Raw genomic sequence first — 65,756 nt, forward strand, 5'->3', positions numbered from 1 at the left:
ATAGGGCCCTAGCTAGGTATCTATACAAGCCGGGGAACACTCGAGGGTGATAGCCGTAATGCGCGCCACTGACCCAATATGGTCATCAAAACTACAACATAGATAAAGTGGACATCAAAGCAGACGAGCCTAACTTTGTACTACTTTAGGATGGGCCAGGAGAGGGCCTGTTAGACAGGAATTATTGATCGTAACTGTTCGCAATAATCGTTACCTCCTGTCAACACGGTATAGCCGGCTGATGCAAATGATGCAACTCCCAGGATAGACCCGTTAAACCGAGATAATTCCAGTTAAGTCCCCGGTAGCTCAATCGGTTGGAGTGGTGCGGCCCATTATGTATAGTTTGCGCTGAGCTTCATACATGTGGGTTCGTAATCCTGCCGTTGCCCCAGGAGATTCCTTGCAACTTTGTGTGATGGAGGTGTTTCGGTAAGGACCCAAGATCATATCAGTTGGGCCTGAAAAGGACTTTTAGCTGAGTGGGGCACCTCAGTATGCATGAGAGAAAGCAGCAGCCGACGCAATTCCCTTTGGGAGAAGCGCAATATCATCTTCTCGATTTCAATCTGGGAATTGTGGGCTGCCGGGGATACTTTACCACTTTTAGAACCTTCTTAATATTCTATAGGCATATTTCCGAGGCCACAGTGTGCTACGTGTGGGCGGGAAATCAATGGGGCTCAAAGTAGTGTGATACAATGGTAGCAAGAGCTAATATTCGACCAAAAGCCTCATTTGGGAAATAAGGCTTTGCAGAGGCTTTAGTTGACTTGGTCCTGACAATCATTGTATCTACTACTCCCCCAGACACACAGATGTCTTCGTCTACATCACAGGCGGCGTGTCAGGGATTCGATCCTCATGATCGGCGGACGATCGACCTGCCACTGGATACAAAAGGCGCACTAGCGTACCTGGTGACTTTTACACATACTAATGATATATATATTTCACACACATGATGTGCTTTCTAATTATGGGATCAGTTTCTTTATAGTCACTTTGATATTAATAATACTCACTCACTTTACATTACACATGAATGCTGACTGAATATTAATACGCCAGTATATTAGCTTAGGGACATTCCCAAAATCGCTTTCACATAAATCACAATTTCATCATATAACTAACCTCAACAATATCTATTACAGAGATTTCAACGGAAGTTAAGGTTACTACATATTTTAATGTCGCGGGTCCTGGCCGCTGATAAATCGGACTGGAGTGTGAAGTTGAATAAAAATCTGTTTATTCTGTAAAATACATACTTGGACATCAATATAATATAGATGAATGGCTGAGGGGTGTAACAACTCACCCTCGGCCGTGGCGTGACATGAAGTGGCAAACATGTAGATCGCAACGAATTTTGCCATTTTATAAGATGGTCTCTACAGCAGCTTTATGTAATATTGCACTTTGAAATGTTATGAGCAAATTAGAGGAAGTAGACATCACTCACACCCTACTTACGTGCTTGTGCCAGTGTTTAATTCTGTAATTTCGTGCAACGCGATGCCTTATAAAAAGAGTAAATAGATATTATGCAAATACTTCATGATATCGCGCACCTTTTATGATAATACGTTTAGAGGATGACAAAGAATGTAGACAGAAAAAGGTACATACCTGTAAAATACATATATGGACATCAATATAATATGATGTATGGCCGAGGTGTATCAACTCACCTCGGCCGTGGCGTGACATGAAGTGGTAAATATAAAGATGCCTACGTCACGGAACAGGTAATGCACGAGATGTCACGGAACAGGTAATGCACGAGATACTACTGGTATTACAACCAGAGTAAGAGGATAGAAGAAGCGCTCGTAAATGAGCAGAGAGGCATAAAAGTAACCGATACGCAAATGTATGGGGAAATACATCCGGCGACATTAAGGTGAAATGCCATCAAATCACATATACAAACACCATTGACCTATTCTCACTAAGACATAACATAAAATTATAATACTCACGTCAGTTGAATATACAGGAAAAACAGCCATCCTGACAACACACATACACTGTCCAACTGGTTGCCTACTCACAACTTCTTCAAATCAGTCCTTATATACCCCCCTGCTGCTTGAATAACCCCAAGCTTACTACCCAGATACATACAAAGGTCTCTCATACTCGCACACCTCCAACACAAACAATCGCTCACCAGCTTATATCACTGCTCTTGCTCGCAAGTCCTCACTCCAAACCTGTCACACCTCAAATATAAGATAAACAGACATTTCACCACTTGTGATCTTGGACATATACCTATCGTCTGTTGTCTAGGGTGTACCGAAACTTGGTGATGAATGATTTTTCGACCACAGAGCATTGTGAGTATTTATATATCACGAGCACAAGCTTCAATATTACCCGTTAATATCAAATAGTCTTTGATCGAATTCGATACTTGTAGTGACTTTAACCAAGCATTACAAGAAATGTGTATTGAAAACGATTTGGAAAGCATACCTACCAATTATCACGCATTTGGCTTTAGACGCACGCTTTGTTACTCATGTGACGCTCTCTACAACAAAATCTAATCCAGGATTGCCTCCCTGGCAATACTGACGGATCTTCAGACTTCCCATACACTCCCCCGTGGCTACCTTTACTTCAGGAAAACTGTTTCTTTGACGCCAGCTGGACTGTCCATTTTAACTCTCGGAGTTACGGGTGTTTGAAGTGAATTGAAGTGCTAGGAAAGCGTCCAAAACGCAGGCAGAACACGTTTTTGACACGAGAGCGGATCGGTGAAATGCAGCCGGGGTCGCGGGGGTCATGTAGCTTTTAAGTAGTTCCTACAGAAGATATAGTTCTCTCTTAACTGCCCGTAGCTCCGCCGTCCTTTGGTCTATGGTCCAAACGATTAGCGTTCTGAATCCGCCACCATCCGAAGCTTTTTATCTGGCGCGATACACGTATGTGCATATACTGCAACTTGTGAAACAACCATAGATTTATGTGTGTGTATAGACCATTCTTAGCCAATATGCATGACCCGAGGTCAAATCGAAAGCGAGGCTTAAATAGGTTGACCCAGCCTTGTAAAATGGCGACCCTCGGAAAGGAAAAGATTACTGCCGTGTGCCTAGTGTTGGAGTGGATGCCCGTAAGGATTTTACGGTATCTTTCAGCATATTCCCAAGAATAAGATCAGGAAGAAGGCAGTGGTTGACGAAAATACGGGAGAGATCCTGGAAAATGATTCATAGTAAAGTACAAAATAATTACGGGCACATGGCATAGTCCAGATCTGCCGTGCATGCCAAACCGTCACTATGCAAGGTTTTTAATATCAGGGCACATGCATGTAGAATGTCATTACACACACAGACACATTCAAACCCACCCCCACCCACCCCCACCCCCACATTGTCACATAATAATACATATATGTCATGTTCTAAATACATGATCCACTTCCCCAGTTCCCCCCAGTATATGTACAATAATTGACTCTCTCCCTGCCTCCCAAAACAAACTGGCAGAGACACCCCAACAAACACTGCACTCTAAAATCATCATTACCCCCTAGTCATAAATTGGTGAACGGTCCCAATATAGCTAAAAAAATTAAGCATATGGACATGTGCAGACAATCCTGTCATGATGGCAAAGGGAATCGTTATTTGCAAATATTCTGTATCCGTGAAATTAGATTTCAGCTGCAAATCAGTAACATTTCCTCACAAGTACATATACGGGCAGGACATACACATGCTGTTAAAAAATCTTTTAAATATGTATCTACTTTCAAAATTACTGCATACTGACCAGTACAGTACAGGACACATTACTGGACAATCCCATTACAATTCAACTGGAAATATATTTAGTGTTTAAAATATCCATTTCAGATGCTGCTAATTAAGAGTCAGAGAGCATGTCACCAGCCTAGAACCTCCCATAAGGAAAGCCACAGTCACAGCATCTCGAGATACAGTAAGAATGTCAGATCGTATTAAGTTAATTTTGCCAACTGACATGGTTTTAAAGAATTCAAAAACAACTGAACTTTGGACCTATATGCTATGTTATTTACATATAAAAATATTGATTGCCCATACTGTCTAAAATATGAAATGATGTTAGCCTCCCCATTCCTTGATGTATATTTGTAATTCCAGAGGATATTTATTATTTCTCTGTGGTCGAAGAGATAATACTGATGCTTTACAATGCTTATATATTACAGTGAAGCAGAGAGTGATACAGCAGCCACTGACCCCAGTCCTACATAGAACAACTCCATCAAAACTATATATGAACAGGGGAGCCAACTCAAGGAAAAGGTTGACAAAATAGAAAAAATGAACAGAAAACTTGAACTTGAAAAAGTTCGGAGTCTGTAAATTCAGTGCTAAGATGGATAAATTGATTGCACATTTTACAGTATTCCATCATTTCCAAACATTAAAACTGGATTAGCTGGAACTTTTCATTTGTTCAATATCTTCCTTAGGTTTTGTGAAGTATACCTTAGCCCAAACAGCACAAAAATTGACAGACATGAATGTAAATGAAATTGTTGGTGCTTTTGTGTTGTGTGTAAATGATGGATGAAAAAGAGACAGCTGTAAAAGTCATACACATTGATGGATTTTAACTGAATAATAGAATGGTCTTCATAATGGCATAGTTGTAGATGTAACTCATTTTGTTGCTGTTTAATTAATAATTGATGAAAAGAATGTATTTCATCCTGTTTGAAAAGAGTTAGTTGGGAATCAGAAAACATCATCTCTAGTAAGAGATTATGATGATGTGTAAGGGGAGAAAACTATGATAAATTATGCATTGATCCAGCTGCAAATTGTTGCCATTTATGTCAGACTAATCTAAAGTGATACTTCTATCAAACATAGCCATTGCACCCATTATATTTTAATTGCATCCCTGAAAATTTTATTGTTATCAGTATTACAGTTGGAAGCCATTGAATGTGTCTATTGTTATTGGACTTTTAAGACACCATTTCAAAATAAAATTTTATTAACTGCACTCCAGGTGTCTGCTATTTCCATTAAGCAATTTACCGCTGTAGTGTGAAGCCTGTTATGCTATTAATCTGATAATATGTTCTCCTTAAAAATGTCTTCAGTTACAGTAATGGCCAGAATAAATACACCTGATCTACAATAAATCAATTTTTATGGTATAGTAACACAGTATTGAAAAATTGGTTCAAATATTCCCATGCAGGTACCCACTTGTCCATTTAGGTAAATTAATTATTCACCCTCCAAATCAGTCAAGAAAAGTTGAAAAAATCATCCAGTTTTGTCTTGCACATTGTAAGTCCCACCAGATACCATATATTGTAGATATGGTCTGTGGTCCCACTCATGTTGATTTCGAAATAAATAGTTTCTACATGATGATGTGGCGATTCGTTTTTCCTCTGCGATTGTAAACATGCAGCTACGCGCAATATCGCCATCACCACTTTAGTCCTGTACAACTTGAAAATAAATGCGTGAATAAATAATTCCCATATCTATAAAACAGAGTCGATAGGACAAAAACATTTTAAAACAGAAAAAATACTAAAAATAATTTCATCACCTGAATAATACAAAAAATGTGTTTGGTCCAGATCCACTCGAGGAGAGCTATCTGATTCAAGCATATTACTCTATAATTTCTGATTATCCAGTTTCAAGAAATTAACAACACTACTCCCATGTGGAAGTGGATTATTTGAACTCCACTGTCAGGAAATACGTTGAGTCTCTTTTGGCTTTGTTCATACGTTAATAGCTGCTCGTAATTGACTTCCCCCTTGGATAAAATTTCCACCATTGTGACTTTAGAGAAGCTTCCTTCATAAATGTCGCTGCGCTACATGGTAAACGTTAACCTAGATATCTATAGGTCATATGACTTATCGATGTGTCGTGACGATGTGGTAATTATTCACCCTTCAATCTGTGGATATGCTAGCTGAAACATTTTCCCATTTTCTCAAGGGATTTCCGGAACTACTAGGACAGCCTCTGTAATGTACCGTTTAAAGGGAAAATTTGAAACCAGGAAGTATACATTGAGATTTGTCGCCATTATGCGATTTCGTGTCCTCGCCCCATTTAGCCCTTTTCGTTTTGGTACAGATATTAACATTCAAGGAGGCCCTCATTAAGAATGATTATTTGCAAGTCAATTCTAGTTTTTAATGAGTAAGAAATGTCGTGTACATCTGTAACCGTTTTTCTATGCGAATGCTGTTACTAGGACCAATCGGTTCTCCTCCGAAATTACGTCCTTATGTCCGCGATTTGGACGGTTTCTGCCAACCGACAGGTACGTAGATTACCATACAAAATAGAGTTACTTCCCCGGATCATTCATGTTGAACACGCGTTTAGTGTTTAGAATGGCGGCCAAATTACAGCACAACAGGCACAGAATATAATCGACGATAAAACATAGTCGAAGAGGTTGACTGGCTGACTGTTGAACGATCTTCACAAATATCTAATGAGCTATCTAAATATTAGACTTGAGGTTACACCGTCTCTGAATATACCTATCTAATATATAGAGAAGTTCCTATATTTCGTAATGATGATGTGTGCTCAACCTTTGACATTTTCACTGGAATCAACCCTGGATGCCACAGGGACATATATGTCCTTTCCCCTTCAACCCCTCAATGTCAAGTCCAATAAAAATCAAATATCCTAATGCACAATAAATACACTTCACAGTTTCTTGAATTTGCGGAAACTTCCCTGTTTCTTGATACCATCCACTATTATTTTAGACAAAACTCAAGTGCTGAAAATGACCTTTCAAAAATAGGCTTCCATCGAAAATGTCGCCATTTTTGACACAGTACGAAATCGCGATTCACAGCGCTATTTGATGTATGTCTTTGAAATGTGAAAATCGGATAATTACTGGGAGTAATTGAATTTAAATAATAACATTCATGAACACTGATATCACTTTTACCTGAAATCGCTAATGATAATTCTGAAACGTTGCCGATGAATCTAGAATCGGTTGGGATGTTTTCGAAAATACACTTACACGAACGCCGTAGAGCGCTTTCCGCCATATTAGATAGTGTTTTACAAAATCACGTTTCGCGAAGGCCGGTATTGAGACGCCTATTACATCACGGATATTTATATTCAGCTTCGAAAATGCATCACTGAATTCCCATACATTTTAGAAACAAATTGCAACTGGTCTTTGTCACCAATACTAACTGTCCAGATAAAACGAGACGAAACATATTGTGTGAAACGAACGCTGTGCTCGAAAGATTGGGCTGGTTCGAAATGTAAACAAAATCTGATTTTACACTTGCGTAGCATTTTCTGAAATTTTCCAACATTCATCCGTCATTATTCATTGCTTGCAATGGCTCAATACCTTTGGAATATGCATGGAAAGAGTATCGTAGTAAGAAATAGGAAATTATAAAGCCAGATTACAATGCAAATGATTTGATAATTCATAAGAAATTGCCGTAAAGCCAAGGCAGCGTGACGCCTATGATCTGACGCAAAAATCATGCAGAACGACAAGTGTAATTATCAGCATTTCTGGCTTCTTCTTAGCTTCACAGGATAAACGATAAAAACATATACATAGCTGGTGAGGACTGAATCATTGTGATTACTTCTTACATGTCATATTCGATGCGTATTAAACGATCACTGAATCCTCAATGGAAGGGTCCCTGCAAAACTTGTGTAATCCTTATCAGCAAAGCCGCCAATATTTGAGTTAGAAGATGTCAGTCGGTAGATGTCATACGTCAACATTGTTAAAATATATTAGGCAATTCTTTTGAGGTGAAGGTCGGTTTGGAACAAAAGTAAACACAATCGCCCAATCCTTCCGGATTCATAATTTCTTTTCAGTATATTTATGGATGTATATTCCGCGGATAGTTCAGATACTTTTTTCATGAAACTGACCTCAGTATCTACTAATAGTCTTGGTCCAATATCATATCATACGTGCATATAGGGTTTACGGCTAAGTTTTCTTTGAAAGTGTTTGATTGTTTGAATAATATTTACATAAGAAATTGACACATTTAGTGCAGTACATTATATCATATTCTAAACCTTACACAAGTGTTAGAAGATCAAAACGTAGCTTCATAACTGCAATTACTTCTTTAGTTCCTATGATGATACACAATTGGCGTAAATGCATTTGAAATAATATTGAGCTCTTCAGGCTGAACAGGTTAATGAACGGCGATTTGATTAAACCTTTATAACGTAAAACTGATAAATATTTAACAGTGACTATGCATGTTATGAAATGCGATGAAACGCTATCACACACGCAAAAATGAACTGTGTCGTTGTTCTTGCGCACATTTTTTGTGCTCAATTATAGAGAAAACAATGATGTATACTTGATTGGCTGGGTGCGGGCACTTGTCGCGAAAACGTTTCATGATCTCAATTAATACCATTGGTTTCGATAACGCAAATCAATTTACATTCGATTTAAAATATTGTGATGTAATAGGATATCAGGAACTCTAACCATATTTATACGAAAACATTGCTTAAAAATATATAAACCATGTCACCGCGTCTTAATTTTGGGACAATCTACATCCATATTCCTAAGTGATATAGTACCTGCTAGATAATCCGTATGAAATCTTCCAGCATCTTCCATTGCATACTTCGCGCGAGCGAGAAGCAGCCACATAATCATAAATAAAGAAAAATTTTCATCCAAACAAAATATTCAAGTGTTGTGTTCGTTATTTTCATTTACGCTTAAATTGATGCCAACAGGTGCGCGTGTTGCTCATGATAAGATATTTACAGTCAAACTGTTCTAATTGTTGGATATATATTCCAGTACACTATTTAAATGGAAAAACCAGTCATTTCCATGTTTCTGTTTAAAGACTGTTAATTCCTGACAAAGAAGCCGAGACCTTCACACAATTAATGGAAATTAGGTGAGATATATACTAATCAAGCATAAATTAATGTCGTCTTTTCCGACGTCGCAAAATGCACAAAAATCAAGCAATGACGTCAACTAAAATGTTGTATTACTTTTCAGCAATTTAATTACATTTTGAAGATATGGCTAGTACCTGGCAGTAATAACGATGTAAATATTAGTTAAAATACATCTATAATGAATAACAGGAGAATATGGGAATCTAACGAACTAACTTTATATACCGGATAGGGCTATACCCACCGCTACATAAGCCTAGCATGTAGTACGTTGTCATCTTTTCTTATAAATTGTGAAACTACCAAAGCAAAGCGTATCCGCTCACATTGGGGAACTTTTGAATTGAATAGTGTGGTTCACCGTGAACAAAAGATAAATTAGAATATAGCGTCCGTATCCACAACAAATAATTTCCATGTGACCTGAGTTATACTGACCTAGCAAGTTAAGCATTTACGCGGCCCTTACCATTACGTATGACCTTCTGTCGTCGTTCGACGTCAGAAGAAAAATCCATTTTTGACATTTATTTCGAGTCATTTTAATGTTGAGCGTAGAATGTTATAAGCATTGATAAATCCACCCATATAATATCCCTATGTCTGCATATCAGGCTGCATTTTCTCTCACATCCTCCTCGCAGATGCCAAAATAAAAATTGTAGCACAGTGCTTTATCGGTGCGCGATAAAAGTGGGAGAAATTTACTGGTTTCCATATAACGCATAAACATGAAATTTGGACAAATGACCGAGTGCGTCTATTTCAAACCAATTGAGGTAGCCAGACCTATATTTGGTACCAACGGATTGGAAATTTTAATATTCTAAGTATTTCTGTAATTTTATATAGCTGTAACGTAGATCCAGGACTCACGCGAGCGCAATTCTCGCACAACGCGTTCACTTTTCAAACTGCATTGCTTCTTGGTATCTGGAAAACAGGGAATCGTAGGATTGTTGCTAGATTGCACCGCCGCTTCCTGTGAGATGAGATAACTAACTGAAGGGAAGCGACAGTAAAATTTAGTAACACTGCTTTCCTTTTCCTTCAAAGTTAGTTCTCTCAATAACTGACAAATGCGGTAAACTTAATGTCCCTCCCTCGTTTGTGGTGTAATTGTAGCATAACGATCGACCTTTACATAATAATACCGTGAAGCATACATGTTCCACATCTAATTATTCTAAGAAAGTTTATTCCTTGATAAACGATCACGAGATGGCGACACCTTGCGAACCCTATGTAATGCGTCTTGAGAAATTAATTCAATCCTTGCAAGGGTGATAACTCCAATAACCATTCAAGATATCGAGATGCCCTGAGGAAGCTGGCGTCCAGAGTGTGCGTTTTACAATTATGAGATCAAACAATGATTGTACTATATGTTGTTCAGGAGGATGAGGAAAATTTCTTCTGATGCCCGGTGTGATTTTGCCATGTGGAAACCGGATGGAAGAGTCGACGTACAAGTACATTGAATGGAATCAAAACTTAGTCAATTTATCTCTTGCTGTTTTTGAGATATATAGGCTGAAAGATTTTGAAATATTTTGACATTTCCAGTTATCTTGCCCTGCCCAAATGTGGAAGTTGAGATTTTTTCAACATTATATTAATTTCGCTAATGTATTGGTGGCTATCAACCCCTGAAAGTTTCATGAAAAATCGACCTCCTCGTCTGAAATCCTAATAAAAATCTTACTCCAGACTGGGTTCATGCGGAAAAGTAAGCCATTACATTCGTTAAAATGGGAATAATAAATAGCTCCGATTACATCGTTTTCTTTGGAATTCCTTCTGAGGATGGTCAATCTTTGCGTTGGCTTGAGGTGAGCTTCGCGGACCTGGTCGGAGTCCTCAATCAAGCTTTTTATCTCTTTAGGTTTGAACGCTCTGATGAAAGTACCACATGCCAACCACATGCACGATAACTATTTTTATTATGTAATTAAGTTATATCCAGTTTTCCAAAGCAAATCATAAAACGGACTTGCCAAGCAGAATGAAACTACATGGCATACGAAACTTAACGTCAGAATTATTCACTTGTGGCCTTATAAACTTCTATTTTCACTATCTTATATTTTCATTACAACCGCAAATACCACGAGTCGCACCATCTCTATCCGTCATATACTTATCACATTCCGCTTCGCATATGGATAATAATTGCTATCGGCGGGATAGTCATGAGATTGTCGTTGATAAAGACAGTGTTTTGGTGCCATTAGTCAATTCATAACCTATCTCATTCAGCAGGACAATCCTATCACATATGATGATGATACTGGGAACGACCATCCAGATTTGTAGTTTCTCAAATCTCGCTGTTGAAACCATGCACATTTCTCTGGCTCCTTGACTCTTTGACAGAGGGAACTGTTGGTGGTATGTCATCATCTATTATAATGCTGCATGGTACCAGCAGTACATTTATTCCAGTTAGTTATGTGCGTGTATAAGTTTCCACCGGACATAAGGAAAACAAATCAGAATATGTATATCCAACCTCAAAGTATAACTACGTACGTACTATCTATCACAACAACTGTTTCCAAAACGCTACTCTTGAACCATAGGTCATGAAAACAGTGAGAGAATGACTTTACTGGTTTACGTTGGTTTTAGCAAGCAATATTTCAGCAATATCAACGGTAGAGGGGGAGCTAAATGGTCTTCTCGTAGCAATGAGGAATTGCTGAACCCGGACCAAACCCCATGGCTTTAAAATATAAATGAACCACAAAAGAAATGTCGCGTCTGATAGGGTTTCTTGTAAAAGCGCATAATAATAATCGTTATTTTCAGAACTGAGAAGGGCTACAGGCCCATATACAAAGTTATGTTACATCATTTGAGCGATGAATTTAGCATCAAGTAATCATAGCATAGTAAATGAACATTTTCAAAATATTTTAGTAAGAACCAGATTTCTATTTACTTAACAATGAGGAGAATTTTTATTTACATTTTAGATGGGACATAGTAGGTATCTTTTAATATATTTTGTTCGCAAACTGGTCATAAATGGATTATATTAGAGAAAATGTAATTCCATCTTCTATTCTGTTAAAATTACAAAGTGTACATATTCTTATTTTCTCTCTTTTTACATTCATATATCTGCCTCTTTCTAATCACCAAAGTCCGCTTTATAGGCGAGCATCCTGAATCGTGCCAGTGCTATTCTAAAACTTTACCAACATTTCAACACAGGATTGTATAAGGACTCAAGAACTATGGCATTTTTAAACAATGGATAATACATGCATTTATTTCCGATAAGATATCCTTTCACTCCATGTTCGAATATACATACCCTAATCTCACAGGATTGTATGAATAACGTAGGTACCCGACATACAGGTATTCCATGTAATTCCAAAACCAATAATAGAATATAAAAGTGTTTTACATTAGTTGCCCAGTTTTTGTCCAATTATCATATACCAACATCATATTATAACACTCTTGGTAAGCATCTGCAAGATAATCAGCAGTTTTAGCCAGGCACTTAATAACTTTCATGCTTGTATATCGTGCATTGGGTACTCACCGCATTCACTATAAATCACTGTGCTTAATAGTGTTAATTTTAACTCCGAGGAACTTTAATGCGTATAAATGATTTTCACTCGTCAAATCTTGTTATTCCCAAATTTTATCCCATATAAAATTGGACTGACCTTTGGCATCAAAATATTTTAAAGAATGAAGAGTAGTTATTACCAGTACACTCAACTGTTTCATAATTCCACAAGCACCCCGTAATATTTACATGCTCCCCGTCCATGACAGGCCACTGGTGTTTATGAACCCAACATTTATAAAAGCCATACTGAGCTGCATACCTTTATATAACCAGTTTTCCTCCTTTTGACAATTTGCCTCCATTTTTTGAATACAACAATTTTGCCTTTATCTCATTTTACAGTTAATTTCCATTTATCGCAGTAATTTCAAGTTCATTAATTTGATTCGTAAGCCATTAATCGTGCTTGAGAACAAAACAATGTCATCTGCAAATAGCAATAGGAAAATATGGACTATATCAGGGTGGAGCTGGAATCCCGTGTGCCACTATTTCATAATTTAATGCTAACTCACGTGAGCAAAAGGAAAAGAAACAATTTATATACAGCCTTTGTCTACGCACCAGTTGCAAGTCGAATGTTTCTGAATAATTCTTATGACACTTTTAATGCAAGACTTACGCATTAGCCATACTGCATAAAAGTTTACTTCCATTTTACCCACTGAGACCGCGGGTATTAAATAGAAGCCAAACTTTTTCGTTGCATTGAATCGAAAGCTTTTGAAAAATCTACAAATAATGCGTAGAATTTCCTTTACAGTCACCTTTGAATAATACTCTTTGTGCATAAACATATTATCTACTGTCGTATATCCCTGTTCGAAGCCAGTTTACAGGCTTCATTGATCTTGTATCCATTGAGTCTCCCAGTTTACAAGTCTTCTTTATTTTATTATATGCGGAAAGTTTTAACAACATGTCACCCAGTAGTTATGCATCATTTGATTATTTATATTACCTTTGTTTATGGATAGGAACTATTATGCCAATTGCCCAACATCTTGGGGAACGTGTATCACCAGTTTCTAATATCAAATTAAAAGCAATTTAAAGTAATGGGGACGATAAGATCCATTGAGTATTTAAAAATTCAGATATCGTTTTATCAATTCCCAGGATTTATTGTATTTCAATTGGTTAATGCTATCTAAGATTTCACCCTCTAGTACTGGGGAATCAAGATTACCGTGGTAAGCTCCTGAATTCGGATCTGATGGGTTTTCATTCCTCGAAATTATCACATGTTACATCGTCATTTTCATTATGCGGTAAAGAGTTAAACAGCAGTCCGAAAGTGTTCTTAGCCAGTCGTCCATTCTGATGTTGTTTCCTTTGAGCTTCATGTCTAGTATTCAGGTGTTTGAGTTCATACTCAAAATTGTTTTGAATCAGATATACCGTTTCTATTACCTCTCGCTTCTATAATAATTAAGCGTTTTCCCACAAATTGAGTTATATTTACTTTTAGCGCAATATTGATCGTATGATTCTTTATCTTCGATTTCTAAACTTATTCAGAGCTCTACATCGGTCTGATTTTAATCTTTCATCTGTATTTCGAACCATTTATTAGCTGTTGTTGTGGGAGGGCTAACTGTTTTCATGCAAGAGTATGGACAGACAGAGTGCTCCCGGTCATATAGCTTATACCTATCATCAATATTAGCGAGAGCACAGTCAACATCATTCAGCAATTTTTGTACGTTATCTCTACAGCTTCTAAACCGTTCTAATTGCATCGTTATCCCAAATGAACTTTAAACCACTTCATTCCCTACATTTGTGAAGTGGCACGTCAGTCGTGTTCGTTTTAGCCGTAAATGTGGTGGGAAGATGATCAGATTCAGTTCATCAATATAAAATCTAGAAATATAGTCAAACATTGCTGATGAAGAAATGATATAGTCAATAACAGATCAGAGGAACCAAGTTGTAAGTTGTCAAGACTGCACGGAGGGTAGCCAATCATTTTAATGTTCATGTTAGGACAATCTACCAACTGCAGGAGTGGTATCAGGTCACTAACAGCATCCAAGACTGTCCACGCAGTGGGCAACCTTCAGTAATATCACAACGACAAGACCGACAGATTGTGCGCAACCATCTGCAGGATCGCTTCCCCAAAGCGAGGGAAACAGCACGGCAGACCATTGGGACTCACAACAGACCCATCAGTGCCGATACAGTGCGTGGGCGTTTGCGCGGAAGAAACTGTCACAGATCATATCGTAGTCCTGTCCTCACTGCTCATCGCCGCCCAAACGGACCAAAATGGGCAACTCAGCATCGAAATTGGCGTTATCGACAATGGAGAACAGTGCTGTTATCTCATGAAAGCCGATATTGTGTTTCGACAGTCGATGGCAGAGTGAGAGTATGGCGACGGTGTGGTGGAATGTTTTCCAATGAGTGTATTGTTGAAAGAGACTCGTGGCGTGGTCCAAGCATCATAGTGTGGGGTGCAATCGGTCTGAACCAGTTAGTTGACACCGTGGTGTTCCAGAATCTTGGTCCAGAATGACATGACAGCTGCTCGATACATTGACCAAGTCATAAGACCCCCACGTTGTACCACACTTTGGCCGTTACAGAAATCACATCTTCCAGCAAGACAATGCTCGTGCCCACACTGCCAGAGCAACATTATACTTCCTACGATAGCATGGCATCCAAACCCTACAAAATCTTGCACTCAGTCCGAATTTAGGTCCAGTAGAACATCTTTGGGACAGGATTCAAAGAAGACTGAATGGCCTCCAACCAAGGCCGACAACTACGGCTGGACCCGATCAGGCATTTCGCAGAGTATGGACCCAAGTGCGTATGACCTTCATCGACCGGCTAATACATTCCATGTACAGACGATGCAACGATTTGATCGATGCCCATAGAGGCCACACACGATACTGACTTTGGGGTATCTTAATGGTACCATTTTTGGTGTTTTTGTTTGTGTGAACTCTAAATGTGTTTCACGAAAATGTGTTAACCATACTTGTCAAGTTTGAACTCAGTCCTCCGTTTTGATTGTTAATTAGAGTGAATTAAAGTGTGTGCTTTAAGAAACTTTGGTAAAACATTTCTTGACATGTGCTTTGTTTTTAACATTCATATACTAAATGGCCGATGTGGAAGTGACACAGAAGTTGGAGACTTTACTTTTCTTGGTCCAACTGGCACCAGTGTTATTGACTATATCATTTCTTCATCAACAATGTTTGACTATATTCTAGATTTTAGCATACAAATGAGAACTGAATCTGATCATCTTCCCACCACATTTAAACTAAAAACAGTACAACTTGAGCAATCCAACACTTCTACCAAATGTAGGAATAAGTGGTTTAAGTTCATTTGGGATAACGATAAATTAGAACAGTTTAGAGAAACTATTTTGTCAGATAACGTACAAAAATTACTAGATAAATCGATTGACTGTGCTCTCGCTAATATTGATGATAGTATAAGCTATATGACCGAGGCACTCTGTCTGTCCGCCTCTTGCATGAAGAAAACAGTTAGCCCTCCCACAACAACAACTAATAAATGGTTCGACTCTGAATGTGAAAGATTAAAATCAGACCGATGTAGAGCTCTGAATAAGTTTAGGAAATCGAAAGATAAAGAATCATACGATCAATATTGCGCTAAAAGAAATAAATATAACTCAATTTGTAAGGAAAAACGCCTTAATTATTATAAAGAGAAGCAGAGAGTAATAGAAAACAGTATATCTGATTCAAAACAATTTTGGTATGAACTCAAACACCTGAATACTAGACATGAAGCTCAAAACAACATCGAAATGAACGACTGGCTAGAACACTTTCGGACACTGTTTAACTCTTTACATAATGAAAATGACGATGTAACATGTGATAATTTCGAGAATGAAAACCCATCAGATCCGAATTCAGAGCTTACCACGGTAATACTTGATTCCCAATTACTAGAGGTGAAATCTTAGATAGCATTAACCAATTGAAATGCAATAAATCACCAGGAATTGATAAAACGATATCTGAATTTTTTAAATACTCAGCAGATCTTATCGTCCCGTACTTAGAATTGCTTTTTAATTTGATATTAGAAACTGGTACGTTCCCCAGATGTTGGGCAATTGGCATAATAGTTCCTATCCATAAACAAGGTAATATAAATAATCCAAATAATTACAGAGGCATAACACTACTGAGCATATTTAGTAAAACTTTCACCTTTATAATAAATAAAAGACTTGTAAACTGGGGAGACTCAATGGATAAGATCAGCGAAGCGCAAGCTGGCTTCAGACAGGGATATACGACAGTAGATAATATGTTTATACTGCAAAGTATTATTCAAAGGTATTTAAACTCTAAAGGGGGGAAATTCTACGCATTATTTGTAGATTTTTCAAAAGCTTTCGATTCAATACAACGAAAAAAAGTTTGGCTTCTATTTAATACCCACGGTCTCAGTGGTAAAATGAGTAAACTTTTATGCAATATGTATGAAAATGTCAAGTCTTGCATTAAAAGTAATCATAATTATTCAGAAACATTCGACTTGCAACTTGGTGTGAGACAAGGCTGTATACTAAGCCCATTTCTATTTTCCTTTTTTTATAAATGAGTTAGCACGACAAATTGAAACTAATTGTGTACACGGGATTCAACTCCACCCTGATATAGTCCATATTTTCCTATTGCTATTTGCAGATGACATTGTTTTGTTCTCAAGCACGATTAATGGCTTACAGAATCAAATTAATGAACTTGAAAATTACTGCGATAAATGGAAATTAACTGTAAATAGAGATAAAACGAAAATTGTTGTATTCAAAAAAATGGAGGCAAATTGTCAAAAAGGAAAACTGGTTATATAAAGGTATGCAGCTCGAGTGTATTGGCTTTATAAATATTTGGGACTATATTTCACCAGTGGCCTGTCATGGACGAGGCATGTAAAATATGCAGCGTTACAGGGACAAAAGCATTAATTGGAATTATGAAACAGTTGAGTGTACTTGGTAATATTAACTACTCTTCATTCTTTAAAATATTTGATGCCAAGGTCAGTCCAATTTTATCATATGGGGCCGAAATTTGGGGAATAACAAAATTTGACGAAATTGAAAAATCCATTTATACGCATGCAAAAAGTTCCTCGGAGTTAAAATTAACACTATTAACGCAGTGATTTATGGTGAATGCGGTAGGTACCCAATGCACATTCTTACAAGCATGAAAGTTATTAAGTACTGGCTAAAACTGCTGATTATGCCTTCGAATCGCTTACCCAAGAAGTGTTATAATATGATGTTGTTATATGATAAAGGTGGACAAAAACTGGGCAACTAATGTAAAACACTTTTATATTCTATTGGTTTTGGAATTACATGGAATACAATAATATGTCGAATCACCTACGTTATTCATACAATCCTTAACGACAAGATTAAAAGATATGTATATTCAAACATGGAGTGAAAGGATATCCTTATCAAATAAATGCATGTATTATCCATTGTTTAAAAATGCCATAGTTCTTGAGTCATATCTATCCTGTGTTAATGTTAAAAAGTTTAGAATAGCACTGGCACGATTCAGATGCTCTTCTCATGATTTGTTGATTGAAAGAGGCAGATATATGAATGTAAAAAGAGAAAATAGAATATGTACACTTTGTAATTTTAACGAAATAGAAGATGAATTACATTTTCTCCTAATATGTCCATTTTATGACCGGTTGCGAACAAAATATATTAAAAGATACTACTATGTCCATCCAAATGTGATAAAATTCTCCTCATTGTTAAGTAGTAAAAATCCAGTTCTTCTACAAAATATTTCAATGTTCATTTACTATGCTATGATTACCCGATCTAAATTCCTCTCAAATGTAACATAACTTTATGTACTATAGGCCTGTGGCCTTCTCAGTGCAAATAACGATTATTATTATACGCTTTAAGAAACCCCTATCAGTGCGACATTTCTTTTGTGGTTCAGTATATTTTAAAGCCATGGGGTTTGGTCAGGTTCAGCAATTCCTCATTGCTACGAGAAGACCGGCTGGCTCCCCCCCCCCCCCCTTCCCCCACCGTGATATTGCTGAAATATTGCTAAAACCAACGTAAACGTAAAGTCATTCTCTCACTGTTTTTCATGACCTGGTTCAAAATCGCGTTTGAAACAGTTGTGTATTAGATAATGCATACGTAATTATACTTCGAGGTTGGATATACATATTCTGATTTGTTCCTTATGTCGGTGAAACATACACGCACATAACTAACTGAATAAATGTACTGAATTATATGCAACGTATAATAGATGATGACATACCTGTGGTTCCTCTGTCAAAGTCAAGGCCAGAGAAATGTGCAACTGGTTTCAGCAGATTGAGAAACTGCAAATCTGGATGGTCGTTCCCAGTATCATCATCATATGCTTGATAGGATTGTCCTGCTATTGAATAGAGTATAGTTGACTAATGGCACCAAAACACTGTCTATCAACGACAATCTCATGACTATCCCGCCGTAGCAATTATCCTGCGAGAGCGGAATGTGATAAGTATGAGCAGATAGAGATGGTACATTCGTATATTCGGTTGTAATGAAAATATAAGATAGTGAAAATAGAAGTTATAAGGCCACAAGTGAACAAATTCTGACATTAAGTTTCATGCTTAATGTAGTTTCATTCTATGGCAAGTCCGTTTTATGATTGCTTTGGAAAACTGGATATAACTTGATTACATAATAAAAATAGTTATCGTGCATGGTTGGCATGTGGTACTTTCTCAGAGCTTCCAAGCCTAAGAGATAAAAAAGCTTGATTTGGACTCCGACCAGGTCCTGAAGCTCACCTCAAGCCAACGCAAAATTGACCATCCTCAGAAAATTCAAAGAAAACGATGTAATCAGGCCTATTTGTGTTATTTTTAACAGATATGTATTTTACTTTTTCACATGAACCCAGTCTGGAGTAAGATTTTATTAGGTCTTCAGACGAAAGTCGATTTTCATGAAACTTTCAGGGTTGATAGCCTGTATGCTGAAATTAATATAATGTTGAAAAAATCTCAACTTCCGGCTTCCGGTAAGGGCAGATAACCCAAAATGTCAAAATATTTCAAAATCTTTCAACCTCTATATCTCCAAAACAATAAGAGATAAATTGACCAAGTTTTCATTCAATGTAGACAACGTCATTCTCCATCGGTTCCACGCATAAAATAACTCGGGCATCAGAAGAAATTTTCCTCCTCCTCCTGAACGGCATATAGTACAATCGTGTTTGATATATCGTTGTAAAGCCCACACTCTGGACTACTTAGCTTCCTCAAGGCATGTCGATATCTTGAATAGTTGTGGAGTTATCACCCTTGCAAGTTGGTCAATTTCTCCAAGACACATTTTCATAGGGTTCATAAAAATGTCACAGTCGTTTATCGAGGTACCAAACTGTAGATAATTGAATGTGGAACATGTTTGCTTCACATTATTATTATGTAAAGGTCGATAATTATGCCACAATTACGCCACAAACAGGGAGGGACATTAGGATTTTCGCATTTTGTCAGTTGTGAGAGAACTAACTGAAGGAAGCGGCGATTGTTGCTAGATTTTACTGTCGCTTCCTTCAGTTAGTTATCTCATCTCACAGGAAGCGACAGTAAAATCTAGCAACAATCACCGTTTCCTGTTTTTCCAGTGCCCAAAGAGCAATGCGGTTTGAAAAGTGAACGTTGTGCGAGAATTGCGCTCGCGTGGTCCTGGATCTACGTACAGCTATAAAATTACACAGAAATATAGAATATTAAATTTCCAATCCGTTGGTATAAATATAAGTGCAACTACCTCGGTGGTTTGAGAAATAGACCTTGCTCGATGTTGTCCAAATTTCTGTTATGCGTTATAAAACAGTAAATTTCTCCGCTTTTTATCGCGCACCGATAAAAGCACTGTGCTACGAATTTTTTATTTTGGCATCTTTACGGAAAGTGTGAGAGAAGAAAATACAGCCTGATATCTGAACGACATAAGTGTATATGAATTGGATTTATGTGCTTATAACATTCTACGCTCAACATAAAAAATGACTCGAAATAAATGTCAAAATGGATTTTCTTCTACGACGTCGAACGACGACAGAGAAGGTCATACGCGTATAATGGTAAGGGGGCATAACTCTGTAATGCTTAACACTAGGTCAATGTAACTCAGGTCACATGGAGAGTATTTGTTGTGGATACGGACGCTATATTCTAGTTATCTTTTGTTCACGGTGAACCACACTATTACAATTCAAAGTTCCCCAATAAGAGCGGATACGCTTTGGTAGTTTCACAATTTATAAGAAAAGATGACAACGTACTACATGTAGCGATAGCGATTTGGATGGCCCTATCCGATATATAAGTTAGTTCTTAGATTCCCATATTCTCCTGTTTGTGTAGATGTATTTTAACTAATTTTGCATCGTTATTACCAGAGTACTAGCCATATCTTCAAATGTAATTAAATTGCTGAAAATAATACAACATTTTAGTTGACGTCATTGCTTGTTTTGTGCATTTTGCGACGTCGGAAAAAGACGACATTGGTATGCTGATTAGTATATATCTCACCTAATTTCCATTAATTGTGTGAAAGGTCTCGGCTTCTTTTTCAGAATTAACAGTCTTTAAACAAAACATAAAATGACTGGTTTTTCCATTTAAATAGTGTCCTGAATATATCAACAATTAGACAGTTTGACTGTGTATCTTATCATGAGCAACACGCGCACCTGTTTGGCATCAATTTAACGTAAATGAAAAATAACATTTCACAACACCCGAATATTTTGTTTAGGAAAAGAATTTTCTTTATTTATGATTATGTAGCTATTTCTCTTCATAAGTATGCAATGGAAGATGCAAAAAAAGATATACGGATCTAGTAGGTACTATATATTAGAATATGGATGTAAGATTTGTCCAAATTAAGACATGACATGGTTTATATATTTTTAAACAATTTTCGTATAAATATAGTTAGAGTTTGATATCCTGTCATCACAATATTTTTAAATCGAATATGAATTGATTATATTATCGAAAACAATGATAGTGAATCATAAAACGTTTTCGACAAACGCGCACCCGGCCAATCAATATACATCATTGTTTTCTCTATAAATCGACACAAAAAATGTGCAAAGAACAAGACAATTCATTTAAATGTGTGTGCATATACATTTCATAACATGCATAAATCTTTTCATTAAATATTATCAGTTTTACTTATAAGGTTTAATCAAATCGCCGTTCATTAACCTGTTCATGTGAAACTCCAATATTAGTTCAAATGCATTGAATATTGTACATCATAGGAACTAAAGTAATTGCAGTTATGGCTACGTTTGATCTTCTAACACTTGTGTAAAGGTTTAGAATATGGTGTACTGCACTAAATGTGTCAATTTCTTATGTAAATATTATTCAAACAATCAAACACTTTCAAAGAATAAAACACCGTAAACCCTATATGCACGTATGATATGATATTGGACAAGGCTCAATGTAGATACTGAGGTCAGTTTCATGAAAAAGTATCTGAACTATCCGCGAAATATACATCATAATACTGACAGTGTAATCGGAAGGATTGGGCGATTGTGTTTACTTTTGTTCAACCGACCTTCACCTCAAAGAAATTGCCTAATATGTACAACAATGTTGACGTATGACATCACTACCGATGACCTATTTTTTACAAAATGGCGGCTTTGCTGACAAGGATACACAGGATTTTGCGAGGACCCTTCCATTGATTCAGTGATCGTTTGTACATAAATATGACATGTAAGTAATCACAATGATTCTGAATATCTGCGTATTGTTATATGTTTTTATCGTTTTCACTGTAAGTAAGAGAAGAAGCCAGAAATGCTGATAATTACACTTGTCGTTCTGCATGATTTTGCGTCAGCCATGGCGTCACGCTGCACGGAAACTTTGACAATTTCTTATGAATTATCAAATCATTGCATTGTATCTATTTATAATTTCCTATTTCTTACTACGATACTCTTTCCATGCATATTCAAAAGGTATTGAGCCATTGCAAGCAATGAATAGACGGATGAATGTTGGAAAATTTCAGAAAATGCTACGCAGTGTAAAATCGGAATTTTTTGTTTACATTTCGAACCAGCGCAATCTTTCGAGCACAGCGTTCGTTTTCACACCCAATATGTTTCGTCTCGTTTTATCTGGACAGTTAGTATTGGTGACAAAGACCAGTTGCAATTTGTTTCTAAAATGTATGGGAATTCAGTGATGCATTTTTCGAAGCTGAATATGAAATATCCGTGATGTAATAGGCGTCTCAATACCGGCCTTCGCGAAACGTGATTTTGTAAACACTATCTAATATGGCGGAAAGCGCTCTACGGCGTTCGTGTAAGTGTATTTTCGAAAACATCCCAACCGATTCTAGATTCATCGGCAACGTTTCAGAATTATCATTAGCGATTTCAGGTAAAAGTGATATCAGTGTTCATGAATATGTTATTATTTAAATTCAGTACTCCCAGTAATTATCCGATTTTCACATTTCAAAACATACATCAAATAACGCTGTGAATCGCGATTTCGTACTGTGTCAAAAATGGCGACATTTTCGATGAAGCCTATTTTGAAAGGTCATTTTCAGCACTTGAGTTTTGTCTAAAATAATAGTGGATGGTATCAAGAAACAGGAAGTTTCCCGCAGAATTCGAAACTGTGAAGTGTATTTGTGTGCGTGGGATATTTTGATTTTAATTGGACTTGACATTGAGGGTTGAAGGGGAAGGACATATATGTCCCTGTGGCATCCAGGGGGTTAAGTTCAAGTGAAAATGTCAAAGTTGAGCACACATCATCATTACGAAATATAGAACTTCTCTATATATTAGATAGGTATCTTCAGGAACGTGTAACCTCAAGTCTAATATTTAGATAGCTCATTAGATATTTAGTTAGTCGTTCAACAGTCAGCCAGTCAACTTACCTCTTCGACTAATGTTTTATCGTCGATTATATTCTGTGCCTGTTGTGCTGTGGTGGCCGCCATTTCTAAACAAACGCGTGTTCAACATGAACTTCCGTCCGGGGAAGTAACTCTATTTTGTATGGTAATCTACGTACCTGTCGGTTGGCAGGGAAACCGTCCAAATCGCGGACATAAAAGGACATGAATTTCGGAGGAGAACCGATTGGTCCTAATCTTTTAGCATTCGCATAAACGGTTACAGATGTACGACATTTCTTACTCATTAAAAAACTAAATTGACTTACAAATAATCATTCTTAATGAGGCCTCATGAATATTCATATCTGTACCAAAACGAGGCTAAATGGGGCAAGGACACAATCGCATAATGGCGACAAATCTCAATGTATACTTCCTGGTTTCAAATTTCCCTTTAAACGGTACATTACGAAACTGTCTAGTAGTTCAGGGAAATCGCAGAGAAATGGGAAAATGTTTCTGTAGCATATCCACAGATTGAAGGGTGAATAATTACCGTACATCACGACACATCACGATAAGTCATATGACCTAGATATCTAGGTTAACGTTTACCATGTTGCGCAGCATTTATGAAGGGAAGCTACTCTAAAGTCACAATAGTGGAAATTTTATCAAGGGAAGTCAATTACGTTTCCTTTATTAACATATGAACAAAGCAAAAGACTCAACGTATTTCCTGACCTGGATTCAAATAATCCACTTCCACATGGGAGTAGTGTTGTTAATTCTTGAGCTGGATAATCGAAATTATAAGTAATATGTAGATCAAGATAGCTCTCCTCGAGTGGATCTGGACCAAACACATTTTTTGTATTATTCAGGTGATGAAATTATTTTTTTGGTATTTTTTCTGTTTAAAATGTTTTGTCCTATCGACTCTGTTTTATAGATATAGGGTATTTATTCACGCATTTATTTTCAGTTGTACAGGACTAGTGGTGATGGCGATGTGCGCGTAGCTGCATGTTACAATCGCAGAGGAAAAACGAATCGCCACATCATCATGTAGAAACTATTTATTTCAATCAACATGAGTGGGACCACAGACCATATCTATTATATGGTATCTGGTGGGACACAATGTGCAAGACAAAACTGGATGATTTTTTTCAACTTTTTCTTGACTGATTTGGAGGTGAATAATTAATTTACCTAAATGGACAAGTGGTACCTGCATGGGGAATATTTGAACCAATTTTCAATACTGTGTTACTATACCATAAAATTGATTTATTGTAGATCAGGTGTATTTATTCTGTACCACTGTAACTGAAGACATTTTTAAGGAGAACATATTATCAGATTAACATAACAGGCTTCACACTACAGCAAACAATTAACCCAAATAAATAACGAACACCTGGAGTGCAGTTAATAAAAATTTATTTTGAAATGGTGTCTTAAAAGTCCAATAACAATAGACACATTCACAATAGCTTCCAACTGTAATACTGATAACAATAAAATTTTCAGAGGATGCAATTAAAATATATTGGGTGCAATATTTATGTTGATAGAAGTATCCTTTTAGATTAGTCTGACATAAATGGCAACAATTGCAGCTGGATCAATGCATAATTTATCATAGTTTTCTCCCCTTACACATCATCATAATCTCTTACCTATGAATGATGTTTTTTTCTGATTCCCAACTAACTCTTTTCAAACAGGATGAAATACATTCTTTTTCATCAATTATTAATTAAACAGCAGCAAATGAGTTACATCTACAACTATGCCATTATGAAAGACCATTCTATTATTCAGTTAAATCCATCAATGTGTATGTTTTACAGCTGTCTCTTTTTTCATCCATCATTTACACAACACAAAAGCACCAAACAATTTCATTTACATTCATGTCTGTCAATTTTTGTGCTGTTTGGGCAAGGTACTTCACAAAACCTGGGAAGATATTGAACAAATGAAAAAGTTCCAGCTAATCAGTGCCAATGTTTGAAATGATGGAATACTGTAAAATGTGCAATCAATTTATCATCATACATGAATTTACAAACTCCAAACTTTTCAAGTTCAAGTTTTCTGTTCATTTTTTTCTATTTTGTCAACCTTTTCCTTGAGTTGGCTCCCCTGTTCATGTAAGTTTTGATGGAGTTGTTCTATGTAGGACATGGGTCAGTGGCTGCTGTATCACTCTCTGCTTCACTGTAATATAAGCATTGTAAAGCATCAGTATTATCTCTTCGACCACACAAACAATAAATATATCTCTGGAATTACAAATATACATCAAGGAATAGAGGCTAACATCATTTCATATTTTAGACAGTATGGGCAATCAATATTTTTATATGTAAATAACATAGCATATAGGTCAAAGTTCAGTTGTTTTGAATTCTTTAAAACCATGTCAGTTGGCAAAATTAACTTAATACGATCTGACATTCTTACTGTATCTGAGATGGTGACTGTGGTAGCTTCCTTATGGGAGGTTCCTGAGCTGGTGACATGCTCTCTGACTCTTAATTAGCAGCATCTGAAATGGATATTTAAACACTAAATATATTTCAGTTGGTGTAATTAGATTGTCCAGTAATGTGTCCTGTACTGTACTGGTCAGTATGCAGTAATTTTGAAAGTAGATACATATTTAAGATTTTTTTAACAGCATGTGTATGTCCTGCCCCGTATATGTACTTGAAATGTTACTTTGATTTGCAGCCAATCTAATTTCACGGATACAGAATATTTGCAAATAACATTCCCTTGCCATCATGACAAGATTGTCTGCACATGTCCATATGCTTAATTTTTTTTTAATATATTGGACCGTTCATAATTTATGACTAGGGGGTAATGATGATTTTAGGTGCGGTGTTTGTTGGGGTTGGGGTGTCTCCCAGTTTGTTTTGGGAGGCAGGGGGAGGGGTCAATTGTGTACATATGAACTGGGGATCACTGATTTTGAACATGACAATGTGTGTGGGTGGGGGTGGGGTGGGGGTGGGTTTGAATGTGTCTGTGTGTGTGTGACATTCACATTGTACATGTGCCCCTGATATTAAAACCTTGCATAGTGAACAGTTTGTACATTACACGGCAGATCTAGACTATGCCATGTGCCGTAATTATTTTGTACTTACTATGAATCATTTTCCAGGATCTCTCCGTATTTTCGTCAACCACTGCCTTCTTCTGATCTTATTCTTGGGAATATGGTGAAAAGATACCGTAAAATCTTTACGGGCATCACTCCAACGCAAGGCACACAGCAGTAATCTTTCCTTTCCGAGGTCGCCATTTTCAAGGCTGGGTCAACCTATTTAAGCCTCGCTTTCGATTTGACCTCGAGGTCATGCATATTGGCTAAGAATGGTCTATACACACACATAAATCTATGGTTGTTTCACAAGTGCAGTATATGCACATACGTGTATGCGCCAGATAGCTAGGATGGTGGCGATTCCAGAACACTAATCGTTTGGACCATAGACCCAAGGACGGCGGAGCTACGGGCAGTTAAAGAGAGAACTATATCTTCTGTGGGAACTACTTAAAAGCTACATGACCCCCGCGACCCCGGCTGCATTTCACCGATCCGCTCTCGTGTCAAAAACGTGTTCTGCCTGCGTTTTGGACGCTTTCTAGCACTTCAATTCACTTCAAACACCCGTAACTCCGAGAGTTAAAATGGACGGTCCAGCTGGCGTCCAAAGAAACGGTACAAGTAAAGGTAGCCACGGGGAGTGTATGGGGAAGTCTGAAGACCGTCAGTATTGCCCAGGAGGCAATCCTAGTTAGTTTTGTTGTGAGAGCGTCACATGAGTAACAAAAGCGTGCGTCTAAAGCCAAATGCGTGATAATTGGTAGGTATGCTTTCCGAAATCGTTTCAATACACATTTCTTGTAATACTTGGTTAAAGTCACTACAAGTATCGAATTCGATCAAAGACTATTTGATATTAACGGGTAATATTGTGAAGCTTGTGCTCGTGATATATAAATACTCACAATGCTCTGTGGTCGAAAAATCATTCATCACCAAGTCGGTACACCTAGACAACAGACGATAAGTATGTGTCAAGATCACAAGTAGTGAAATGTCTGTTTTATCTTAAATTTGAGGTGTGACAGGTTTGGAGTGAGGACTTGCGAGCAAGAGCAGTGATGTAAGCGGTGAGCGATTGTTTGTGTTGGAGGTGTGCAGTATGAGAGACCTTTGTATGTATCTGGGTAGTAAGCTTGGGGTTATTCAAGCAGCTTGGGGGGGTATATAAGGACTGATTTGAAAGTTGTGAGTAGGCAACCAGTTGGACAGTGTATGTGTGTGTCAGGATGGCTGTTTTTCCTGTATATTCAACTGACGTGAGTATTATAATTTTATGTTATGTCTTAGTGAGAATAGGTCAATGAATTGTTTGTATATGTATTTGATGGCATTTCACCTTAATGTCGCCGGATGTATTTCCCCATACATTTGCGTATCGGTTACTTTATGCCTCTCTGCTCATTTACGAGCGCTTCTTCTATCACTCTTACTCTGGTTGTAATACCAGTAGTATCTCGTGCATTACCTGTTCCGTGACATCTCGTGCATTACCTGTTCCGTGACGTAGGCATCTTTATATTTGCCACTTCATGTCACGCCACGGCCGAGGTGAGTTGATACACCCCTCGGCCATACATCATATTATATTGATGTCCATATATGTATTTTACAGGTATGTACCTTTTCTGTCTACATTCTTTGTCATCCTCTAAACGTATCATCATAAAGGTGCGCGATATCATAGTATTTATAATATCTATTTACTCTTTTATAAGGCATCGCGTTGCACGAAATTACGAATTAAACACTGGCACAAGCACGTAAGTAAGTGTGAGTGATGTCTGCTTCCTCTAATTTGCTCATAACATTCAAAGTGCAATATTACATAAACTGCTGTAAAGACCATCTTATAAATGGCAAAATTCGTGCGATCTTCATATTTGCCACTTCATGTCACGCCACGGCCGAGGTGAGTTGATACACCCCTCGGCCATTCATCATATTATATTGATGTCCAAATATGTATTTTACAGAATAAACAGATTTTATTCAACTACGCCTCAGTCCGATTTATCAGCGGCCAGGACCCGCGACATTAAAATATGTAACCTTAACTTAGGTGAAATATATGTAATAGTATTGTTGAGGTTAGTTATATGATGAAATTGTGATTTATATGAAAGCATTTGGGAATGTCCCTAAGCTAATATACTGGCGTAATAATATTCAGTCAGCATTCATGTGTAATGTAAAGTGGTAGTATTGTGTATCAAGTGACTGTAAAACATCCCTGTAAACACATCATGTGTGTGTGAAATATATATATCGTGTATGTGTAAAGTCACCAAGTACATGGAGTACCTTTTGTATCCAGTGTAGGTCGTCCCGCCGATCATGAGGGATCAATCCTGACACGCCGCCTGTGATGTGAACAGACATCTGTGTGTCTGGGGAGTAGTAGATACAATGATTGTCCGGGACCAAGTCCAACAAAAGCCTCTGCAAAGCCTTATTTCCCAAATAAGGCTTTGGTCGGACCCTTAGCTCTTGCTACCATTGTATCTACTACTTTTGAGCCCCCATTGATTTCCCGCCCACACGTAGCACACTATGGCCTCGAATATACCTATAGAAAGATAGAAAGGTTCTAAAAAGTAGTAAAATGTCCCCGGCAGCCACAATTCCCCAAGGGTGAAATCGAAAGATGATGTTGCGCTTCTCCCAAGGGGAATTGCGTCGGCTGCCTTTCTCTCGCCATGAGAGTGCCCCACTCAGCTAAGTCCTTTTCAGCGGCCCAACTGATATGATCTTGATTCCTTACCGAAACACCTCACATCACACAAAGTTGCAAGGAATCTCCTGAGGCAACGGCGGGATACGAACCCACATGTATAGCTCGCGCAAACTATACATAATGGGCCGCACCACTCAACCGATTGAGCTACCGGGGACTTAACTGGAGTATCTCGGTTTAACGGGTCTATCCTGGGATTGCATCATTGCATCATCGCTATACCGTGTTGACAGGAGGTAACATTGTGCCGAACAGTACGATCAATAATTCCTGTCTAACGAGCCCTCTCCCTGGCCCATCCCTAAGGTAGTACAAGTTAGGCTCGTCTGCTTTGATGTCCACTTTATCTATGTTGTAAGTTTTGACTGACCATATTGGGTCAGTGGCTCGCTCACGGCTATCACCCTCGTGTTCCCCCGGCTTGTATAGATACCTAACTAGGGCCCTATCTGGTATCTGTTTCTCTTTCCCACGCAATGGAGCAGCCGACTCTGCCACTATTGATTTTAGTTTGATAGCGTCGGCCGGTTTCTTGCCGGTGAGACGGGTGACTTCATGGTTGATTGCCGACACCACCTTAGGTAACCTCGCGATCCATTCAGTCGATCGCTTCCCCGGGTTGGCCATCTCCCTAGCATACTGATGTCCGAATAAGCGCTCAGCCAAAGTCCTATTAAATCTCTCAACTATGGCTTGGCTGCGATGGGCTCCGGCCATGCCACGCCTGACCTTTGTATCGTGTTTGGCTAGCAGTTGTGACACGACACCCATGAACTCCCGCCCGGGGTCAACTTGCAGCTCTGTTGGCCACGTCAGCGGACTGCGTTTGTATATGCGTTCGAATCCTCTGGTTACCAGGGCAGAGTCTTTCGTTGTCAAGGGTTCGGCTTCCTTGTAGCGACTGGCCACATCCACGACGGTTAAGGCATACTTGTACCTCTTGTCGCGGGGTAGGAATAGGAGGTCGGCCTGGTGAACGCTATTAGGTATGTTAATACCAAACTTCCTTCTAGGCACGGAGCGTGGTGCCGGTAAATAGATCTGCAATAGGGCTTGTTTTTCAAGCCACGCTTTGGCCTCCTCCGGGTGTACTCGCGCCATTTTAGCCAGTTTATCTACAGCGCTAGCTCCTTTCCAGTACCCACGCGGCCTATAGTAAATAGCCTCAAACTTTCTCTGGTTCCATGACATATATATATCTATGTTCTTGGTTCAATTTTCTCATGCCCGTCACGCGTACGTGTTTATCCCATCAATAGCTATCCAACGCTTAGTGTCCATCGGCGACAGGGACGTCTTGTTTATAGTAAGTCCGTATATCCTATGCCCATCACTTCTAAGTGTGTTCATTTTATGTCTAAAGGTACGGGTCTTGAACAGGGCTTCCTTGAATCTGGCGTGTTTGATGTGTTGTTTAACCACGTACTTCTTAACACCCTTAGCCTTCCGGATCTCACAATTGTCGGCCTTCAGGATGGAGTACATCTTAGGCCTCAAACCTATGTACTCGGCTATGGGCGTGCCAGCACACTCGTCCTTCATCTTACCTAGGACCTTTTTATTTACCGTACTGTGTATGGCATGGTCCTTGGGGTAGTCGCTGGTGTCATACAAATCGAGGCGTTTTTTCATGTCCTCGTACACATCCTCGGTTCGAATCTCCATCAACAGGGAATCCGTATCAGTGTACAGCACTTCACACCTGTCGTCGTACTGTTTCTTCAGCTCGTTGTAGTAAAAGTCGTACATCAGGTGTTTGGATAAATCGAGGATGCTCATCCCCACGTAAACAGGCCGGTTGAATTTTATGTGGCTTTTCTTCATGTGTAGGGCAACTAGGTCGTCGGTGAATATCTTGCTACAGTTGAATGCCGGACTGGCTATCAGTCTCCTGAGCTTGCCTTCATCATTCGACCGAACCAGCTTCACGGTCACGCGTTTCCTCAGGTTCTCCATAGTCTTACCGAACACCGAGTTGTTCATGAGCTTGTAGAGATTTTTCTCAAAGTCACTGGTGGCAAGCTTTCGGAGGTCTGTGTTCATTCTGATGTAGGGCTCGACAACATACACTTCATGGGGGTGAAGTGCACCCCTGAACTATTATCAGAAAACCAGTTGGAAATTAATAGTAATAGTATTATAGCAATGTCCTGGCTTCACCCCAACGCTACGCTTAACGACCTAGGGGATACGGAGGGATTCGATCAGCCTGGTGAGGAAGACGCCTTGTAGTCCTACACTTGAAAGATAACGTGTATAGACTGGCGGCAATGGCCAATCATCTACCCAAACCCACACTCGGGGGTCTAGGAGGTATAGAGGGATTCGATCAGCGTGGTCGGAACAACAACTCATACGTCCTATTATTTAAAAACGGTGTGTACATACGACAGTCCCTGGCAGACTTAAAAGAACCCAAATGGTTTTTCAACGTGACCCTCACCGCACCTTATATCTCACTAGACAAAGATGGCTATGTCTCTGAAATTAGGAACAGTGGTATCATGATCACGTCTTTCATTCCAACTGGAAGGATGATAGTTTCTAACTCCCCATATTGGCCTAGAGACACCCTGTTAATTTCATCCAGGCAGTCCCAGTTAATAGCCACCCACCATCATACCATAGTAGGGGTTAGGGCTATGGTCCCAGAATCCACACTCATCGTAGAAGTCGCTTACAAGGGTAAGTTTGATGATTCGGACGGCTTTGACCCACCCCCAAACTTGCAACTTTTACCTGGTGTGACAATACGTTTGGTTGACAACGACACACCAGAGTTCTTACCTTGCAGATTCGTTATACGATTGGGGGACTCCCAACAGGGATTACTACCACCCATAATAAACTGCTTTGACTTTGAGATAGACCAGAAGTTACCTATTGACCCTTCCCGTATCTACACATACAAGAATCTAAGTTTTATAAGCCTCAGGTACGTTGACCAACTATTAACTGAAGCCCAATTAAAATATCTTTCGTAATATATATTATAGGATGGGGCTGTACCCAGTCGTAGAGGAAGTAGCGAAGACCCTGGAAACCGTAGACGGGTTCCGCTTGAGGCAGTTATGTGATGTAAAACGCCAACTAGAACAAGACCGCGACACGCGGAAAGCACTATATAAGAAGTACCATAGAGCTTTCAATGCCGTGGACGGGACTGATACTGCCCTTATGGCAACCAGCATGGGACTAGGGGCGGCAGGTGTTGGGTTGTTAGCTACCATCGTGGCTGCACCTATAGTGCTAGGTCTCGAAATAACAGCTGGGGTGACAGGGGTGTTAGGGTTGGTGCTTAAGTTGGCATCACGCAGACTGCATATACTGAACCGCAAAAGAAACGCAAGTTGATTTAGAAATGTCAATATTTCTGAATCTATGGAACAAACAATCTTAACACTACGAAAAAACAACAGACAAGTGATTGTTGAAGAAATGAGTCGTGATCTCTGGTGAAAACAACACTCAAGTTTACTGTAAAAGCATATGTTATCACTCCACCCTCACACACCAAAAATGTCACGAAACAGTGTGTCAATCAGTAGCGCGTGTGACCACCATTGGCTGCAATGCAGGCAGCACAACGACGTCTCATCGAGTCAACAAGTGTCTGAAAGAAGGCTTGGGGAATTTGATTCCATTCCCTGACCAATCTGGCTTCCAAATCTCTAAGGTTTTGAGGTTGAGCAGCTGTCTGTATCCGTCTACCAATTTCATCCCACACATGCTCGATTGGTGCCATATCCGGGGACAGAGAGGGCCAGGGCAGTACAGCAATGTTGTTCCCTCTGAGGAAGTCCATAGAGACCCGTGCAGTGTGAGGACGAGCATTGTCCTGCTGGAACGTCTGGAGCTGAGGTTGGGCCTGGAATAGCGGTACAACGTGGTGTTGAAGGACCTGGTCTCTGTAGACTACAGCAGTCACACGTTGACGAAACACGTGTAAACGTGTTCTGTGGTGGTAGCTGAAGCCACCCCATACCATGAGACTTCCACCTCCCCAGCGGTCAGCTTCCACAACACAACAGTTGGCGTAACGTTCATTACGTCGTCTCCATACACGTAATCGGCCATCGGCGTGGGACAAGTTGAATCTGGACTCATCAGAAAACAACACTTGTTGCCATTGTTGACGTCGCCAACGCTGGTGTTGTCGCGCCCACTGTAAACGATTTTGGCGGTGACGTTGCGTCAGAATCGGTCCGACGTAAGGACAGCGACATCTGATCCCTGCTACCCTCAGACGACGACGAACAGTGTCTGCAGAGATGTGACGTTGTGGCCCTTGAATGGTTGCAGCTGTCTGTGTTGCTCGTTGCTGTCGGTTACGCAGATGAGTAACCCGGATGTGACGATCTTGCGCTGGCGTTGTTACCCTGGGACGTCCTGAACGTGGTCGGTCTCGAACATTACCGGTTTGACGATACCTTGCGGATAGTCTTGTGATTGTTGTCACGTGACATCTGAAGTGCCTGGCCACTGCAGTTGGTGTGGATCCGGTCTGCAACATTCCAACGGCGATTCCTCGTTGCTGTTCAGTTAGACGTGGCATGTTTTCTCCGCGTTGTCACAGTCAATTTTGTGTTCTATGGTGTTTTTTGAATGACCTGCCTTATAAAGCTTCAAATTGGAGTGAAATGCACGCATTTTTGTGTGAAACACAAAAACTTCATGCAAAAAAACACGAAAAACATGAAAATGATTGCGTTTGGGCGATATGGTCAAGAATAAGCGGCAACAACGGCAAAACCATCTTCGAATGCTTGGTTCTATAATGGTATACTTTGTTGTCCTAAAAGGAATGCATTTGGAACGTATGTTTTGAAAATAGTAACTTGCGTTTCTTTTGCAGTTCAAAATATGAACTAGCTTGGAGATTGCTATGATTTTTAGACTGAGGCTATGTTGATTGGCACACCCCAACGTCTGAAAGGGATCAACTCTACGGACATCACAGTAGCCAACTCATATCTCCCACTTTCATCCAGTATAAAGAACCTAGGTGTTTATCTTGATCTTTGTCTCACCATGGAGCAACATGTGAACCATCTCTGTAGAGTAACCACAGATACAGCTAAAGTTCTTACACAGTCACTTGTTCTCTCCAGGGTTGACTATTGCAATAGCCTACTGTTTGGAATATCAAATGATCTTCTCTTCAGACTTCAAAAACTTCAAAATGCCGCCGCCAGAGTTGTCACTAAAACATCAAAATGGTCTCTCATAACCCCAATCCTCCAGAGTCTGCATTGGATACCGGTTGAAGCCAGAATTCAGTTCAAGATCCTCACTCTTGTTTTCCGCTGCAGACACGGCCTAGCTCCTCCATACCTCTCCGAGATGTTGTCAACATATGGCTGCCCGTTCTCTCCGCTCCCAGAATCAAGATCTTCTCTCAGTTCCCCAAATTCATCTCAAAAACTTTGGCCATAGGTCATTCAAATTTGCAGCACCAATCCTGTGGAACGGTCTTCCTACTCCCATCAAAAATGCTTGATCCTTAGAAGCATTCAAATCGGGACTCAAAACCTTCCTCTTCAAAAAAGTATACAACCTATAACTGCGAAATATTCTCATGGTCATTTTTCCTACTCCCATCAAAAATGCTTGATCCTTAGAAGCATTCAAATCGGGACTCAAAACCTTCCTCTTCAAAAAAGTCTACAACCTATAACTGCGAAATATTCTCATGGTCATTTTGACGAACTGTCATATCTTCCTCATGAACTCTAGTGACTCTTTTTATATGTAGCACTTTGAGCATGCTCTGGATGGACTATGGCGCACATTCTATCATGAAGAGCCTCCACATTAATCAAACCCCGACCTCCAGAATTCATTGGTATATATAAACTGTTAAGAGAGGAACGAGCTCGAGGGTTGTGGTGGGCTCTGTTATCAGACATGATCCTTCTGGTCAGGGGTCAAGACTCTGGATGTAGCGTTTTGTCCAATCAACTTCTCCAAAGGAATAGGAAAGGACTGGCACAGCAAAAGTATTGGTGGCTCTGAGCTCCAGATTTTCTTTAAGCGAGATTTGTACTCGGCCCGAAGTTTGTCTTTAATTTGGCCACTCTGGAGCTTGTCTCGAACTTCCATTCCAAGATAGGTGTAGGCCTGATCTTCCACAAGATGCTCAATAACTCCTCCTTGTAACCTGACCGATCCACCAGTAACCACTTTGCCACGTTTCAAATGAAGAGTATTACACTTGTCGAGTCCAAATGTTATGCCAATATCATCAGTAAAGGACTCGACAAGGAGAACCTGGTCTTTCAAATTGGTATGCTCTTTTGTAGTCAAACCAGCACATGGAAAGGTTGCGGTGATATGTTTAGGCCTCTTCCAAAATCATTTTCTGTACAATAAGTTGATCCTTGCACCCCCATCATCCCTTCCTTGCTCCCTTCTGCTCTATAAATTATATCATTAGCAGAGCAGTGTGATGACACGAGGTTTGTCAAACACCCTGTGAATAATTTGTATTGTGTATTCAAACATGTGATAGGGCGGAAGTTTTTGGGATCAGTCATGTCTCCATTTTTATGAAGGAGTATTGTGCGACCTTTGCAGAACCATGGAGGAACATCACCTGTGTCCACGAGAGAATTGAAACAAGGAAGTAATGGTGTTTAGACACAGGGGAATAGTTTCAAGTACCGGTTCCGAATGCATATCAGGCCCTGGAGCTATATTAGATTTGGACTTTTAGATGACACTTTTCAGGCAATCTGGTGAGATGTAACAGACAAACGACCTAGTTACTTTGTCATGCATTGCATGGTCATAATCATGGACCCGTGGTGCCTCAAGGCTACAGTCGGCGATTACACACCACAACTGTTTCCAGAACCTTTCACTGGCATCCATGGGAGGCCGTTTATCATGCTCACCATCATCATTTGTTTTAAGTTGCCTGTAGAAGTGTTTTTCATTATGTCTAAAATGTTTATTTTGTTTGATAAACTTGTCCTTTTCCCATTTTTTCTTTCTTACAGTCCAAACATTTAAAGGTCACATGCAACGTAAAACACAACTTTGCAGATTCTGATACCTTTCGGTATGGACTTACCGAAACAAAGCGTCAAAAATGCAAATTCAACTTATAAAGTTGAAAAATAACGCGATGAAAAAAAACGCGCGAAATCGGAGTTCAAACGTTTCACCAATTTTCCCCCAGACTTTTCTGGGGAATACGGGTTTCAACAGCTGGGCTGCGCTCATAGCACGTGCGCAGTGAAATAGGTTCGCGCAACTTGGAAGCGGGCTGTCCTGTGAATACTCGGTGAAGGCTTTGGTGTGAGCTATTTTCATAATGATTTGTTGATATCTCACAGGCGCGAGCTTTTTTGTATGTTATGACAGTAAATAAACTGTTTATATAATTTCATTTGTCTATTTCACCACACGTTCTTCTTACCGAGTCACTTTCTCAGTTCGATACTTAAAAGCAATGTCATTATTTAGAGTTGACACAATTTCTAACTGTGATATAGATATGTCGCTGTCACAGACAAAACTCAATGTCTTGTTTTATTGACACCTGTGTGTCTGCCTGCCTGTCTGCTAATGACAATATTCAATACACAACTGCGATCACTGACCACATGCAATTTGAACTTAACACCAATCAGGCTATACACCATAAACAAAACGCATTGATTTATGGCCCGAGTTCGGTCTCTGTCACATTATGTAATTACACAAACAGGCAGGTGTGATACTTGAACACATGACATGTTATGATGTCTGTTGATTGCAAAATGTTATACACAAAAAAATGAGCATGTATTTACAAAACCCAACTTTCTATATATACACACACAATGAGCCGTGAAGGCGGCATCTGTTAATGAACCAGCCGTTACACTTGAGTGCACACCCACCCGCTCTGACTGGGTTCGGTATCCCGGCTGCTTCGTTTCGCGGGAGGTAAACCCAAGTACAAAATATTGCACTTTTGATTTGCGATTATACGCTTATAATTTAGTTTGTATGTTTTTTCATAATCAGCAATGCATATTATATGTCATGAAGAAGTGATAATTGTGTTTTAATTATGTTTGATTTTTCGGTTGCATGTGACCTTTAATTTTGCCTTAAGGGAATCGACAATTTGGAGAAGTCCCTTTTCTTTCGTTGTCTTGTATTGTAATTTTAATTTCTTCCAAATTGCCTTTTGCCTTTTAGACATGGGATTCCCTGATGATCTTACTTTAAGGCACAGCTCAATCCAGGAAATATTTTTTCTTGTTCCATTAAGTTTTACAAGAAACCGGTTTTTCCTTGGTCTTTTGTTGTTTTCATTAGATGGTTTTTATTTTGAAACTGTGTGAAGTTCCTCCAAAGTTCGAGCGGCAGCATAGACACAGCAATTAACTTCATGTAACGAACAGTCTGCAGAAAGTTTTAGGGAAATCGTCCCATTTAGTAAAGCAATTTCATTTTTGGGAAAATACACATTTAGTTGTTTATTTGGCCTCCGTTTCTCTAAAGGTAAATCACAAATGTCCTGATAAATAGAACTGAACAAAATGTAAACAGGGTTCTCAGAAAGATCTGCAGTAGAGGAAGAAGAAGAGTTTGGGTCAGAAATTTCGGGGCCAATTGGCTCTATGCCGACAGAATCAGGAAGAGGAGAGAGGTTAACGCGGACGTCCATCATTAGTTTTGGCTCTGCTGCCACTTGAGCACTCTGCTCATGCAAAGGTGCCTGACGGGCTCCAGTTATGGGTTGAACTGCTCACGGGGCATGATATTTTTAAGCCGCCGGAATTGATCTCGGAGATTTTGCTCCGTCAGGAAAGCATACATGGACATGGCATTGTCCCAGTGCAGCTTAAGCGACTTGCCATTGAGGCATGGATTTGCAGGCCACCCTGTCGCTTTCGCACACTCAAGTAGTGTGGTTTTTAGATGGTTTCACCAAGATATTCTTGATTGTGTTCTGTGCTTTCCCCTGGGGCAAGTCCCATCTCCAGTGTGGTTGGTTTGACTACCGGAGGAAGGCTGACTGAACGATTGATTTCTTCTTGCCTATTTGTAACCCAGTAAGAAAACCAGCTTCGGGGGCTCAGCCCTAACTGGGTGATGTACGTTTAGTTCAGGGAATAAAATACCCCTATCTGGGTCCACCACGAAGAGGCGTACATCATCAGGCCCTTAAATTATTATTATTTTTTGTTATTGTTTTACAGATAAAAGATGAAAATGCAGGAGAGAGGGTTCGGGTGATCCTAGCACAGTCAGGCTGGTGAGGCTCATCATCAGCTCAGGGCCCTTGTCCCCCTCTACACGCAGCCCAGACAGCTAATGGGACTTCACCCAGGAAACACTGCCTAGTCGAACCCACCAAGAGCTTTCCGGGGAATATGTAGACTTCCCAACACTGCAGCTTTCTGCATTACCCAGAGTGTCAGAAGGGCTGTGCTCTCGGTGGAGAACCCGGGCACTCTCAGATCAGGAGGTACCAATCCAAGAGCACCGAGAACAATGGGGAATTCTTCTGAGGCTGTATATGGGCCTATTCCACAGAAGTTTGATAGCATCATTTTCCATGACGCCCTGGACATGTTCAGGGTCATACCATGGATGGACCTCAAAGCCACAGACATGGCGGAGACGGTAGTAAAAGCAACGAGCCATGCCATCATGTCGTTTAAGATATGCTGTTTGTGCCAAAGAAGGGCATCCACTGACAACGTGTTGGACAGTCTCTGTAAATTCATTACATAATCGACATTTCATATTGATATTTTCTTTAAGAATCACATTTTGGCGATTACGAGTGGTAAGTGACTGGTCATGAGCAGCAAAACAGAAGCCCTCAGTTTCACATTTAAGACCAGCCGACTTCATCCAGGCAAAAGAGTCGGTGGGATTGCTATTCTGTTCCACACACTGAAAGTGTTAACTGTCTTTTTCTCCAAGATGCTAAGAGTCTATTAATTTCTTCCAGTCTCTTTCTGGTGTTGATTACCCATAGTTGTTCAAGATCTGGCGTAAATTTAATACCTATTACATCAAATTCACCAGTTACCCATTCAGTTTTCAGGTCATTACATATTTTATCAGTAGATTTAGCTTTTGATCCAATCCAGATCCAGACTCGGGTTCGATTCCCCACTTGTGCACAATGTGTGAAGCCCATTTCTGGTGTCCTCCCCCTTGATATTGCTGGACTAATGCTTAAAGCGGCGTAATACTAAACCCACTAACTCATTTGCTGGAGACCGCCTCCGTGGTGTAGTGGTTAGAGCATCCGCCCGGAGAGCGGAAGGTCGCGGGTTCGATCCCCCACCGCGTCATACCAAAAGACGTTAAAATATGGTACTTGTTGGTCCCTGTCTGGCGCTCATCATTAATGTGTACAACAAGGATTGGTCGGCTCGGAGTCAGTATAATGTGTCTGAGTGGGGTATTCATGCTTCACTGCGGCATGGTATCTCAGTGGGCTAGCACTATAAAACCACCTTCAGTCTGGGCTAGTACAAGCAGCCGCACCTACACATTCACATGCATGCACATCGTTATATGAGCGAAATATTCTCAAGCACGACGTTAAACCCAATTTCACCTCACCTCACCTCTAAATTGATTTTCAAACCTAACATTTTATAAAATGCATTAATTTTGTCAATAGCGTGATATAAACTATCCTCGGTTCCATCAAGAAATAGTTTAGTATCATCAGCGTATTGATCCAGCTTATATTCATTATCATGGACAACAATACCTTTAATGTCATTGTTTCTTATTATACAACCAAGAATCTCAGCTACGAAAAAAAAAATGTAAGGGGAAAGTGGGTCTCCCTGTCTACATCCTCGTTCATTAGCAAAAAATTCAGAGAGATTACCATGCTGGATAACACAAGATGTTGTTTCAAAAGTCTATATATATTTATCCGTCTTATCACTTCAGGACCAAATTCAAATTTGTGTAAAACTAGGTTGAAAAATCTTTGTTGTTGTTTTGAACATAATGTCATATAGCAGTCTTGTGTTTTCACTTATAGTACTACCTGGTATAAAACTAGTTTGATTACAGTGAATAAGTTCATCTAAAGTAGCTTTTAATCTGTGCAATACAGGAGCTGATAATTGGTTTTATGGTTAATATGTCTAAATACCTTATCCAGTGATAACTTCCGTCCTGATCCTGTTCCGCTCTGTTTCTGGCTCCTAATTTCAATAACGAGTGCCCCAACCAGTACGGCCATATTGAAGATGAACAAACTAGAAAGAAGACAGGTTCGCTTTGTGTCAAGTTTTTCCATTTACAGGAACAATGCACTGGAAAAAAAACAAAACACGTTTGATAATCTTAAGAACTCTATATGAACGGTAAACAAAACCATAGTGTATGAAGTATACTGTGAACGATAGACTATATGTGCAAGATGAAAAATAACTGTATGATATTAAAGAATGAAAGGTGCGCATGCGTCGGGTCGACAACACGTGTTTTTTATTGCTCTGATAATGGGTATCTCTTTAGCCCAATATCGGGCTAAAATTGGTACATTTATACAACCAAAAGGTTCCAAACTAAGTTAACACGGTCTCCAAGTCAATCAACGGTCAGTTTCTGTGTGTTTACGCCTCCTGCTCCTTCTCAGCACACTACTTGTGACGAGCGGGTCGGTGGAGATGAACCGAGGACCTCTCACCCGTCAGTCCACCCTACAGACTGGTATCGATGGATCAGTGCAAGTTGATCAAGGCTTGAATGATTCGAGCAGTGATGCAATGAAGAAAATGTTCAGTGAACTAAGATGTGCTATGGACAAGAATTTCGAATCGTTGCATTCGAAAGTTGACAACATGGCGTCGGACATGCACGAGCAGCTCGCCCGACTTCAGACAGAGAATGTGGAGATGCACACCAAAGTTAAAGAACTTGAAGATAAGTTAGAGGATCTTGAATCTAGAAGCCGACGTGATAATTTGTTATTTCATGGACTGCAAGGCTCCTCAGGAGAAACCTGGGATCAGTCGGAAGAAATTGTGCGATCGTTTCTAACTGACACACTGAAAATGGATGAAGAAACAGTGAGTAACATTATTATTGTGCGTGCTCATCGACTAAATCCACGTAATCCTCAATCTCCTGTGATTGCTAAGTTTATGAAGAGCAGTGATAATAGCAAAGTGTTCATGCGTGCTCGTGAACAGCTAGGACGTGGTAGTAACCACCGTGTAACAGAGGACTTCACCCGGAGAGGACAGGCGTGAGGACGAGTAAAAATGCGACAGAACAAATTAGTAAAATCGATGGACAAATTAGTCATCGATGGACTTACGTATGTATATGACCACGACAAGAAAGATATAGTTTGTATCTCAAAAAGACAATCTACCCCAGCGGGATCGCAAGCACAACAACAAACAAGCTACAGTGCAGCAGTGACAGCAGAACCACGTGGGTCATTGTTTACATCTAGTGAATCCGGGAGCAGCAGAACAAGGGAGGCCACTCCAAACTGCTGAAGTGAAGGCCGAGGCTCGTTTGTTTACAAACTGATGGAGTTGACATTCTTTAATGGAATATAGAGAGTCTACGTAAACATGACCAATGTGGATCTCCTCTGAAGAACTACTGCAAGAAGTTCGACGTAATCGGATTCTGTGAATCGTTTGTACGATCAGCAAGTGAGTTCACTGATTTTTTGCCAGGCTATAGTGTTTTCAACAGTGTACGTCAGAAAGTCAGACGACTTGGCCGCTATAGCGGTGTTGTAACTGTCTTCATAAAGTCATGCCTAGTTGAAGATGGATATTGTAAGCGTCTTTATGAACATTTTAAGGACTGTATAGTGATTCTACTACATACGTCACGGTTAGATTGGGATCGAGACACTATTTTAATCTTCAAGTATATATCACCAGAAAACTAACTCTCTTATATATAATGATGATGATAAAGATGGTATATCTGCATTGGAAGACTACATATCAACTATACGATGAGATTATCCTGTAAACCATATACTTCTGTGTGCAGACTTCAATGCCAGGATGAAGGATTTTCTCGACTACATCCCTGATGACAATTTAGATTGCATTTATGATTCAGCAGACTATCCCAGTGATGAGTTTGATACTCCCCGAACAAGCAAAGACTTTCATTTTCACAATAATTATGGCATTAAATTGTCTGAACTTTGTCGAACATTTGGAATCCATACCTTTAACGGCCGACTCCATAATGATAAATCTGGTGAGGTATCATGTATCACTCACAATGGCTCAAGTGTTGTGGACTACATGATTGGAATCTTATCATTATTCCACAAGGTTAGAAATTTTGGGATAGGTACTCTGGACCTCTCTTGTCATTTCCCCCACTACTGCACTCTTGATATTTCATGTGCTCTGTCTAACTCGGAATGTACCACAACTTCTAATATAGATGCTAATCAGCAAGCCACTACTGAGGAGGATTCATGGGTTAGATATGTGTGGTCTAAGGACAGTAATAGTCAGTTTGCAACACAGTTTCACAACAAATTTTTAGATATGTCTGTTTACACTAACTGACCTTGTGTATACCAATATTGATGAAGCAGTTAATCTCTTAGTTAGTGTGATACAACAAACTGCTTCCCATACTAGAAGTGTGTATCGTAGCTTTGATAAGCACAGGGACAGATCACAGCCCCCCTGGTGGGATGCAGAGCTGGAACAACTAAAACACAATAAATATTCTGCATTACGTGCACACAGAGACAATAGTCAGGACTTGGATATATTTCGACAACTACAAAAACTATTTAAAAAGACATTCATATCAAAAAAGGAGAATTATCAGTGTAAGCAGAGACAGAAACTAGTGGATTCCAGCAGTGACTCAAGCCAGTTTTGGAAATTTTTAAAAAAATATAGAATGTGTGACAGTCTTCCCTCATCTATCTCATGCAATCAGTGGTTTGATCACTTTGTATCATTACTTTGTGTTGACAAGCCTGATGTTTTACCTATTGTTTCACCACATGTTGTAAATGCTACTGATGTGTCAACACTTAATGCTGCTATTACTGAGCAGGAAGTTTTGTTTCACATTTTACATTCTCCTAATAGATAAGTCCCCTGGACCTGATGGTATAGCAAATGAGTTTCTTAAAGCATCAAGTGCCTCCATTGTACCTTTTCTTACAGTACTGTTTAATCAGATATTTGATATTGGTAATTTTCCATGTGGTTGGGGCAAGAGTATTATATGCCCTCTTTTCAAATCTGGCTGTAAAAGTAACCCAAATAATTATAGGGGTATATCTCTTATTGATTCTATTTGTAAGACATTTTCCTATATTTTGAATAAGCGTTTAAAATCACGGTGCGATGCACATGAAATTATTAATGAGTCCCAGGCAAGCTTCAGAGCAGGGTACTCCACAATTGGTCATATTTTCTCTCTTCAGGCTTTAGCCAAAAAATATTCTGGTAAAAAGAGAGGTAGATTTTATTGCCTTTTTATTGATTTTTCAAAGGCATTTGACACAATAAGACATGATGTTCTCTTGAAATCTTTAGCTGAAGTTGGTATTTCTGGTAAATTTTATAATATAATATCATCAATGTACAGCAGTTTATCTGCATGTGTTAGAACCTCAAAGGGTTTATCTAAGTGTTTTACATGTAGTATTGGTACCCGTCAGGGTTGTGTGTTAAGCCTACAGCTGTTTATCATATTTATTAATAAGTTGTTTTCCTTAATGGAACAGGAAGGTGGTATAGGTGTTAATGTTTCACCTGCTTTTAACAATTTGTGTTCACTTATGTTTGCTGATGATGTTTCTGCACTTTCTGATACTTGTAATCAGTTACAAAAGAAGATAAATGCACTTGAATGTTTTTGTAAACAAACTGGAATGTCAATTAATCTTAGTAAAACAAAAGTTCTTGTTTTTAGAAATGGTGGGCCATTACGGGAATATGAAAAGTGGTTCTATAATGGCAATCCTATTGAAACTGTATCCTTTTATAAATATCTAGGACTTGTATTTACACCAAAGCTAACAAGGCAAATATCTTATCTCAAGCTAAATGGTATTTTCAAAAAGATGGGAAGAGTAAATTGTAAAGACTTATTTAAGATTTTTGACTGTGTGGTTTCACCTATTTTGTGTTATGGGTCTGAGATTTGGGGTACTAACTATTGTAGCATCATTGAGTGTGTTCAGGTAAAATTTTGTAAATATTTCTTGAAAGTTGGTAAATCTACCTGTAATAACATGGCTCTTGGTGATTGTGGCAGACTTCCTCTACAAATTACTTATATGACTAAAGTAATTAAATACTGGTGTCACCTATTGTATATGCCTTATGATAGACTGCCAAAACATTGTTATATTATGCTCAAGTCCTTAGATGATGTTGGCCTCACTACTTGGGCAACTTTGTGTAAAAATATTTTATTTAAGTATGGTTTTGGCTATGCATGGATCAGTCAGGATGTTGGCAATGTTGATTATTTCATATCCTTGTTAAAGCAGAGACTTTCGGATAATCTTAAATAATGTTGGTCCACTTCAATTCAAAATTCTAATAAGTGTTTTTATTACTCCCAATTTAAGACATTTTTAAATGTGGAAAGGTATTTAAATTCTGATATTCCTTTACATCTCAGATCTGCACTCTCTAAATTTAGATGTGGTAATTTTACTTTAGCTGTTGAAACTGGAAGATACAATTAAGTTAATTACAATGAGAGATTATGTCTATTTTGTAAATTGGATGACAAAAATGTTATTGAAGATGAATTCCATGTGCATTGTACTCCTTAAGTGTGAATGTTTTTTCTGATTTAAGGTTAAGATATATTCAGAAATATTTTACTGATTTTGATCCAAATGCCAATTTTATTAACATTATGAAAACACATAGTGATTGTATCATCGAGATGTCAGTATTTTTCGGTATCATGTACTTCAGCGCATTAGAAATGTTCCTCTTACACAGCATGTGCACTAAACTATCTATATCATATGCAGATGACTGTATGATTGGCCTGTGGCCTTTTACTGAATAAACTTGTCTGTCTGTCTGTCATAAACTTAAAGCTTAGTACTGAGTCTCATGGGATACTCATAATGCTGTAAATCACTATTTAATGTCCTTCGCCGGGTGGCCCTCGAGGACTCTTTATTCAAGCTGATCCATTTCTGCCGTTCCAATAGGGTTACATGTGGTTAGATATATGCATGTCAATATTACGTTTATGTGGATGATATAAACCAAGCTCCAGTATCATACAGTTATTTTTATCATGCATATACCAGAAGTATTTTAGGCTCAAAACTTTTTGATAGTGTGTGAAGCCCATTTCTGGTGTCCCCCCGCCATGATATTGCTGGACTAATGCTAAAAGCGGCGTAAAACTAAACCCACTGACTCATTTGCTGGAGACTGCAATGACAGCTGCAGTGTTGTGGAAAATGTTCATGGTGGACTGAAGTTATTTTCATCTCAGTGGGTTATCACTCATGTTTAACATGTTTGATACATTAATCTCGCACTATTCCTAGATTGGGAACTGGTCTGAGATTTGGGATTCCTATATGTACTCAGATTAATTACTCATATGATAATCAAAACAGATAAATATAAAGTTAGATAGTAAATTAGTAAATATACTCTCCCAAAAAAGAAACGCATCATGAAAATAGCAATTTCATGTAGCAATGAATTAAAACGTGATTCATTTTACAAAAGGTTTTGCTCTGTTTATGAGTCCTATTGTGTTTATGTTTTGAAACATCACAACAAAACGCACCATCCGTAAAATACCCGTATTTAACAGCATGATTTTCAGTTTCGGCGTGTAGTGTCACAGAATACACAATTCACATGCAATGCACGTGAAAGTTGGGGATAAGATGGTCTCAATGATGGGTATAAAAGGTTGATCGCTGTCTGTCGATTATTCACTGTATTTGGAATATTGTTGACAAACGCAAAATGTCACGTCAAAGTGAAGCCAACCGCCATATCGCTATTGGTTTGCTTGAAGCTGACCAGTCTCAACGTGCATGTGCCTGACGCATGAATGTTCACCAAAGCACCATTTCATGGCTCTGGGAGAAATATCGCCGGCAGAATGCAGTAGCAGATGCCCCTCGTAGTGGCCGACCTCGAGCGACCACTGCGGCGCAGGATCACTACATCCGGGTACATCACCTGCGTCATCGAACAGCTATGGCGACCAGTACCGCTCGACAAATACCCGGATTGAGGAGGCTTTGTGCACAGACTGTCAGGAACAGGTTGAGAGAGGCGGGTTTACGTGCGAGAAGACCTTATTTTGGCCCTGTGCTTCGACAACAACATCGTCGACATCGAGTTCAATGGTGCACCAACGTTCAGGCCTGGAACCTACCGAATTGGCGTAGAATCTGGTTCAGTGACGAATCACGATTTCTATTAATTGGAACGGCGCGATGGAAGAATGCGGGTGTACAGACGTCGACGTGAACGTTTCGACGACGCTTGCATTTCCCAGGTGGACAGATTCGGTCGGGGCAGTGTTATGATGTGGGGGGAGATCACCTGCCGTAGGAGAAGTGATTTGGTGATGATCCAGGGCATCCTGACAGCTCAACGGTACTGTGACGAAATCCTACACCCACACCTCCTTCCAATCATTGATCGCCAGAGGGAGTTGTTTCAACAGGACATTGCCATGCCCCACACAGCACGTCACACTAGAGACTTCCTCAAGAACCACAACATCAATGTGCTCCCCTGGCCCTCAAGATCACCGGACTTAAACCCGATCGAACATCTGTGGGATGCCCTGGACAGACGGGTGCGACACCGTAACCCTCAACCCCAGACACTTCAGCAACTCGCACAGGCAATACAGGCAGAGTGGGCTGCGATTAGGCAACACGATATTCTGAGACTTGTTCGTTCGATGCCATGGCGATGCCGTGCAGTTCTCGATGCCTACGGTGGTCACACGAGGTATTGACTTCAGCGCCACCACATGTCTCCATGTGACACTCAAATGACTTTCCTTGAGTTGGTGCCAAAGACGGATAAGTCTGCATTCCCAGTGTTGTTACGAGAGTGTGTTTTTTGTAATTTGTAATAACATTGGTTACGTGATAATAATTGTTGACGTAAGTCACAATGTTTAAAGTTTAGAGTGCTGGTTGTGGGTCACATTTTGAGTCATATATGTTCAGTGGCAACAGTATTTTAGCGGCACGCCTTTATGATAGCGCTCCAGAATTACCTCCCTTGACCGGATGTTTGTGTTGACATCGTCATGTCCACTCTCCTACCCAGAATTCCATGCGACAAGCCAGCATAGTACCTCAGCCACAGGCCAGAAAAATGTGACGATTCGTCACATCTTGCAATGTCCATTCAATATAATGTACAGATTTCTTTTACTCTTCTATTTTTGACGAGTCTACACATCTAACTAAAAAAATTTAATAGAATGGTTTAGCTTCACTGAGAAAATATCCAAAACCAGGTAACATTATTTCAATTTGCGTAGCGATCCTTTGTTTACATGGGTTGTACGGCTCCACGTGCTGTCATCGAAGCCCACGGAAAGCAAACGATGCAGCTAGTTTGATATCTAAATATGTACTGTCATAGACCTAACTGTCGCAGTTGTGGAAGAATATATATGTAACAATGTAAAACATTATGAAGAGAGCGCCGAAAAGCTCTAAACATGTTCAACATGTTTAGAGAAAGATCTAAGTCCGGTCACGTGATACAGCCTGTGGCAGTGATGTTTGTTGGAACGCTGTGCCGGGGTGTGCGTCATGTCGATGTTCAACATGTTTCGAGAAAGATCTAAGTATATATGATAAGCCATGCTGGCTCTGTGTGTGAGGTTGTGAGGTGCGAGGCAAAGACTGACACACACGGACTAACATACGGAATTACATGGATCTTTCACTGGAGTTGCCCATTGTTGTTTGCCTTCGTCACAACGCCATCGTCTGACCCTGACACTTCGTGCCTGACTGCTTTCATTTGTAAACAAGCTCCATTTATCTGATCTCACTGTGATTACCAAGACTCTGTTGAGTTAATATTTTAAATATGTGACCCATAACTTTAGATTTCTTTGTGACTCAATTGCATTGTATTAGAAATCTGTATTGTGATTCATTGTAGCTTGCTCATTGTTTGCTCAATATATTATTGACTATTTTAGACTAGTCTGTGTTATATTTTGCTGGTTCAAAGGGGATTCTTAAACCTTTTGTCACGGTTATTATTTAACCGTAACAGTGTGCAATTTCGCTATATTTCATTGACTCATAAAGCCTACACACGATGTTTCAAAATAAACATAAAAATACAGTTGAAATTCCTATATGCGTTTCTTTTTGGGGAGAGTATAGTACAGTAGAACACGGATATAACGAACTCCAAGGGACCAAGAAATTTAGTTCGCTATATCCGGTGTTCGTTATTCACATTTGACCGCCATCTTGGATTGTAGAGATGTAGAGACACGTATATGCTGAGGCTACAAATTTTTATTGTTGTACATTGACATAATATTAAAATTCTGAATTTATCATTCACAGACATTAGCTAGAACATGTTTTATTTGTTTTTTTAAACGCATTAATGACCATCGAATAATGTTGATTCGCCGCCAACAAGGTTGATGTATACCGCTCAGTGGCTGAGCTGATGCTGAGTGAGTTCGCTAATCACGTCGTTATTGGGACTTGGGGGTAGTAAATCAGTTCGTTATAGCCATTAATTCGCTACTCACGAGTTTGTTATTCGCGTATAATTTTAATGATATTATAAAGGACTGTTGACGGGACTTTTAAATTTGTTCGCTATATCCGTTTGTACGCTATATCCGTGTTCGCTATATCCGTGTTCTACTGTAATTAGAAAACTTACCTCTACAAAGTCATGTACAATATAGACAGCAACTGATTCAGTATGTGCAATGGTGAAGGTGGGTCTGTTTCTGAACACTGCCATGTTTATCACCCACTGAGGAAGTACGAGGAGGAAAATATTCTGACTGTTAGATTATTATGTTTATGGGTTTACAATCCAATAACAACAAGGAAAACCCAGTACTTGCCGTAGCTATGTAAACTGTATCATTCAAATCCGCATTTTTCACAATCTAGATTATACGTGAAGAACACAGGCGATCGATGCATGGGATACGCCCCTTATACTACTATAGGAACAAGGTAATTCACCCGCAATATTGGATACCTCGATAAACCTCTATTCACGCTGATTTCTCGCTTGACATGGATAAACATGGATATATTCAGGCACGTAAGTATTCGTTTTCGTTGTACAACTATATCTCACCTCATAAAGCCCCTTTATTTGGCTTATTAGGCCGTTTTGGCCACTTATTGGCCGATATCGCATATCTGAAAGCCGGAAGTTTACGTTACGCGTCCGGGCACTCCGCACCGAATGCAACCAAGCTCTCTGATTGGTCCATATTACGAGCACAACACAACGCACATGGCCAGATTGAAAATGTCACCACGCTGAATTTTCACGGTATTTATAGATGCCATATGCATGGAAATGTATACTTTAAACGCTGAACAGACATTTGCATATGTATTGATAAGAAAAGGACACAATGTAGTCGTTTTAGGACATGCTGGCACTGGGAAATCTCTTCTCATAAGGGAAACTGTTGCACGCCTGTCATCAGCTGGGAAGAATGTCAGTGTTGTGGCCAGCACGGGAATGTCTTCAACACAGTTTCGGAGTGGCAGAACATTGCATTCCTGGGCTGGGATGCAAGATGGGCATTTGGAAGGTGAAAAATTGCTGAAGTATGTCCTATCAAACAATGACACAGTTACGCGTATCAAGGCTACAGATATACTTATTGCAGATGAAGCCAGTATGATCAGTGCTGCCATTTTCGAGAAGGTAAGATGGCTGAACCACAGGCGATCGATGCATGGGATACGCCCTTGCTCCTATAGTAGTATAAAGGGCGTATCCCATCATCGATCGGCTGTGGTGCAGAACACTAAGTTTAGCCTCTCAATTAAATTTATTTAATTTAAAGTAAAAGTTAATTTTAAATATTTTAAAATTGTCAACACATCTGTACAAGTCCTTGTGGTATAGAGGATTGTTCACTGGAACCGTTTATGTTAATATTCAGAAACACACAGGTTGCAAGTTCAAAGCCAGGCTGCTGCCTAAACTTTTGCAAATTTATAACATAATTCACATCTTGGCAATCTGATCACATGATCAGAAGCACATGGGCTCAGTCAGACAGAAGGCCTACATGTTCACACATTGAGTTATGGCAGAACAGAGATGTGAGTTATTTCTTGAATTTATGTTGCTTCTATGTCCAAAACGAGTTAAGAGAACACATATTTGATTCAATTAATTGCTTATTTAGAAAAAATGAATTTTGAATATTTGTACACTTTATTGGGTTCAGGTTTGGATTGTGTTTCTCCTTTATAGTTTCTCCGAACCTCTCGTCAACTGTTTTGTATACAATGATACAACGTATGTACTTAATGCAACGCTACAACAACGATAGAAACGGAAATAAACTTTGGTGAGAGTGTATCAGACTATAGTACTGTCGGAAATAGAAAAAAAACTGTTTTTAGGCTGTTACTCTGTATCCCTAACATTTACACAATTGCAAATAGCATATGTCGAAATAACCCACTTCGGCCTAACTGGGCGTTCAGTGGGATGCGTTATACGATATCCAGAAAAGCATGTTTACTCGTAAAATCGGGCAAAACTTAGAAAAAATACGAATAGCTGCTCAAAACAATAGATCAAACTATAGATGGCAATTAGGTCGCTCAGCCAGGTATGACGACGGACCGTCGGGGTCATCTCAAAGATATTTTGTGCTTTGTCCATGTGTGTTGACTATGTCTCATCTACTGATTAACATCTTACGTGCCTTTCTTTCATATTATTTGTAAATTGTTATGACGTGCCGTGTACCTCCCCAGTATATAATTGCCCTAAAGGAATATCTTATCTTAGCCGATATCTCTATCCCCAAGCCCGACCCTAGGCGACTCCTCCTATCTGTTTCTTTTTATAGTGACAGTGAGACTGCATGGTAGCTACATCCTTAATAGTTTCGGCATAAAAGTTAATATTTTTGACGTCAGCTATCGTTTATAATGAATCTACGTCTAATTTCAAATTGGGCATTTAAAAAGTGTCCTTTGTAATACAATATCGTCGCATACTAATTTGCATAAAGCCATGGTCTGTTCCAAATACGTCTTTTTGCTCATTTCTGCACTAATTTCCCCTCAGTAAAGTCCCTTTTCTCCGTTTCCTATCTCTCTACCACTGAGACTGTAGTTAGGCCGAACTTAGTTTAACAGATATTTCACACTTTCACTTATCAACTACATAAATTGTAGAGATAAATGAGAAAATACAGTTTTTCTATTTCCGACAGTACTATAATGTGTTTCTTGCCACAACATAGATTATGTTACTCGGGACGTACAGAAACACTCAGATGCAACATGGATGCGTGTCAAAGTACATGGAGCTTTCATTGTTACAGGAGAAGCTATTAGAGAAAAGTAAAAGTTGAAGATGACGTGGTTCGTTATAGTACAGGTTCAGGGTCATGTTTCAACTTAGTCAGTGAAATACTTCTCTACACCAGCATACACCTGAGCGCCTTTCAGTATGTTTCAGGATCATACGTTGTGCAGAAGTCAACGCGTCTGCATAATCTGAATCCTGGGGTCAGCCATAAGGTATGCACATGTACTTCTAAGTGAATGGTGAGTGTTGAGATATTTCTTACTCACCTGTAACACCTCCTCTCAATGTAAATGTAAATGTAAATGATGCGAAGTAGTGTTCATGAATGTAATAATATATGAGACATTAATAAACATGATGTTATCACCTATAGTAATAATACCTGCTATATTAGATAACGCTACATGTTGTACGAAGATATTTCAACAGGTGACTTGTATGATGTATGTACACATTGTTGATAATATTATATACACATATATGTACGTGTGGTTATTCATAGTACTTATTTAGGGTTCAGTCAGCATTAAAGTAAGCGTTTTGTATGATTACTATAACACACTCAAAAAGGCTAAATACATGGTTGTGCTATTATCGCGAATGTTCTCATTTAAATAACAGTTTTATACTATCGGAAAAAATACCAAATATGTTTATCATATATTTCGGCTTGATAGCTGATGCTAATTTGGGATTAAGGTGTACATTTTGTAATTTTAGGAAAAACACTTATTTGACGAACTTAAAACAATTTCGATTTATATATTATTCCGGATCATATAAACATGCACATTCAGACAGTCTGAAATAGAAATCATTTTGACGGGGTAAATATTTAACTAAACGGTATGTGATTTGATATTGCGATACGTTCATACCACCATGCTAGTTGCTAGTTACCATATTCATATTTCAAACTGTCATAGTATTACATGATATATCCGTATGGACAAGGGGTGGTTAAAGCGATCGTTCTTTACGCTGAAGGTCGGGTTCGATTCCCTTAAGGATGCAATGTGAAGTCCATTGTCTGGTGATATTGTTGTGTATTGCCAATGCTGGAACTATCCCACCGCCCTAAGTCCTATTTGTGTAGTAAAATGACAATGACTGTTGATTTGATTTAGGCACTTTTCTTCAAGAGCAACCCTCCTTAAACCATCGGCTATCTGTATATCAAATTACAATAGGAAAGAGATTTACATTCAATACTCATATGGTACGCTGCACTTTTCTTCGCGAGGGACGTTACCCCACTGTTCGCTCGTCACGTCAAAACCCTGGGTTCAGAAGCCCATATCCCCCGCCTGGATTGCTGGAGTATTGCATTTAAAAGCAGCGTAAAACCAAACTCACTCACTATATATTTATGTAATATGACATCATTCAACACATACACACACACTACATACAGAAAAAGAACGTTTCAATAATTGCAAGAAATCTATTACCAAAGGTCGCAAAATCGTTTAACTGATATGGTGCCGACAACCGGAAGTTCATAGTCTGAGCGAAACCCGACAGTTTGGCCTTGGTATATATCACAACTGACCAGCAAATTGGGACGCCTCAGAAAAAGTTGGCCCCATTCCAGGATAAAAGTAGGGTTCAACTGAACTCCTGCTCTGTTATAAATTATGTATTAATACAGGATATTTATATAGCGCACATATCCAAGCAACTAGTACATCGCCCTAGTCCTAATCACTGGATGTTTCACTAGATCAACGGATGTCCTTTTAGCTGGTATTGTTTTAACCAACTCAAATTTTTCATCACAGGATCGATGCTCACTGGATTGTCTGGTCCAGACAACAGCAGCCGCCATATAGCTGGAATATTGCTGAGTGCGGCGTAAAACTAAACTCACTCACTCACTCCTCTTCATCACAGCTATACAACGCGTTCAGACCACAAACCCAAGCATCACGTTCAAGCATCCAGAAGCATGATACAACATAACGTTTTGCAACAGCAGTTGTAAAATAACATTTGTCTTTAAGCTGAAAATCTAAATAGTTGTCTAAATGAAAGCATTGAACCCTTGTTATAACCACGTAAAACGAGGGGTACGCAGGGGATCGTTTCAGTCCCTTGGGCGTCCCAGAAACCTATCTTTTGGGGTTCGAATGCCAGTTAGCCCTGACTGCTTCTTGGTTTGTCAGCATTATACCCTTCCTTGTGCCTTTCGGGCGGTGGGGTAGCCTAGTGGTTAAAGCGTTGGCTCGTCACGCCGAAGACCCGGGTTCGAATCCCCACATGGGTACAATGTGTGAAGCCCATTTCTGGTGTTCCCCGCCGTGATGTTGCTGGAATATTGTTAAAAGCGGCGTAAAACCAAACTCAGTCAGTCAGTCAGTCCTGTGCCTCTTTCACCCTAGTGGTACACGTCTGAGACCTGCACCACTTTGGCCTTTACTCAAACACTAAGTAATAACGTGGAATTAAAAATAGAATACAGTTAAAATCGTGTTAACACACCCACCTGACAGTCACTCACACTGAGTGGCATGATCTGAACATGATCTCAAAGTCTCTCTCCCCTCGATTACGATGGAAGGTGGGAGTAGCCTAATGGTTAAAACGTTGGCTCGTCACGCCGAAGGCCAGGTTCGTTATCCCCACATGGGTACAATGTGTGAAGCCCATTTCTGTGTGTCCCCGCCGTGATGTTGCTGGAATATTCTAATAGCGGCGTAAAACCATACTCAGTCAGTCAGTCAAGTCAGTCGATTACGATGGAAAACGAGTACAGGATGAAACGTTTATTCAAGCAGGAATATAACATTTAAGCATGACCGTGTGTTAATGTAAAATAATAATAATAATAATATATCAATATGAAGCAAATTCACGTTACATTTATAACACACAATTTATATAAAACGACAGAACATTATGAACAGGAATATAACAGTAAACGTTAGAATGTTACGGGATAGGAAAGATGCCATATTTACAATTCACAAACATATCCTTTAAATAGACGTTATACACAACAGAACATAATGAACAGGCAAGTTACATCATGGCTATAACAAAGGTTGAAATGTTACCCAATAGGAACAATGTCAAATTTCCTTCACGTACAATTTGCTTCTTCCAGTTGTAACTGTATTAATCACAAATATCCATGGTTGTTGTTAAACAGTCTCATGCATACCCTTATGTTATTTTTGCTACTCTCAATTAAATGTATATAATATTATAGCTGTTGTGTGCTAGATTTAGACAGAAAGTTCTGGAAGCTGCTATAGGGTACTACAACCTTATGTGTCGTAGTAGCAATTTCTAGAATCTTATTTTGTGTGTACATAAGAGGATATCCTTTCATAAGAAGGCCAGCATTTTGTGTGATCACTCTCTACCCTACGATATTCTGCCTAGACCTAACTTCTTAACAGTTGAATTACTGTTACGGAGAGGTGAATATTACCACCATTGTCTTTGTAACTATACTCAGTGTTGCTTGGATTATATTACCTTTGAATGTGTATGACTACGCTCTTTTGTACTGTCATTGTGATGCCTTCATGCTAATTTGTGAACTTAAGAATAAATTGTTAATTACATCCCATTGGTTCGTTGATTGTTGGTTTCACAGCTAGCTGCTGTAAGGACCGATTCCAGGATAATGTTTTATTTTCAACTTGTTAATCGATACGTTGCAATAAGCTTGGTCGGTGCTCTGATTTTCCGTGTGTGAAATACGCATTATGGCGGAAAGCGCACATAAAATCAGTGTAATTGAATAATGGAATAGTCACGTTAGGACTATGAATTGCACTATGAATTCAACATCAATCACGTTATACGTTCTGATTCACAATCATAATCACCTTATCACATGGTATTTAACACGTACGAACATATTCATTATAACACATACACGCACAAATATAACTGACAGTTATGCCTTCATGGCAGTTTAATGCAATTTTATCATTACCTCCATCAAAATATATCAATAAGTATCTATGGTTCAGGAATACCGTCAAAACGATGCAATGTCAGGTTACGCACGCCCGCGCACGCCCGCACGCACGCACGCGCACGCACGCCCTTGGTATGTCATCATTCAGTGAACTATTACACTGTTTAGGTAAGTTCAGGTCTAATTATTGAAAATGTCCATGACGTTAGCCTTGAGCGAAGGTATTTCTGTGCGCTGATTCATCGTGTATGTGGCATTTGCTGGACCCCAGTCCTTAGCAGGCCTCAAGGCCAGCTTTATACTCTGCAAGGTGAACAAATGTGCATTAATTAGAGGCTGAGGTTGAGGTCAATGGATGCAGCAGTTGCTCGTCCCGTACATAACTTTATTTTATTTCCCAAATGCAAGTAATTTTTCATCCACTAATTCGAAACATATGATCATAAAACTATATTTACATATTTTCATCTCTGTGGACACCAAGAGATGGACTTAAAGGTGGACTAAAAATGACTTTGGGCAATATCGAAACTGTAAGGAGTGATACGCTGCTTTCAGCAAATCCCTATTTTTGGTGTGCCGAGCAAAGACTGTAAGCATTCTGCTACCCATAGGCATCCATATTTCAACTTTGCCTGTGGTTTGGCAGTCATCAGTTTTCGATTCCCTCGCTACTTCTAAAATAAGTTTTAAAAGATTGAGATTTAAAGTTACCAAATTTCTTTTGAAGTTTCACCGCATTTGTACATGTGTCCTTGCCCAACGGGACATTCCATTCCACTGACGCCTCAAACAATACCTCGTGAACAGAGATGTCAAAAGCTCCAGATCTCATATACTTCCGATCTTTTTTAGATTTGAAAATATTTGTAACCAGCTGGAAAGATTGATATATCCAAAATATTTATTATCATCTATCTATGATATATACCATTTATGACATGATATATACCATTTAAGATTTCTATTGGTGGCCGTAATCACACACGCAAAGTAACTCCAACATAGAATATCTCATGGAATGTCGTTCCACAGATTATATGTTCGTCATGGTCTCGTATAACATATGGGGCAGTGATGTAGCCTAGGGCTTACAGCGTTGGTTCGACTCGCCAAAGAACAGGGTTCGATCCCCCACATGGTTACAACGGGAGGAACTATCCATGGTATCGGACTCGCGTGTGACCGACCACTTGCCCAATTAGATGCCTTTTCTTACGACAATCATAACTTTCTTCACACTTCACTTTGGGGGCGTTAGTGTAGCCTAGTGGTTAAAGCGTTCGCTCGTCACGAACCGGGTTCGATTCCCCACATGGTTACAGCGTGATATTGCTGGAATATTGCTAAAAGCACCGTAATACCATACTCACTCATTCGTATAACATGTAATAATAAATGAAAATACTACTGGCTATCTCTTAGGAGAATTAACCCGATAATGTATATCATCCTTCGGTCCGCAAACATGAAATCATATATTACCTTCTTTAGAGAATGGATTGCCATGTGTTTCCTGACAGCCAGTACCATGTAGACCGGGAGAGGGAGGGTGGAGATGACGGCCACACACCAGCCTATTGTACTGGCGTAGCTGGGAAACTCGTAGTTGCCGTAGGTCGGTGGCTGGTAGTTGTTAAGTGTCAGGATGAAAACTGTCTGAAACAGATACAAACACTACATTCAGTGTGGTTATAGTCGTCTTGTGGTGCATTGTTTAGAATATTTTAAACAGCTGTACTCTTCCTCGCAACACCCGGTGTCTTGATTCTGAGTGATCCATTCATACGCTTTTCTCAGCTATTTTGTCTTTAACGCCCAGCGGCGACAGTTTCGGCAGATTTTCTTCTCCTTGGTAAATTCATAATTACACTTTTCTTGGATTAATACAAAGAGAAAAAATGTCATACACAGTGTTGAAGGCACTACCGAGACGCCGGAACTGTTATCATGACTCCTCTAAACTGTATTACCTACCATCAAGATTGCCGGTGTCACAAAGGCCAAGAGGATCTTTACTGGTGACGATAGTGCTTTGCCAGTCATCATCTCTACGTCCCTGCTCATTTGTTTTGCCCCTGAATGAAGCATGCACAATTTGCCGTGACAAAAAGGTTTAAGAGTCCCCTTTGAACCAGCACAATATAACACAGGTAAGTCTAAAATATTCAATAATATACTGAACAAACAATGAGCAAGCTACAATGAATCACTTTCGTAATAAGGTACATTACTTGAAGCTCATTTTTGATGTCCCCCGCCATGAGTACTGGTAAAAGTATAAAATCTTACTCACTCATTCACTTATTAAAGTAGGGATATTGGTTACACAATGCCATTTAGAAAGTTGCCATATGTAACATATGTTATATTTGGTATTACACTTTTTTTTGAAAAGTACAGATTCTACTTTTTTGGGGTTGAGTCCCATCCAGGATTGGAATCCCAAATATAACATATGTTACATTTGACCACTTTCAAAATGGCATTGTGTAATCATAGCTTTCGGCCATGGGAGCCGTGCCAATTTACACTCATCAGAGGGGTACACAAAGTCCGCAGTCTAGACTACCAGTTATCCGACTTCCATTTTGTGCAGAGTCACGGTGGCTGAGCGGGTTAGGCGGCTGAATTTGTGTGCTGGCGATAGGTGCTTGACTCTGAGGGTGTGGGTTCGAATCCCGGATGGGACTCAACCCAACAAAAGTACAAGAATCTGTACCTTACTAAGAAAGTCTAATCCCAGATATAACATATGTTACATAGGGATACTGGTCCTTGAAATTAAGATTATTCTTTAGCCTATGCTGGTAAGATCATTGATGGCATATATACCAACCGTATATCCACATCACGGCAACACACTCCAGCGTGCTGAACAACAAGGGCCCCAGAGCCGCTACATACCAGTCTAGCAGCTGGAACATGTATGGACCTCCCTGCAATAACACACTGTGAGGTGAGTGGATGAAACTATTATTCTTTCAGCTGTTCCCGTAACCGCTGTAGCCACTACTAAATCTACCCGTGAAGATCCGGGTTAGCATGTATCTTCAGAAACCGCTGTAGCCACTACTAAATCTACCCGTGAAGATCCGGGTGAGCATGTATCTTCAGTAACCCATTTATTCGTTCAACGACATCCAATCAGCATTATTATTTGTTATTGTGTGTTATTTGTGTTGGTTGAATAATACGCAGAAAATGTTATTAACACAATCGTGTGTTTCCGTCAAGTGTGCTTCTTGTAAAACATATTGAATACAACAAATACCGAATTTAATACGTAAGGAGAAACATGTTGAAAAATATACCTTATTCAAGGCAGTTGCATTTGTTTAAGAAAGGAATAACCAAAATACGTTTTCTTATTTCCACAGAATCTTAAATCCAACTCATTCTAATACTTGTAGACCCGTGAAGATCTGGGTTAGAATTGATCTTCTTCAGTAATCCATGCTTGTCGTAGAGGCGACTAACGGGATCGAATTGGTCAAGTTCGCTGGCTTGTTGACACATGTCATCGGTTCCCAATTGCGCAGATCGATGATCATGCTGTTGATCACTGGATTGTCTGGTCCATACTCGATTATTTACAGACCGCCTCCATATAGCTGGAATATTGCTGAGTGCGGCGTAAAACTACTAAACTCACTCACTCACTACGACTACTACCGGCAATGCTCCCACTACAACTGTTACAACTACTTCCCCTGTTACATCTACTATTGCTGCAACTAAGTCTACAACAGTCCTGGTTCAGGTACTTTCACGGCACGTTAAACATACAGTATACACAATTGTAAACCAAAAGTGTTCTATAATCTGATTGGTTGAACAACATGACCGAATGGTATTCGATTACCGGAAATTCCAAGGCCATTCACTGTGTATTAATACGTGCTAACATCGCACACACCATTGTATTGTTACGCCGTCAGCAGTGGTGACGTCATTCAAATCATATTGTGATGTAAAGTCCGAATAAGGTCACAAATGAGCAGTTCCAGATGCTACCATGGGAAACGGCCGGCTGATGACATTTCACTGCTGTACCCGTACTCGATGTCAATGAGTGCAGACAGAAAAACGTGTGTGGACTTTTTAGTTTACTTTTGTGTTTACAATGTCGAAAAACATTATGTGTTGGCCAATTTCTGGGAGTTATTGAGAATTTAAAGCACGGGAATATTTCATTTGAAACCTCCGGCTAATGCCGTCGGTTCCAAATGAATTCCGTCAACTTCAAATACTCAATAACACCCGAAATTGACCAACACATGATGTTATCTCATAAATAGAGAAGCTGGTTAAAGAGTCGGCTTTGTACGAACTCATCACCTGTGTGCAGAACACGATTCCAAGAAGAAAGGACATCAAGCAGCATCCTAGTGTAACCAGCATCCTCCTCTTACCCAGCGTCCGTGGGTACTGGTCAACCAGGGCAGTAACAACTACTTCCATACTCATGAACTTCAAGAAAGAAATAGTGTTAAGTGTTTCCGTTACCATAACCACAATGAAATGATACAACGACTCGTGTACGTAATATGTTTTGCCTCAGCTTTTACGACAGGTGTTTTACCATTAGAGAGTCTACATTATACATCAGAGATTTTCAGGATTCCACTTGAAAACAGTCTAGGATATAAAATGTTACTATGCTATACATACACATACATACATACATACATACATACATACAGAGAAAATATTTGTAAAAGCGCTTTTATCAATCTAATTTATCGAAGGCGCTATCGAAATCCACTTTATCTATGTGCAGGAGGTGAATAGGTGCGTCTTGAGTCCACTTTTAAAATTTGTAGACAAGTTCTGTTTGAGGGCAGGAGAGATGTGTTCAGTCCTTTTAATTTGACAGATCAATTGCGTGAATTTTGTGCCTTCTGTAGCCTTAGAGGGACTTGTTTTGCTTTACCAGACGGCGGGGGTGCAATAAATCAAACGGGATGTTACATATGCTTGAACTAGAGCTGTTGCGGAATTTCATCAAGTATCGACGGACCAACCCGTATTGCCTGGGTGATAACATTGGCGACAGACGTGCCCGAACATGGGGTTCCATGCTTTGAGGGCAGAGTAAAGGAATTACACTAAGATTGCGAACATGGCAGCCGCATTTTATTGCAGGTGCGGGTATATATAGATCATATGTGCTTTCTCTCTGAAGACTAATTTTTCAATAGTAATGTGTGAATATAACTCATTCTGTATGCTTCAACGCGTGAGTCCTGGGACCTCATTTATGGAGTCCAAAGCGACTGGTTTTGTTGTCTCATATTTTTCATTTGTTTGTTTCGACATTTATTGAGAATGCAAACCTTCAACTAATCAGATGGTTGCAGGGAAACGGATGAACTTGTCTTTATGCGGTAGACGTCAGTGAAGGTCGCAGAAGTTCACTGAGGAGGTGCTGAAGTTGAGCACTTAGATTCGTACCTGCGAATCAAACCAACCATTAACGGCATCAGGAAGAACAGGAATGACCACAGCTACAAGGAAGCGGAAGTTTTGCCAGAGATTCTGGATGGGTTACAAATCGACCTTTCTGGACCTTCAGCAGAAACATCTGGAAGATGTATTTATTGATACCAAAATAAAAGCGGTAAGAGCCATTCCACATCCATACCAATGCTCTGCCAAAGGGAGTCGATTGACCGATTTCGCCCACATCATGAGCATGTGTCTGTGAGGAATTATCAAATAATTGATGGTGACATCTATCCCAACCAAACTCTGACCTGAAATTCACGCCATTTCTGCACACATCAGCTAGAGCCGTGTGTGTCTGTGTGTCTGTGTGTGTTATTGATATTAGGTGTTGGTTGGTTTCTTGGGTCTTGCCCACTTGTAAAATCGTACTGTCATTCCGTTCATCAAGGTTGGCTAATTACATCAAAGGACAACAACTACTATCCTCCTGAAATCCCACCATTTCTTGATTGTTCTTCAAGATTTTTCCGCTATCTTATACTGCGATTGTACAAATATAATAATGTGATTGCCGCTAGAAACAATGAAAAAATCCCCTACCTGATGGAAACTACTTGTGCAATGGGAACTACCCATTTTTCTGTGCCATCACCCCAGGTACAGCAAATGTGACCCGAGGCCAGAAGATGCTGGTTCCCTCTGATACTGAAGGCCAGTATGGGGCAGTCTCTGTCAAAATATTTTAATTACTAGTAAGTTCACCCATCTCTTTCTCATAAAGACACCAACAAAACCCTTGCCATAACTACTTATAATATACAAAGGTCCCAACGCCAGTAAACAACCAGTCTCGATCCTGCTCAACTGATTCTACTTGTCGCAATAGGAAAAGCCCAGAAATGTCTGTCATACAGGCTCCCTGTACGATTCGTACTGTGTACTATATAATCGTGTGTTTATGAATCATTAGGGGCGGTGGGGTAGCCTAGTGGTTAAAGCGTCGGCTCGTCACACCGAAAACCCGGGTTCGATTCTCAACATAGGTATATAATGTATTGAAGCCCATTTCTGGTGTTCCCACACCGTGATATTGCTGGAATATTGCTAAAAGCGGCGTAAAACTATACTCACTCACTATGAATTCATTATCTTTATGAGTGAAGAGTTCAGTCCTATACTACCAAAATGCTGGCAGTCTGAAACATGTGAACTTTGGGCTTCCAAAGATGCTATTGTTCAACAAAGCTGGTTGATTTGAAAACAAATGTTAATATGTTTCTGAATCCTAGGATCTTATCCTTTACATTCCGAACAATACCGCTTGGTTTTTTTCAAGCTTTTGCAGATATGTGTTTAAGGACCGTGTCTATTTCTTTCACACCGCACCCCGAGTCTACAATCAGACGGAATCAACATTTTTGTAGAATTGTATGATCTTTAAGAAAAGACATGACCAACTAATGTTTAGTGAATATTTAATATTCGGAATATCCTGAATTCTTAGTATAACGTGAAATGTTTTTGGCAAAAATGGGCAAATGAAGTCTTCATCTGAATGTTTCTGATAACTCAAATCTGAAAGGGATTATTATGATGACTTATAAATGGAACATATGTTATATTTGGGATTACACTTTCTTAGTAAAGTACAGATTCAAGTACTTTTGTTGGGTTGAGTACCATCCGGGAATTGGGCACCTAATCGCCAGCACACAAAGTCAGACGGCTGCGCTTGGGTTAAGCTGAGTGAATCTGAACTTTACTAAGAAGTGTAATCCCAAATATAACATATGTTACATTTGACCACTTTCTAAATGTCATTGTGTATTCATGACTTATAATTGACATAAACGTAAATGAGTCGTACCCGTACGCTTTTTGCATCTACTCAAGGTTTCAACACTGCCCTTTGTCCTTTATCATTGTAATAGAGATTGCCCCAATTCGTCGTCAAATGCCGATCTAAGAAAGAATTTAACAAAATGACAACTCAAACAGCTACTGCATTTACCACAACTTCTACAATTAATGTTTTGAAACTATACGATCTATCCTGTTAAAACACACTATGTTCATGTGTCATCTAATTTCAGATTCGCTTCATGGACATTATTCCATTCAACAATGATGCGTGCAGACTCAAATTGATTTCTTGCATGACTAACGATTAGCGGGAAAGTCAATCATTTTGAATAGCATCAATTGCCAATCAAAACACACCACAATTTGACGGCTTAATTCACCGAGAAAATATGTACAGATCAGATATACACACATAGATAACTACCGCCCCTCCGTACTTCAATTTTACGTTTGATGAATTGGCTGTATCTGGTTAATTACACTGATTACAGATAATGACTGCAGCACCACGTTTCAATTTGACGATTCAATTATATTATGACATTTTAATTATGATCATGTTTCGTTCCTGACAGACAGATAACAATTCACTCATTTACCTTTTTATGTCAAGTTACTGTTCAAAGGGTATTGTTGCCGTTAAAGGTTCCATGGAACAAGTGCTCCCATCAGTTCTTGACTTTGATACCGATGAACAGTCGATTTAGAATTGAAGGTCGACAACTCATTCTTGTCGTAAGAAGAGATTAACGGGATCAGGTAATATTAGGAGTGAATTCATGTCTTTATATGATTGATGTCTGGAGTTGCGTAGATGATGCTCGGAGATATCCATCACTGGATTGGCTGGTCCTAGATTCAGTTGCAGCGTAAAAGCGCTGTGGCGTAGCTGAGGCGAGGGACTAACAACAGGAACATTGGCGACTGGGGAAAAATCCATTTCAGTACTTGTAATGTCTACATGGAAGATAATTACTTCATCAATGAAATCTCTTAATGCGTTTTAGACTACACGTTTATTTGAACAGAAAATACTGTAATGACTGAATGCATTTGAATTTGGACAATAAATATTATGTTACCGCAATAGCTCTATATAGTCCACTTCAGTATATTCTTCTAATTCACCCATGACCCATTAGTGTAATATACAAACTATTCGTCCTGGGCATTTGTAATGTTCTGGCTATACCTTTAAACTAAATTACTCATTGAATGCGAAAACAAAATTTGCCTGCCTGATATAACTGACTGACTGACTATGGTTTTACGCCACCGCTTTTAGCAACATTCCAGCAATGGGAACAATAGAAATGGAGCTGCACATTGTGCCCATGTGGGGAGGATCGAACCTGGGTCTTCGGCGTGACGGATAAACCTCTAACCCACTAGGCTACCCCACCGGCCCTGTCTTATATCTAAATTCACTGTACGCATTTCCAAGACATGTACGTCACTGTCTAATCGCAGTGAGACATGACATAGCACCGTGTGTGGCCATACCGCTGACACTAAACATTATTACGAATTTTACATATCCACAAAATCAATTTATTTTTGCAAGAAGATTGAATTTAATGTGAATCATAAGAATTTGAACACTTTTGTTTCAGATAGCCCTTAATATCATTATGCGATATCAAAAAATTATTCCGGTTATGACAATGTGCCGGATTAGACAGCTAATCGGTGTTAGCAAGTTTCACTGTATATGATGATTCCCTCAGGCCCCTAACATTTGTAGTTTGTTATTAGTGATTACAATTACTCATTTGTTTTGAAACGCGTGGTTTGAAATGTCTACCAAACCGGACCGTGGGGTGACTCTTACGCACTTGTACAGGGTTATTCCAAGGTTTTGAGCCTAAAATACTTCCTGATATGTGCATTACGAAATAACTGCATGATATTGAAGAATGGTTTACATATTATTCACATAAACGTAATACTGACATGCACTTATCCCGCTAGTTTTACCGGTCACGTGACATCTAATCGCATATGCCGCTTACTGGAAACGAGTGGAAACCAGACGCCAACGCTTTGTTAGCACCTAGTACAATATCCACGATAAGCACGATGTTTCGGAGGATAGTCATTTCGATATAATATTAGCGCTGACGTTATATTTTTGCGCAAAACATTTTTAACGGATCTCCCTCACTTGCGCACTTGCCACTGAGGCATGGTTAGTTTAGACCTTTGGCGGCTTGCGGCAGTTCCGGCTGATCCGAAACCAATTGCAGAGTGAGTAGGAAACCTGTAGACCTTGCAGCTGTCCATACCTAAATGAGAAATAATATGCATAGAGTGTGTGTAAATGTTCTGTTAGCACGGAGTATTGTAAAGGACAGATTAAGTCCAGTGATATCTGAGTATGACTGTAATGAGTCCATGAAGTAACATCATAGGTCTGTGGTATTTGAGTGAATTTAGTTTTACGCCGCTTTTAGCAATATTCCGGCAATATCAAGGGTGGGGACACGAGAAATGGGAATCACACAATGGCGCACATGTAGGGAATAGGAACA

At 39.4% G+C, this 65,756-nt stretch overlaps 1 protein-coding gene and 1 long non-coding RNA gene across 2 annotated transcripts; both read right to left on the reverse strand.

Moving 5' to 3' along the window:
* Positions 1-18,665: 18,665 nt before the first annotated feature.
* LOC124276084 lies at positions 18,666-49,416 on the reverse strand. The gene is made up of 3 exons (XR_006898409.1): positions 49,329-49,416; positions 40,565-40,727; positions 18,666-19,025 (listed from the first exon to the last, which is right to left on the reverse strand). It is a non-coding gene; the product is annotated as an uncharacterized LOC124276084 (long non-coding RNA).
* A 6,514-nt stretch (positions 49,417-55,930) lies between these two features.
* On the reverse strand, positions 55,931-60,505 carry LOC124276083 (sodium- and chloride-dependent glycine transporter 2-like). The gene is made up of 5 exons (XM_046711741.1): positions 60,253-60,505; positions 58,751-58,850; positions 57,889-57,989; positions 57,397-57,570; positions 55,931-56,214 (listed from the first exon to the last, which is right to left on the reverse strand). Exons 1-5 carry the CDS (start codon positions 60,421-60,423, stop codon positions 56,092-56,094), a joined length of 669 nt encoding a protein of 222 aa, XP_046567697.1. The 5' UTR covers positions 60,424-60,505; the 3' UTR covers positions 55,931-56,091.
* Positions 60,506-65,756: the final 5,251 nt, after the last annotated feature.

The sequence above is a fragment of the Haliotis rubra genome, unplaced genomic scaffold (genome assembly GCF_003918875.1).
Source record: "Haliotis rubra isolate DU_JTF1 unplaced genomic scaffold, ASM391887v1 Scf2050, whole genome shotgun sequence".
NCBI lineage: Eukaryota > Metazoa > Mollusca > Gastropoda > Lepetellida > Haliotidae > Haliotis > Haliotis rubra.

Bases quoted from the DNA above. Each gene is read 5' to 3' on its own strand.
- LOC124276083 (XM_046711741.1), bottom strand. From the start codon at position 60,423: ATGGTAACGGAAACACTTAACACTATTTCTTTCTTGAAGTTCATGAGT. The intron at 58,851-60,252 runs GTGATGAGTTCG...GTGTTATTGCAG, and splicing joins GAATCGTGTTCTGCACACAG to GGAGGTCCATACATGTTCCA. The intron at 57,571-57,888 runs GTAGGTAATACA...TATCTGTTTCAG, and splicing joins TGACACCGGCAATCTTGATG to ACAGTTTTCATCCTGACACT.